Raw genomic sequence first — 69,843 nt, 5'->3', positions numbered from 1 at the left:
GCAATGGAGAGTGGAGTGTCAGAGCGATGGACGTCTGGTTTGTCATAATGATGGAGAGCGGAGCGTCAGCGCAATGGAGAGTGCAGTGTCAGAGTGATGGAGAGTTGAGTGTCAGACCTATGGATTGTGGAGCATCAGCGGAATGGCGAGTAGAGTGTCAGAGCAATGGAGAATGGAGTGTCAGAGCGATTGATAGTGGAGTACCAAAGAGAAGGAGGGTCAGGAGTCAGAGCGATGGAGAGTGGAATGCCAGAGCAATGGAGAGTGGAGTGTCAGAGCAATAGAGAGTGGAGTGTCAGAGCATTGGAGAGTGGAGTGTCAGAGCGATGGAGAGTGGAGTGTCAGTGCGATGGAGAGTGGAGTGTCAGAGCGATGGAGAGTGGAGTGTCAGAGCGATGGATAGTGGAGTGTCAGAGCAATGGAGAGTGGAGTGTCAGAGCGATGGAGAGTGGAGTGTCAGAGCGATGGATAGTGGAGTGTCAGAGCGATGGAGAGTGCAGTGTCAGAGCAAATTTGTGTGGCAATTCAGCCAATAAAGAGTTGAGTGTCAGAGCGATGGATGTCTGGAGTGTCACAACGATGGAGAATGGAGTGTTAGCGTGATGAAGAGGGCAGTGTCAGAGCAATGGACGTCTGGAATGTCGTAATGATGGAGAGTGGAGCGTCAGGGCAATGGAGAGTGCAGTGTCAGAGCGATGGAGGTTGAGTGTCAGACCTATGGATTGTGGAGCATCAGAGGAATGGCGAGTAGAGTGTCAGAGCAATGGAGAGTGGAGTGTCAGAGCGATTGATAGTGGAGTACCAAAGAGAAGGAGGGTCGGGAGTCAGAGCGATGGAGAGTGGAATGTCAGAGCACGGAGAGTGGAGTGTCAGAGCAATGGAGAATGGAATGTCAGAGCAATGGAGAGTGGAGTGTCAGAGCAATGGAGAGTGGAGAGTCAGAGCAATGGAGAGTGGAGTGTCAGAGCAATGGAGAGTGGAGTGTCAGAGCGATGGAGAGTGGAGTGTCAGAGCGATGGAGTATAGAGTTTCAGAGCGATGGAGAGTGGAGTGTCAGATCTTTGGCATGTGGAGTGTCAGAGCGATGGCGTGTGGAGTGTCAGAGCGATGGATAGTGGAGTACCAAAGAGAAGGAGGGTCGGGTGTCAGAGCAATGGAGAGAGGAATATCAGTGTGATGAATAATTGAGTGGCAGAATGATGGAGAGTGGAGTGTCAGAGCAAAATTTTATGGAGAGTGAAGTGACAGATTGACGGAGAGTGGAGTGTCAGAGCAATGGAGAGTGGGCTGTCGGAGCAATGGAGAGCGGACAGTCAGAGCAATGGAGAGTGGAGAGTTAGCATGATGGAGGATGGAGTGTCAGAGTGATGGGTAGTGCAGTGTCAGTGCGATGGACAGTGGATTTTCAGAGTGATGGAGAGTGGAGTGTCAGAGCAAATTTGCGTGGAGATTCAGCCGATGGAGAGTAGAGTGTCAGAGGGATGGAGAGTGCAGTGTCAGAGTGATGGAGAGTTGAGTGTCGTAGCAATTGAGAGGGAAGTGACGGAACGATGCGGACTGGAGTTTCAGAGAAATTGAGATTGGAGTTTTAGAATGATGGAGAATGGAATGTCTCAGCAATGGGGCGTGGAGTTTCAGCGCGATGGAGAGTGGAGTGTCAGGGCGATGGAGAGTAGATCGTCAGGGCGATGGAGAGTAGAGCGTCAGGAAGATGGGGAATGAGTTCTCGGAGCAATGGAGACTGGAGTGTCAGAGCCATGGATAGTCGGGTGTCAGAGTGATGGAGAGCAGAGTGTTAGGAGCGATGGAGAGTGGAGTGTCAGAGCAATGGAGAGTGGAGTGTCAGAGCAATGGAGAGTGGAGTGTCAGAGCGATTGATAGTGGAGTCCCAAAGAGAAGGAGGGTCGGGAGTCAGAGCAATGGAGAGTGGAATGTCAGAGCGATGGAGAGTGGTGTGTCAGAGCAAATTTGTGTGGCGATTCAGCCAATAGAGAGTTGAGTGTCAGAGCGACGGATGACTGGAGTGTCATAACAATGGAGAATGGAGTGTTAGCATGATGAAGAGTGCAGTGCCAGAACGATGGACGACTGGTGTGTCATAACGATGGAGAGTGGAGCGTCAGGGCAATGGAGAGTGCAGTGTCAGAGCGATGGAGAGTTGAGTGTCAGACCTATGGATTGTGGAGCATCAGAGGGATGGAGAGTGGAGTGTCAGAGCGATGGAGAGTGGAGTGTCAGAGCGATGGAGAGTGGAGTGTCAGAGCGATGGATAGTGGAGTGTCAGAGCGATGGAGAGTGCAGTGTCAGAGCAAATTTGTGTGGCAATTCAGCCAATAAAGAGTTGAGTGTCAGAGCGATGGATGTCTGGAGTGTCACAACGATGGAGAATGGAGTGTTAGCGTGATGAAGAGTGCAGTGTCAGAGCAATGGACGTCTGGAATGTCGTAATGATGGAGAGTGGAGCGTCAGGGCAATGGAGAGTGCAGTGTCAGAGCGATGGAGAGTTGAGTGTCAGACCTATGGATTGTGGAGCATCAGAGGAATGGCGAGTAGAGTGTCAGAGCAATGGAGAGTGGAGTGTCAGAGCGATTGATAGTGGAGTACCAAAGAGAAGGAGGGTCAGGAGTCAGAGCGATGGAGAGTGGAATGTCAGAGCAATGGAGATTGGAGTGTCAGAGCAATGGAGAGTGGAGTGTCAGAGCAATGGATTGTGGAGCATCAGAGGAATGGTGAGTAGAGTGTCAGAGCAATATGAGTGGAGTGTCAGAGCGATTGATAGTGGAGTACCAAAGAGAAGGAGGGTCGGGAGTCAGAGCGATGGAGAGTGAAATGTCAGAGCAATGGAGAGTGGAGTGTCACAGCAATGGAGAGTGGAGTTTCAGAGCAATGGAGAGTGGAGTTTCAGAGCAAGGGAGAGTGGAGTGTCAGAGCAATGGAGAGTGGAGTGTCAGAGCAATGGAGAGTGGAGTTTCAGAGCAATGGAGTGTGGACTGTCAGAGCGATGGAGAATGGAGTTTCAGAGCAATGGAGAGTGGAGCGTCAGAGCAATGGAGAGTGGAGTGTCAGAGTGAATGAGAGTGGCGTGTCAGAGCGTTGGAGGGCCTGTTGTCAGAGCGACGGAGAGTGGAGTGTCAGAGCGACGGAGAGTGGAATGTCAGAACAAAACAGAGTGGTAGGTCAGAGCGATATCGAGTGGAGTTTCACAACCAAATAGAGCACACTGTAAGAGTGATATAGAATGGATTGTCAGATCTAGAACTGAAACTGGAGGGTCAGAGTGATAGGCAGCCGAAAGTCAGAGTGATAGGCAGCGGAGAGTCAGAGAAATACAGGGCAGAGTGTCAGCAGTGGGACAGGGAGCAGTGTTTCAGACAGTTAGAGACTGGAGTCTCAGAGCGTCATAGAGTGGAGTCTCAGAGCATCATAGAGTGGAGTGTCAGAGTGATAGAGAGTGGAGTGCCAGAGCCATGCAGAGTGGAGAGTCAGAGCAACATAGAACCGACTGTCAGAGCGACACATAGTGGAGTGTCAGAGCGACACATAGTGGAGTGTCAGAGCGACACATAGTGGAGTGTCAGAGCGACACATAGTGGAGGTTCAGAGCGACACCGAGTGGAGTGTCAGATCGTCAAAGAGTGGAGTGTCAGATCGACAAAGAATGGAGTGTCAGATCGACAAAGCGTGGAGTGTCAGATCGACACCGAGTGGAGTGTCAGATCGACACCGAGTGGAGTGTCAGATCGACACCGAGTGGAGTGTCAGATCGACACCGAGTGCAGTGTCAGATCGACAGAGCGCGGAGTGTCAGATCGACACAGAGTGGAGTGTCAGATCAACACACGGTGGACTGCCTGAGTAACATAGAATTGACTGTCAGAGTGACATCAAGTGGAGTGCCAGAGTGATAGAGAGCAGAATGTCTGAGCTGGGACAGTGTGTGGAGGATCAGAGCGATGGAGAGTGGAGTGTCAGAGCGATGGAGAATGGAGTTTCAGAGCAATGGAGAACGGAGTGTCAGAGCGATGGAGAGTGGAGTGTCAGAGCAATGCAGAGTGGAGTGAAAGAGCGATGGAGACTGGAGTGTCAGTGCAATGGAGAGTGGAGTGTCAGAGCAATGGAGAGTGGAGTGTCAGAGCGAAGGAGAGTGGAGTGTCAGAGCGATGGATAGTGGAGTGTCAGAGCAATGGAGAGTGCAGTGTCAGAGCAAATTTGTGTGACGATTCAGCCAATAAAGAGTTGAGTGTCAGAGCGATGGATGTCTGGAGTGTCATAACGATGGAGAATGGAGTGTTAGCGTGATGAAAAGTGCAGTGTCAGAGCGATGGACGTCTGGTTTGTCATAATGATGGAGAGCGGAGCGTCAGGGCAATGGAGAGTGCAGTGTCAGAGTGATGGAGAGTTGAGTGTCAGACCTATGGATTGTGGAGCATCAGCGGAATGGCGAGTAGAGTGTCAGAGCAATGGAGAATGGAGTGTCAGAGCGATTGATAGTGGAGTACCAAAGAGAAGGAGGGTCAGGAGTCAGAGCGATGGAGAGTGGAATGCCAGAGCAATGGAGAGTGGAGTGTCAGAGCAATAGAGAGTGGAGTGTCAGAGCATTGGAGAGTGGAGTGTCAGAGCAATGGAGAGTGGAGTGTCAGGGCAATGGAGAGTGCAGTGTCAGAGCGATGGAGAGTTGAGTGTCAGACCTATGGATTTTGGATCATCAGAGGAATGGCGAGTAGAGTGTCAGAGCAATGGAGAGTGGAGTGTCAGAGCGATTGATAGTGGAGTACCAAAGAGAAGGAGGGTCGGGAGTCAGAGCGATGGAGAGTGGAATGTCAGAGCAATGGAGAGTGGAGAGTCAGAGCAATGGAGAATGGAGTGTCAGAGCAATGGAGAGTGGAGTGTCAGAGCAATGGAGATTGGAGTGTCAGAGCAATGGAGATTGGAGTGTCAGAGCAATGGAGAGTGGAGTGTCAGAGCAATGGAGAGTGGAGTGTCAGACCAATGGAGATTGGAGTGTCAGAGCAATGGAGAGTGGCGTGTCAGAGCGATGACGTGTGGAGTGTCAGAGCGATGGCGTGTGGAGTGTCAGAGCAATGGAGAGTGCAGTGTCAGAGCAAATTTGTGTGGCGATTCAGCTAATAGAGAGTTGAGTGTCAGAGTGAAGGATGACTGGAGTGTCATAACGATGGAGAATGGAGTGTTAGCGTGATGAAGAGTGCAGTGTCAGAACGATGGACGACTGGTGTGTCATAACGATGGAGAGTGGAGCGTCAGGGCAATGGAGAGTGCAGTGTCAGAGCGATGGAGAGCTGAGTGTCAGACCTATGGATTGTGGAGCATCAGAGGGATGGAGAGTAGAGTGTCAGAGCAATGGAGAGTGGAGTGTCAGAGCGATTGATAGTGGAGTACCAAAGAGAAGGAGGGTCGGGAGTCAGAGCGATGGAGAGTGAAATGTCAGAGCAATGGAGAGTGGAGTGTCACAGCAATGGAGAGTGGAGTTTCAGAGCAATGGAGAGTGGAGTTTCAGAGCAAGGGAGAGTGGAGTGTCAGAGCAATGGAGAGTGGAGTGTCAGAGCAATGGAGAGTGGAGTTTCAGAGCAATGGAGTGTGGACTGTCAGAGCGATGGAGAATGGAGTTTCAGAGCAATGGAGAGTGGAGCGTCAGAGCAATGCAGAGTGGAGTGTCAGAGTGAATGAGAGTGGCGTGTCAGAGCGTTGGAGGGCCTGTTGTCAGAGCGACGGAGAGTGGAGTGTCAGAGCGACGGAGAGTGGAGTGTCAGAGCGATGGAGAGTGGAATGTCAGAACAAAACAGAGTGGTAGGTCAGAGCGATATCGAGTGGAGTTTCACAACCAAATAGAGCACACTGTAAGAGTGATATAGAATGGATTGTCAGATCTAGAACTGAGACTGGAGGGTCAGAGTGATAGGCAGCCGAAAGTCAGAGTGATAGGCAGCGGAGAGTCAGAGAAATACAGGGCAGAGTGTCAGCAGTGGGACAGGGAGCAGTGTTTCAGACAGTTAGAGACTGGAGTCTCAGAGCGTCATAGAGTGGAGTCTCAGAGCATCATAGAGTGGAGTGTCAGAGTGATAGAGAGTGGAGTGCCAGAGCCATGCAGAGTGGAGAGTCAGAGCAACATAGAACCGACTGTCAGAGCGACACATAGTGGAGTGTCAGAGCGACACATAGTGGAGTGTCAGAGCGACACATAGTGGAGTGTCAGAGCGACACATAGTGGAGTGTCAGAGCGACACATAGTGGAGGGTCAGAGCGAAACCGAGTGGAGTGTCAGATCGACAAAGAGTGGAGTGTCAGATCGACAAAGAGTGGAGTGTCAGATCGACAAAGCGTGGAGTGTCAGATCGACACCGAGTGGAGTGTCAGATCGACACCGAGTGGAGTGTCAGATCGACACCGAGTGGAGTGTCAGATCGACACCGAGTGCAGTGTCAGATCGACACCGAGTGTAGTGTCAGATCGACACCGAGTGGAGTGTCAGATCGACACAGAGTGGAGTGTCAGATCAACACACGGTGGACTGTCTGAGTAACATAGAATTGACTGTCAGAGTGACATCAAGTGGAGTGCCAGAGTGATAGAGAGCAGAATGTCTGAGCTGGGACAGTGTGTGGAGGATCAGAGCGATGGAGAGTGGAGTGTCAGAGCAATGGAGAATGGAGTTTCAGAGCAATGGAGAACGGAGTGTCAGAGCGATTGAGAGTGGAGTGTCAGAGCAATGGAGAGTGGAGTGTCAGAGCGAAGGAGAGTGGAGTGTCAGAGCAATGGATAGTGGAGTGTCAGAGCAATGGAGAGTGCAGTGTCAGAGCAAATTTGTGTGACGATTCAGCCAATAAAGAGTTGAGTGTCAGAGCGATGGATGTCTGGAGTGTCATAACGATGGAGAATGGAGTGTTAGCGTGATGAAAAGTGCAGTGTCAGAGCGATGGACGTCTGGTTTGTCATAATGATGGAGAGCGGAGCGTCAGGGCAATGGAGAGTGCAGTGTCAGAGTGATGGAGAGTTGAGTGTCAGACCTATGGATTGTGGAGCACCAGCGGAATGGCGAGTAGAGTGTCAGAGCAATGGAGAATGGAGTGTCAGAGCGATTTATAGTGGAGTACCAAAGAGAAGGAGGGTCAGGAGTCAGAGCGATGGAGAGTGGAATGCCAGAGCAATGGAGAGTGGAGTGTCAGAGCAATGGAGAGTGGAGTGTCAGAGCATTGGAGAGTGGAGTGTCAGAGCAATGGAGAGTGGAGCGTCAGGGCAATGGAGAGTGCAGTGTCAGAGCGATGGAGAGTTGAGTGTCAGACCTATGGATTTGAGATCATCAGAGGAATGGCTAGTAGAGTGTCAGAGCAATGGAGAGTGGAGTGTCAGAGCGATTGATAGTGGAGTACCAAAGAGAAGGAGGGTCGGGAGTCAGAGCGATGGAGAGTGGAATGTCAGAGCAATGGAGAGTGGAGAGTCAGAGCAATGGGGAATGGAGTGTCAGAGCAATGGAGAGTGGAGTGTCAGAGCAATGGAGAGTGGAGTGTCAGAGCAATGGAGAGTGGAGTGTCAGAGCAATGGAGAGTGGAGTGTCAGAGCAATGGAGATTGGAGTGTCAGAGCAATGGAGAGTGGAGTGTCAGAGCGATGGAGTGTGGAGTTTCAGAGCGATGGAGAGTGGATTGTCAGAGCGAGTGAGAGTGGCGTGTCAGAGCGATGGCGTGTGGAGTGTCAGAGCGATGGCGTGTGGAGTGTCAGAGCGATGGAGAGTGCAGTGTCAGAGCAAATCTGTGTGGCGATTCAGCTAATAGAGAGTTGAGTGTCAGAGCGACGGATGACTGGAGTGTCATAACGATGGAGAATGGAGTGTTAGCGTGATGAAGAGTGCAGTGTCAGAACGATGGACGACTGGTGTGTCATAACGATGGAGAGTGGAGCGTAAGGGCAATGGAGACTGCAGTGTCAGAGCGATGGAGAGTTGAGTGTCAGACCTATGGATTGTGGAGCATCAGAATGATGGAGAGCAGAGTGTCAGAGCAATGGAGAGTGGAGTGTCAGAGCGATTGATAGTGGAGTACCAAAGAGAAGGAGGGTCGGGAGTCAGAGCGATGGAGAGTGAAATGTCAGAGCAATGGAGAGTGGAGTGTCACAGCAATGGAGAGTGGAGTTTCAGAGCAATGGAGAGTGGAGTTTCAGAGCAAGGGAGAGTGGAGTGTCAGAGCAATGGAGAGTGGAGTGTCAGATCAATGGAGAGTGGAGTTTCAGAGCAATGGAGAGTGGACTGTCAGAGCGATGGAGAGTGGAGTGTCAGAGCGATGGAGAGTAGAGTGTCAGAGCGATGGAGAGTGGAGTGTCAGAACAAAACAGAGTGGTGGGTCTGAGCGATATCGAATGGAGTTTCACAGCCAAATAGAGCAAACTGTAAGAGTGATATAGAATGGATTGTCAGATCTGGAACTGAGACTGGAGTGTCAGAGTGATAGGCAGCCGAAAGTCAGAGTGATAGGCAGCGGAGAGTCAGAGCAATACAGGGCAGAGTGTCAGCAGTGGGACAGGGAGCAGTGTTTCAGACAGTTAGAGAATGGAGTCTCAGAGCGTCATAGAGTGGAGTGTCAGAGTGATAGAGAGTGGAGTGCCAGAGCCATGCAGAGTGGAGAGTCAGAGCAACATAGAACCGACTGTCAGAGCGACACATAGTGGAGTGTCGGAGCGACACAAAGTGGAGTGTCAGAGCGACACAAAGTGGAGTGTCAGAGCGACACATAGTGGAGTGTCAGAGCGACACCGAGTGGAGTGTCAGATCGACAAAGAATGGAGTGTCAGATCGACAAAGAGTGGAGTGTCAGATCGACAAAGAGTGGAGTGTCAGATCGACACCGAGTGGAGTGTCAGATCGACACCGAGTGGAGTGTCAGGTCGACACCGAGTGGAGTGTCAGATCGACACCGAGTGCAGTGTCAGATCGACAAAGCGTGGAGTGTCAGATCGACAAAGCGTGGAGTGTCAGATCGACAAAGCGTGGAGTGTCAGATCAACACACGGTGGACTGTCTGAGTAACATAGAATTGACTGTCAGAGTGACATCAAGTGGAGTGCCAGAGTGACAGAGAGCAGAATGTCTGAGCTGGGACAGTGTGTGGAGGATCAGAGCGATGGAGAGTGGAGTGTCAGAGCGATGGATAGTGGAGTGTCAGAGCAATGGAGAGTGCAGTGTCAGAGCAAATTTGTGTGACGATTCAGCCAATAAAGAGTTGAGTGTCAGAGCGATGGATGTCTGGAGTGTCATAACGATGGAGAATGGAGTGTTACCGTGATGAAAAGTGCAGTGTCAGAGCGATGGACGTCTGGTTTGTCATAATGATGGAGAGCGGAGCGTCAGGGCAATGGAGAGTGCAGTGTCAGAGTGATGGAGAGTTGAGTGTCAGACCTATGGATTGTGGAGCAGCAGAGCAATGGAGAGTGGAGTGTCAGGGCAATGGAGAGTGGAGTGTCAGAGCAATGGAGAGTGGAGTGTCAGAGCAATGGAGAGTGGAGTGTAAGAGCGATGGAGAGTGGAGTGTCAGAGCGATGGAGAGTGGAGTGTCAGAGCGAAGGAGACTGGAGTGTCAGAGCGATGGAGAGTGCAGTGTCAGAGCAAATTGGGGTGGCGATTCAGCCAATAAAGAGTTGAGTGTCAGAGCGATGGATGTCTGGAGTGTCACATCGATGGAGAATGGAGTGTTAGCGTGGTGAGGAGTGCAGTTTCAGAGCGATTGACGTCTGGAATGTCGAAATGATGGAGAGTGGAGCGTCAGGGCAATGGAGAGTGCAGTGTCAGAGCGATGGAGAGTAGAGTGTCAGACCTATGGATTGTGGAGCATCAGAGGAATGGCGAGTAGAGTTTCAGAGCAATATGAGTGGAGTGTCAGAGCGGTTGATAGTGGAGTACCAAAGAGAAGGAGGGTCGGGAGTCAGAGCGATGGAGAGTACAATGTCAGAGCAATGGAGAGTGGAGTGTCAGAGCAATGGAAAATGGAGTGTCAGAGCAATGGAGAGTGGAGAGTCAGAGCAATGGAGAGTGGAGTGTCAGAGCAATGGAGAGTGGAATGTCAGAGCAATGGAGAGTGGAGTTTCAGAGCAATGGAGAGTGGAGTGTCAGAGCGATGGAGTGTGGAGTTTCAGAGCGATGGAGAGTGGCGTGTCAGAGCGATGGCGTGTGGAGTGTCAGAGCGATGGCGTGTGGATTGTCAGAGCAATGGAGAGTGGAGTGTCAGAGCAATGGAGAGTGGAGTGTCAGAGCAATGGAGAGTGGAGTATCAGAGCAATGGAGAGTGGATTATCAGAGCAATGGAGAGTGGATTATCAGAGCAATGGAGAGTGGATTATCAGAGCAATGGAGAGTGGATTGTCAGAGCGATGGAGAGTGGAGTGTCAGAGCAATGGAGAGTGGATTGTCAGAGCGATGGAGAGTGGAGTGTCAGAGCGATGGAGAGTGGAGTGTAAGACCGATGGAGAGTAGAGTGTCAGAGCGATGGAGAGTGGAGAGTCAGAACGAAACAGAGTGGTGGGTCAGAGCGATATTGAGTGGAGTTTCACAGCCAAATAGAGCGCACTGCAAGAGTGATACAGAATTGAGTGTCAGATCTGGAACTGAGACTGGAGTGTCAGAGTGATAGGCAGCTGAATGTCAGAGTGATAGGCAGCGGAGAGTCAGAGCAATACAGGGCATAGTGTCAGCACTGGGACAGGGAGCAGTGTTTCAGACAGTTAGAGAGTGGAGCCTCAGAGCGTCATAGAGTGGAGTGTCAGAGTGATAGAGAGTGGAGTGCCAGAGCCATGCAGAGTGGAGAGTCAGAGCAACATAGAATCGACTGTCAGAGCGACACATAGTGGAGTGTCAGAGCGACACAAAGTGGCGTGTCAGAGCGACACAAAGTGGCGTGTCAGAGCGACACCGAGTGGAGTGTCAGAACGACAAAGAGTGGAGTGTCAGATCAACACAGAGTGGAGTGTCAGATCAACACCCAGTGGATTGTCTGAGTGTCAGAGCGATGGAGAATGGAGTTTCAGAGCAATGGAGAGCGGAGTGTCAGAGCGATGGAGAGTGGAGTGTCGGAGCGATGGAGAATGCAGTTTCAGAGCAATGGAGAGCGGAGTGTCGGAGCAATGCAGAGTGGAGTGAAAGAGTGATGGAGACTGGAGTGTCAGTGCCATGGAGATTGGAGTGTCAGAGCAATGGAGAGTGGAGTGTCAGAGCGATGGAGAGTGGAGTGTCAGAGCGATGGAGAGTGGAGTGTCAGTGCGATGGAGAGTGGAGTGTCAGAGCGATGGAGAGTGGAGTGTCAGAGCGATGGATAGTGGAGTGTCAGAGCAATGGAGAGTGGAGTGTCAGAGCGATGGAGAGTGGAGTGTCAGAGCGATGGATAGTGGAGTGTCAGAGCGATGGAGAGTGCAGTGTCAGAGCAAATATGTGAGGCGATTCAGCCAATAAAGAGTTGAGTGATGAGCGATGGATGTCTGGAGTGTCACAACGATGGAGAATGGAGTGTTAGCGTGATGAAGAATGCAGTGTCAGAGCGATGGACGTCTGGAATGTCGTAATGATGGAGAGTGGAGCGTCAGGGCAATGGAGAGTGCAGTGTCAGAGCGATGGAGAGTTGAGTATCAGACCTATGGATTGTGGAGCATCAGAGGAATGGCGAGTAGAGAGTCAGAGCAATGGAGAGTGGAGTGTCAGAGCGATTGATAGTGGAGTACCAAAGAGAAGGAGGGTCGGGAGTCAGAGCGATGGAGAGTGGAATGTCAGAGCAATGGAGAGTGGAGTGTCAGAGCAATGGAGAGTGGAGTGTCAGAGCAATGGAGATTGGAGTTTCAGAGCAATGGAGAGTGGATTGTCAGAGCGATGGAGATTGGAGTGTCAGAGCGATGGAGAGTGGAGTGTAAGAGCGATGGAGAGTAGAGTGTCAGAGCAATGGAGAGTAGAGTGTCAGAGCAATGGAGAGTTGAGTTTCAGAGCAATGGAGAGTGGCGTGTCAGAGCAATGGAGAGTGGAGTGTCAGAGCAATGGAGAGCGGAGTGTCAGAGCAATGGAGAGCGGAGTGTCAGAGCGATGGAGAGTGGAGTGTCAGAGCGATGGAGAGTGGAGTGTAAGAGCAATGGAGAGTAGAGTGTCAGAGCTATGGAGAGTGGCGTGTCAGAACGAAACAGAGTGGTGGGTCAGAGCGATATCGAGTGGAGTTTCACAGCCAAATAGAGCGCACTGTAAGAGTGATATAGAATGGAGTGTCAGTTCTGGAACTGAGACTGGAGTGTCAGAGTAATAGGCAGCTGAATGTCAGAGTGATAGGCAGTGGAGAGTCAGAGCAATACAGGGCAGATTGTCAGCACTGGGACAGGGAGCAGTGTGTCAGACAGTTAGAGAGTGGAGTCTCAGAGCGTCATAGAGTGGAGTGTCAGAGTGATAGAGAGTGGAGTGCCAGAGCCATGCAGAGTGGAGAGTCAGAGCAGCATAGAATCGACTGTCAGAGCGACACATAGTGGAGTGTCAGAGCGACACATAGTGGAGTGTCAGAGCGACACCGAGTGGAGTGTCAGATCGACAAAGAGTGGAGTGTCAGATCGACACAGAGTGGAATGTCAGATCGACACACGGTGGACTGTCTGAGTAACATAGAATTGACTGTCAGAGTGACATCAATTGGAGTGCCAGAGTGATAGAGAGCAGAATGTCTGAGCTGGGACAGAGTGTGGAGGATCAGAGCGATGGAGAGTGGAGTGTTCAGAGCGATGGAGAATGGAGTTTCAGAGCAATGGAGAGCGGAGTGTCAGAGCGATGGAGAGTGGAGTGTCGGAGCAATGCAGAGTGGAGTGAAAGAGTGATGGAGATTGGAGTGTCAGTGCAATGGAGAGTGGAGTGTCAGAGTGATGGAGAGTGGAGTGTCAGAGCGATGGATAGTGGAGTGTCAGTGCAATGGAGAGTGGAGTGTCAGAGCGATGGAGAGTGGAGTGTCAGAGCGATGGAGAGTGGAGTGTCAGAGCGATGGAGAGTGGAGTGTCAGAGCGACGGAGAGTGGAGTGTAAGAGCGATGGAGAGTGGAGTGTCAGAGCAAAGGAGACTGGAGTGTCAGAGCGATGGAGAGTGCAGTGTCAGAGCAAATTGGGGTGGCGATTCAGCCAATAAAGAGTTGAGTGTCAGAGCGATGGATGTCTGGAGTGTCACATCGATGGAGAATGGAGTGTTAGCGTGATGAGGAGTGCAGTTTCAGAGCGATTGACGTCTGGAATGTCGAAATTATGGAGAGTGGAGCGTCAGGGCAATGGAGAGTGCAGTGTCAGAGCGATGGAGAGTTGAGTGTCAGACCTATGGATTGTGGAGCATCAGAGGAATGGCGAGTAGAGTTTCAGAGCAATATGAGTGGAGTGTCAGAGCGGTTGATAGTGGAGTACCAAAGAGAAGGAGGGTCGGGAGTCAGAGCGATGGAGAGTGCAATGTCAGAGCAATGGAGAGTGGAGTGTCAGAGCAATGGAAAATGGAGTGTCAGAGCAATCGAGAGTGGAGTGTCAGAGCAATGGAGAGTGGAGTGTCAGAGCAATGGAGAGTGGAGTGTCAGAGCGATGGAGTGGGGAGTTTCAGAGCGATGGAGAGTGGCGTGTCAGAGCGATGGCATGTGGAGTGTCAGAGCGATGGCGTGTGGATTGTCAGAGCAATGGAGAGTGGAGTGTCAGAGCAATGGAGAGTGGAGTGTCAGAGCAATGGAGAGTGGATTATCAGAGCAATGGAGAGTGGAGTATCAGAGCAATGGAGAGTGGATTATCAGAGCAATGGAGAGTGTATTGTCAGAGCGATGGAGAGTGGAGTGTCAGAGCGATGGAAAGTGGAGTGTCAGAGCAATGGAGCGTGGAGTGTCAGAGCAATGGAGAGTGGAGTCTCAGAGCAATGGAGAGTGGAGATTCAGAGCAATGGAGAGTGGAGTGTCAGAGTGAGGGAGTGTGGAGTTTCAGAGCAATGGAGAGTGGCGTGTCAGAGCGATGGCGTGTGGAGTGTCAGAGCAATGGAGAGTGGAGTGTCAGTGCAATGGAGAGTGGACTGTCAGAGCAATGGAGAGTGGAGTTTCAGAGCAATGGAGAGTGGAGTGTCAGAGCGATGGAGTGTGGAGTTTCAGAGCGATGGAGAGTGGCGTGTCAGAGCGATGGCGTGTGGAGTGTCAGAGCGATGGCGTGTGGATTGTCAGAGCAATGGAGAGTGGAGTGTCAGAGCAATGGAGAGTGGAGTGTCAGAGCAATGGAGAGTGGATTATCAGAGCAATGGAGAGTGGAGTATCAGAGCAATGGAGAGTGGATTATCAGAGCAATGGAGAGTGTATTGTCAGAGCGATGGAGAGTGGAGTGTCAGAGCGATGGAAAGTGGAGTGTCAGAGCAATGGAGCGTGGAGTGTCAGAGCAATGGAGAGTGGAGTCTCAGAGCAATGGAGAGTGGAGATTCAGAGCAATGGAGAGTGGAGTGTCAGAGCGAGGGAGTGTGGAGTTTCAGAGCAATGGAGAGTGGCGTGTCAGAGCGATGGCGTGTGGAGTGTCAGAGCAATGGAGAGTGGAGTGTCAGTGCAATGGAGAGTGGACTGTCAGAGCAATGGAGAGTGGAGTATCAGAGCAATGGAGAGTGGATTATCAGAGCAATGGAGAGTGGAGTGTCAGAGCAATGGAGAGTGGATTGTCAGAGCGATGGAGAGTGGAGTGTCAGAGCGATGCAGAGTGGAGTGTAAGACCGATGGAGAGTAGAGTGTCAGAGCGATGGAGAGTGGAGTGTCAGAACGAAACAGAGTGGTGGGTCAGAGCGATATTGAGTGGAGTTTCACAGCCAAATAGAGCGCACTGTAAGAGTGATATAGAATTGAGTGTCAGATCTGGAACTGAGACTGGAGTGTCAGAGTGATAGGCAGCTGAATGTCAGAGTGATAGGCAGCGGAGAGTCAGAGCAATACAGGGCATAGTGTCAGCACTGGGACAGGGAGCAGTGTGTCAGACAGTTAGAGAGTGGAGCCTCAGAGCGTCATAGAGTGGAGTGTCAGAGTGATAGAGAGTGGAGTGTCAGAGTGATAGAGAGTGGAGTGCCAGAGCCATGCAGAGTGGAGAGTCAGAGCAACATAGAATCGACTGTCAGAGAGACACATAGTGGAGTGTCAGAGCGACACAAAGTGGCGTGTCAGAGCGACACCGAGTGGCGTGTCAGAGCGACACCGAGTGGAGTGTCAGAACGACAAAGAGTGGAGTGTCAGATCAACACAGAGTGGAGTGTCAGATCAACACCCAGTGGATTGTCTGAGTGTCAGAGCGATGGAGAATGGAGTTTCAGAGCAATGGAGAGCGGAGTGTCAGAGCGATGGAGAGTGGAGTGTCGGAGCGATGGAGAATGCAGTTTCAGAGCAATGGAGAGCGGAGTGTCGGAGCAATGCAGAGTGGAGTGAAAGAGTGATGGAGACTGGAGTGTCAGTGCCATGGAGATTGGAGTGTCAGAGCAATGGAGAGTGGAGTGTCAGAGCGATGGAGAGTGGAGTGTCAGAGCGATGGAGAGTGGAGTGTCAGTGCGATGGAGAGTGGAGTGTCAGAGCGATGGAGAGTGGAGTGTCAGAGCGATGGATAGTGGAGTGTCAGAGCAATGGAGAGTGGAGTGTCAGAGCGATGGAGAGTGGAGTGTCAGAGCGATGGATAGTGGAGTGTCAGAGCGATGGAGAGTGCAGTGTCAGAGCAAATATGTGAGGCGATTCAGCCAATAAAGAGTTGAGTGATGAGCGATGGATGTCTGGAGTGTCACAACGATGGAGAATGGAGTGTTAGCGTGATGAAGAATGCAGTGTCAGAGCGATGGACGTCTGGAATGTCGTAATGATGGAGAGTGGAGCGTCAGGGCAATGGAGAGTGCAGTGTCAGAGCGATGGAGAGTTGAGTATCAGACCTATGGATTGTGGAGCATCAGAGGAATGGCGAGTAGAGAGTCAGAGCAATGGAGAGTGGAGTGTCAGAGCGATTGATAGTGGAGTACCAAAGAGAAGGAGGGTCGGGAGTCAGAGCGATGGAGAGTGGAATGTCAGAGCAATGGAGAGTGGAGTGTCAGAGCAATGGAGAGTGGAGTGTCAGAGCAATGGAGATTGGAGTTTCAGAGCAATGGAGAGTGGATTGTCAGAGCGATGGAGATTGGAGTGTCAGAGCGATGGAGAGTGGAGTGTAAGAGCGATGGAGAGTAGAGTGTCAGAGCAATGGAGAGTAGAGTGTCAGAGCAATGGAGAGTTGAGTTTCAGAGCAATGGAGAGTGGCGTGTCAGAGCAATGGAGAGTGGAGTGTCAGAGCAATGGAGAGCGGAGTGTCAGAGCAATGGAGAGCGGAGTGTCAGAGCGATGGAGAGTGGAGTGTCAGAGCGATGGAGAGTGGAGTGTAAGAGCAATGGAGAGTAGAGTGTCAGAGCTATGGAGAGTGGCGTGTCAGAACGAAACAGAGTGGTGGGTCAGAGCGATATCGAGTGGAGTTTCACAGCCAAATAGAGCGCACTGTAAGAGTGATATAGAATGGAGTGTCAGTTCTGGAACTGAGACTGGAGTGTCAGAGTAATAGGCAGCTGAATGTCAGAGTGATAGGCAGTGGAGAGTCAGAGCAATACAGGGCAGATTGTCAGCACTGGGACAGGGAGCAGTGTGTCAGACAGTTAGAGAGTGGAGTCTCAGAGCGTCATAGAGTGGAGTGTCAGAGTGATAGAGAGTGGAGTGCCAGAGCCATGCAGAGTGGAGAGTCAGAGCAGCATAGAATCGACTGTCAGAGCGACACATATTGGAGTGTCAGAGCGACACATAGTGGAGTGTCAGAGCGACACCGAGTGGAGTGTCAGATCGACAAAGAGTGGAGTGTCAGATCGACACAGAGTGGAATGTCAGATCGACACACGGTGGACTGTCTGAGTAACATAGAATTGACTGTCAGAGTGACATCAATTGGAGTGCCAGAGTGATAGAGAGCAGAATGTCTGAGCTGGGACAGAGTGTGGAGGATCAGAGCGATGGAGAGTGGAGTGTTCAGAGCGATGGAGAATGGAGTTTCAGAGCAATGGAGAGCGGAGTGTCAGAGCGATGGAGAGTGGAGTGTCGGAGCAATGCAGAGTGGAGTGAAAGAGTGATGGAGATTGGAGTGTCAGTGCAATGGAGAGTGGAGTGTCAGAGTGATGGAGAGTGGAGTGTCAGAGCGATGGATAGTGGAGTGTCAGTGCAATGGAGAGTGGAGTGTCAGAGCGATGGAGAGTGGAGTGTCAGAGCGATGGAGAGTGGAGTGTCAGAGCGATGGAGAGTGGAGTGTCAGAGCGACGGAGAGTGGAGTGTAAGAGCGATGGAGAGTGGAGTGTCAGAGCGATGGAGAGTGGAGTGTCAGAGCAAAGGAGACTGGAGTGTCAGAGCGATGGAGAGTGCAGTGTCAGAGCAAATTGGGGTGGCGATTCAGCCAATAAAGAGTTGAGTGTCAGAGCGATGGATGTCTGGAGTGTCACATCGATGGAGAATGGAGTGTTAGCGTGATGAGGAGTGCAGTTTCAGAGCGATTGACGTCTGGAATGTCGAAATTATGGAGAGTGGAGCGTCAGGGCAATGGAGAGTGCAGTGTCAGAGCGATGGAGAGTTGAGTGTCAGACCTATGGATTGTGGAGCATCAGAGGAATGGCGAGTAGAGTTTCAGAGCAATATGAGTGGAGTGTCAGAGCGGTTGATAGTGGAGTACCAAAGAGAAGGAGGGTCGGGAGTCAGAGCGATGGAGAGTGCAATGTCAGAGCAATGGAGAGTGGAGTGTCAGAGCAATGGAAAATGGAGTGTCAGAGCAATCGAGAGTGGAGTGTCAGAGCAATGGAGAGTGGAGTGTCAGAGCAATGGAGAGTGGAGTGTCAGAGCGATGGAGTGGGGAGTTTCAGAGCGATGGAGAGTGGCGTGTCAGAGCGATGGCATGTGGAGTGTCAGAGCGATGGCGTGTGGATTGTCAGAGCAATGGCGTGTGGATTGTCAGAGCAATGGAGAGTGGAGTGTCAGAGCAATGGAGAGTGGAGTGTCAGAGCAATGGAGAGTGGATTATCAGAGCAATGGAGAGTGGAGTATCAGAGCAATGGAGAGTGGATTATCAGAGCAATGGAGAGTGTATTGTCAGAGCGATGGAGAGTGGAGTGTCAGAGCGATGGAAAGTGGAGTGTCAGAGCAATGGAGCGTGGAGTGTCAGAGCAATGGAGAGTGGAGTCTCAGAGCAATGGAGAGTGGAGATTCAGAGCAATGGAGAGTGGAGTGTCAGAGTGAGGGAGTGTGGAGTTTCAGAGCAATGGAGAGTGGCGTGTCAGAGCGATGGCGTGTGGAGTGTCAGAGCAATGGAGAGTGGAGTGTCAGTGCAATGGAGAGTGGACTGTCAGAGCAATGGAGAGTGGAGTGTCAGAGCGATGGAGTGTGGAGTTTCAGAGCGATGGAGAGTGGCGTGTCAGAGCGATGGCGTGTGGAGTGTCAGAGCGATGGCGTGTGGATTGTCAGAGCAATGGAGAGTGGAGTGTCAGAGCAATGGAGAGTGGAGTGTCAGAGCAATGGAGAGTGGATTATCAGAGCAATGGAGAGTGGAGTATCAGAGCAATGGAGAGTGGATTATCAGAGCAATGGAGAGTGTATTGTCAGAGCGATGGAGAGTGGAGTGTCAGAGCGATGGAAAGTGGAGTGTCAGAGCAATGGAGCGTGGAGTGTCAGAGCAATGGAGAGTGGAGTCTCAGAGCAATGGAGAGTGGAGATTCAGAGCAATGGAGAGTGGAGTGTCAGAGCGAGGGAGTGTGGAGTTTCAGAGCAATGGAGAGTGGCGTGTCAGAGCGATGGCGTGTGGAGTGTCAGAGCAATGGAGAGTGGAGTGTCAGTGCAATGGAGAGTGGACTGTCAGAGCAATGGAGAGTGGAGTATCAGAGCAATGGAGAGTGGATTATCAGAGCAATGGAGAGTGGAGTGTCAGAGCAATGGAGAGTGGATTGTCAGAGCGATGGAGAGTGGAGTGTCAGAGCGATGGAGAGTGGAGTGTAAGACCGATGGAGAGTAGAGTGTCAGAGCGATGGAGAGTGGAGTGTCAGAACGAAACAGAGTGGTGGGTCAGAGCGATATTGAGTGGAGTTTCACAGCCAAATAGAGCGCACTGTAAGAGTGATATAGAATTGAGTGTCAGATCTGGAACTGAGACTGGAGTGTCAGAGTGATAGGCAGCTGAATGTCAGAGTGATAGGCAGCGGAGAGTCAGAGCAATACAGGGCATAGTGTCAGCACTGGGACAGGGAGCAGTGTGTCAGACAGTTAGAGAGTGGAGCCTCAGAGCGTCATAGAGTGGAGTGTCAGAGTGATAGAGAGTGGAGTGTCAGAGTGATAGAGAGTGGAGTGCCAGAGCCATGCAGAGTGGAGAGTCAGAGCAACATAGAATCGACTGTCAGAGAGACACATAGTGGAGTGTCAGAGCGACACAAAGTGGCGTGTCAGAGCGACACCGAGTGGAGTGTCAGAACGACAAAGAGTGGAGTGTCAGATCGACACAGAGTGGAGTGTCAGATCGACACCCGGTGGACTGTCTGAGTAACATAGAATGGAGAGCGGAGTGTCAGAGCGATGGAGAGTGGAGTGTCAGAGCGATGGAGAGTGGAGTGTCAGTGCGATGGAGAGTGGAGTGTCAGAGCGATGGAGAGTGGAGTGTCAGAGCGATGGATAGTGGAGTGTCAGAGCAATGGAGAGTGGAGTGTCAGAGCGATGGAGAGTGGAGTGTCAGAGCGATGGATAGTGGAGTGTCAGAGCGATGGAGAGTGCAGTGTCAGAGCAAATATGTGAGGCGATTCAGCCAATAAAGAGTTGAGTGATGAGCGATGGATGTCTGGAGTGTCACAACGATGGAGAATGGAGTGTTAGCGTGATGAAGAATGCAGTGTCGGAGCGATGGACGTCTGGAATGTCGTAATGATGGAGAGTGGAGCGTCAGGGCAATGGAGAGTGCAGTGTCAGAGCGATGGAGAGTTGAGTATCAGACCTATGGATTGTGGAGCATCAGAGGAATGGCGAGTAGAGAGTCAGAGCAATGGAGAGTGGAGTGTCAGAGCGATTGATAGTGGAGTACCAAAGAGAAGGAGGGTCGGGAGTCAGAGCGATGGAGAGTGGAATGTCAGAGCAATGGAGAGTGGAGTGTCAGAGCAATGGAGAATGGAGAGTCAGAGCAATGGAGAGTGGAGTGTCAGAGCAATGGAGAGTGGAGTGTCAGAGCGATGGAGTGTGGAGTTTCAGAGCGATGGAGAGTGGAGTGTCAGAGCGATGGCGTGTGGAGTGTCAGAGCGATGGCGTGTGGAGTGTCAGAGCGATGGATAGTGGAGTACCAAAGAGAAGGAGGGTCGGGTGTCAGTGCAATGGAGAGAGGAATACCATTGTGATGAAGAATGGAGTGGCAGAATGATGGAGAGTGGATTGTCAGAGCAAACTTTTATGGAGAGTGAAGTGACAGAGTGACGGAGAGTAGAGTGTCAGAGCAATGGAGAGTGGGCTTTCGGAGCAATGGAGAGCGGACAGTCAGAGCAATGGAGAGTGGAGAGTTAGCATGATGGAGGATGGAGTGTCAGAGTGATGGGTAGTGCAGTGTCAGTGCGATGGACAGTGGATTTTCAGAGTGATGGAGAGTGGAGTGTCAGAGCAAATTTGTGTGGAGATTCAGCCGATGGAGCGTAGAGTGTCAGAGGGATGGAGAGTGCAGTGTCAGAGTGATGGAGAGTTGAGTGTCGTAGCAATTGAGAGGGAAGTGACGGAACGATGCGGTTGGAGTTTCAGAGAAATTGAGATTGGAGTTTTAGAATGATGGAGAGTGGAGTGTCTCAGCAATGGAGCGTGGAGTTTCAGCGCGATGGAGAGTGGAGTGTCACGGCGATGGAGAGTAGAGCGTCAGGGCGATGGAGAATGAATTCTCGGAGCAATGGAGACTGGAGTGTCAGAGCCATGGATAGTCGGGTGTCAGAGTGATAGATAGCAGACTGTTAGGAGCGATGGAGAGTGGAGTGTCAGAGCAATGGAGAGTGGAGAGTCAGAGCGATTGATAGTGGAGTACCAAAGAGAAGGAGGGTCGGGAGTCAGAGCGATGGAGAGTGGAATTTCAGAGCAATGGAGAGTGGAATGTCAGAGCAATGGAGAGTGGAGTGTCACAGCAATGGAGAGTGGTGTGTCAGAGCAATGGAGAGTGGATTGTCAGAGCGATGGAGTGTGGAGTTTCAGAGCAATGGAGAGCGGTGTGTCAGAGCAATGGAGAGTGGAGTGTCAGAGCAATGGAGAGTGGAGTTTCAGAACGAAACAGAGTGGTGGGTCAGAGCGATATCGAGTGGAGTTTCACAGCCAAATAGAGCGCACTGTAAGAATGATGTAGAATGGAGTGTCAGATCTGGAACTGAGACTGGAGTGTCAGAGTGATAGGCAGCTGAATGTCAGAGTGATAGGCAGTGGAGCGTCAGAGCAATACAGGGCAGAGTGTCAGCACTGGGACAGGGAGCAGTGTGGCAGAGAGTTAGAGTGGAGTCTCAGACCATCATAGAGTGGAGTGTCAGAGTGATAGAGAGTGGAGTGCCAGAGCCATGCAGAGTGGAGAGTCAGAGCAACAATAGAATCGACTGTCAGAGCGACACATAGTGGAGTGTCAGATCGACAAAGAGTGGAGTGTCAGATCGACAAAGAGTAGAGTGTCAGATCGACACAGAGTGAAGTGTCAGACCGACACACGGTGGAATGTCTGAGTAACATAGAATTGACTGTCAGAGTGACATCAATTGGAGTGCCAGAGTGATAGAGATCAGAATGTATGAGCTGGGACAGAATGTGGAGGATCAGTGCAATGGAGAGTGGAGTGTCAGAGCAATGGAGAGTGGAGTGTCAGAGCGATGGAGAGTGGAGTGTCAGAGCGATGGAGAGTGGAGTGTCAGAGCGATGGAGAGTGGAGTGTCAGAGCGATGGAGAGTGGAGTGTCAGAGCGATGGAGAGTGCAGTGTCAGAGCAAATCTGTGTGGCGATTCAGCCAATAAAGAGTTGAGTGTCAGAGCGATGGATGTCTGGAGTGTCACATCGATGGAGAATGGAGTGTTAGCGTGATGAGGAGTGCAGTGTCAGAGCGATGGACGTCTGGAATGTCGAAATGATGGAGAGTGGAGCGTCAGGGCAATGGAGAGTGCATTGTCAGAGCGATGGAGAGTTGAGTGTCAGACCTATGGATTGTGGAGCATCAGAGGAATGGTGAGTAGAGTGTCAGAGCAATATGAGTGGAGTGTCAGAGCGATTGATAGTGGAGTACCAAAGAGAAGGATGGTCGGGTGTCAGAGCGATGGAGAGTGGAATGTCAGAGCAATGGAGAGTGGAGTGTCAGAGCAAAGGAGAATGGAGTGTCAGAGCAACGGAGAGTGGAGTGTCAGAGCAATGGAGAGTGGAGTGTCAGAGCAATGGAGAGTGGAGTGTCAGAGCAATGGAGAGTGGAGTGTCAGAGCAATGGAGAGTGGAGTGTCAGAGCGATGGAGAGTGGAGTGTCAGAGCGAATGAGAGTGGCGTGTCAGAGCGATGGCGTGTGGACTGTCAGAGCGATGGCGTGTGGAGTGTCAGAGCAATGCAGAGTGTAGTGTCAGAGCAATGGAGAGTGGATTGTCAGAGCAATGGAGAGTGGAGTATCAGACCAATGGAGAGTGGAGTGTCAGAGCAATGGAGAGTGGAATGTCAGAGCGATGGAGAGTGGAGTGTCAGAGCGATGGAGAGTGGAGTGTCAGAACGAAACAGAGTGGTGGGTCAGAGCGATATTGAGTGGAGTTTCACAGCCAAATAGAGCGCACTGTAAGAGTGATATAGAATGGAGTGTCAGATCTGGAACTGAGACTGGAGTGTCAGAGTGATAGGCAGCTGAATGTCAGAGTGATAGGCAGCGGAGAGTCAGAGCAATACAGGGCATAGTGTCAGCACTGGGACAGGGAGCAGTGTGTCAGACAGTTAGAGAGTGGAGCCTCAGAGCGTCATAGAGTGGAGTGTCAGAGTGATAGAGAGTGGAGCCAGAGCCATGCAGAGTGGAGAGTCAGAGCAACATAGAATCGACTGTCAGAGCGACACATAGTGGAGTGTCAGAGCAACACATAGTGGAGTGTCAGAGCGACACATAGTGGAGTGTCAGAGCGACACCGACTGGAGAGTCAGATCGACAAAGAGTGGAGTGTCAGATCGACAAAGAGTGGAGTGTCAGATCGACACACGGTGGACTGTCTGAGTAACATAGAATTGACTGTCAGAGTGACATCAATTGGAGTGCCAGAGTGATAGAGAGCAGAATGTCTGAGCTGGGACAGAGTGTGGAGGATCAGAGCGATGGAGAGTGGAGTGTCAGAGCGATGGAGAATGGAGTTTCAGAGCAATGGAGAGCGGAGTGTCAGAGCGATGGAGAATGGAGTTTCGGAGCGATGGAGAATGGAGTTTCAGAGCAATGGAGAGCGGAGTGTCAGAGCGATGGAGAGCGGAGTGTCAGAGCGATGGAGAGTGGAGTGTTGGAGCAATGCAGAGTGGAGTGAAAGAGTGATGGAGACTGGAGGGTCAGTGCAATGGAGAGTGCAGTGTCAGAGCAATGGAGAGTGGAGTGTCAGAGCGATGGAGAGTGGAGTGTCAGAGCGATGGAGAGTGGAGTGTCAGAGCGATGGAAAGTGGAGTGTCAGAGCCATGGAGAGTGGAGTGTCAGAGCCATGGAGAGTGGAGTGTCAGAGCGATGGATAGTGGAGTGTCAGAGCGATGGAGAGTGCAGTGTCAGAGCGATGGAGAGTGCAGTGTCAGAGCAAATTTGTGTGGCGATTCAGCCAATAAAGAGTTTAGTGTCAGAGCGATGGATGTCTGGAGTGTCACAACGATGGTGCATGGAGTGTCAGCGTGATGAAGAGGGCAGTGTCAGAGCGATGGACGTCTGGAATGTCGTAATCATGGAGAGTGAAGCGTCAGGGCAATGGAGAGTGCAGTGTCAGAGCGATGGAGAGTTGAGTGTCAGACCTATGGATTGTGGAGCATCAGAGGAATGGCTAGTAGAGTGTCAGAGCAATGGAGAGTGGAGTGTCAGAGCAATTGATAGTGTAGTACCAAAGAGAAGGAGGGTCTGGAGTCAGAGCGATGGAGAGTGGAATTTCGGAGCAATGGAGAGTGGAGTGTCACAGCAATGGAGAGTGGAGTGTCAGAGCAATGGAGAGTGGAGTGTCAGAGCAATGGAGAGTGGAGTGTCAGAGCGATGGAATGTGGAGTTTCAGAGCGATGGAAAGTCGAGTGTCAGAGCGATGGCATGTGGAGTGTTAGAGCGATGGCATGTGGAGTGTCAGAGCAATGGATAGTGGAGTACCAAAGAGAAGGAGGGTCGGGTGTCAGAGCAATGGAGAGAGGAATACCAGTGTGATGAAGAATGGAGTGGCAGAATGATGGAGAGTGGAGTGTCAGAGCAAATTTTTACGGAGAGTGAAGTGACAGAGTGACGGAAAGTTGAGTGTCAGAGCAACGGAGAGTGGGCTTTCGGAGCAATGGAGAGCGGACAGTCAGAGCGATGGAGAGTGGAGAGTTAGCATGATGGAGGATGGAGTGTCAGAGTGATGGGAAGTGCAGTGTCAGTGCGATGGACAGTGGATTTTCAGAGTGATGGAGAGTGGAGTGTCAGAGCAAATTTGTGTGCAGATTCAGCCGATGGAGAGTAGAGTGTCAGAGGGATGGATAGTGGAGTGTCAGAGCGATTGATAGTGGAGTACCAAAGAGAAGGAGGGTCGGGAGTCAGAGCGATGGAGAGTGGACTCTCAGAGCAATGGAGAGTGGAGTGTCACAGCAATGGAGAGTGGTGTGTCAGAGCAATGGAGAGTGGATTGTCAGGGCAATGGAGAGTGGATTGTCAGAGCGATGGAGTGTGGAGTTTCAGAGCAACGGAGAGCGGAGTGTCAGAGCAATGGAGAGTGGAGTGTCAGAGCAATGGAGAGTGGCGTTTCAGAGCGATGGAGGGCCTGGTGTCAGAGCGATGGAGAGTGGAGTGTCAGAGCGATGGAGAGTGGAGAGTCAGAGCGAGTGAGAGTGGAGTGTCAGAGCAATGGAGAGTGGAGATTCAGAGCAATGGAGAGTGGAGTGTCAGAGCGATGGAGTGTGGAGTTCCAGAGCGATGGAGAGTGGCGTGTCAGAGCGATGGCGTGTGGAGTGTCAGAGCGATGGCGTGTGGAGTGTCAGAGCGATGGCGTGTGGAGTGTCAGTGCAATGGAGAGTGGAGTGTCAGAGCAATGGAGAGTGGAGTGTCAGAGCAATGGAGAGTGGATTGTCAGAGCGTATGGAGAGTGGAGTTTCAGAGCGATGGAGAGTGGAGTGTAAGATCGATGGAGAGTAAAGTGTCAGAGCGATGGAGAGTGGAGTGTCAGAACGAAACAGAGTGGTGGGTCAGAGTGATATTGAGTGGAGTTTCACAACCAAATAGAGCGCACTGTAAGAGTGATATAGAATTGAGTGTCAGATCTGGAACTGAGACTGGAGTGTCAGAGTGATAGGCAGCTGAATGTCAGAGTGATAGGCAGCGGAAGTCAGAGCAATACAGGGCATAGTGTCATCACTGGGACAGGGAGCAGTGTGTCAGACAGTTAGAGAGTGGAGCCTCAGAGCGTCATAGAGTGGAGTGTCAGAGTGATAGAGAGTGGAGTGCCAGAGTCATGCAGAGTGGAGAGTCAGAGCAACAAAGAATCGACTGTCAGAGCGAAACATAGTGGAGTGTCAGAGCGACACATAGTGGAATGTCAGAGCGACAACGACTGGAGAGTCAGATCGACACCGAGTGGAGTCTCAGATCGACACTGAATGCAGTGTCAGATCGACAACGAGTGGAGTGTCAGATCGACAAAGAGTGGAGTGTCAGATCGACACACGGTGGACTGTCTGAGTAACATAGAATTGACTGTCAGAGTGACATCAATTGGAGTGCCAGAGTGATAGAGAGCAGAATGTCTGAGCTGGGACAGAGTGTAGAGGATCAGAGCGATGGAGAGTGGACTGTCAGAGCGATGGAGAATGGAGTTTCAGAGCAATGGAGAGCGGAGTGTCAGAGCGATGGAGAATGGAGTGTCAGAGCGATGGAGAGTGGAATGTCAGAGCGATGGAGAGTGGAGTGTCAGAGCGATGGAGAGTGCAGTGTCAGAGCAAATTTGTGTGGCGATTCAGCCAATAAAGAGTTGAGTGTCAGAGCGATGGATGTCTGGAGTGTCACATCGATGGAGAATGGAGTGTGAGCGTGATGAGGAGTGCAGTGTCAGATCGATGGACGTCTGGAATGTCAAAATGATGGAGAGTGGAGCGTCAGGGCAATGGAGAGTGCAGTGTCAGAGCGATGGAGAGTTCAGTGTCAGACCTATGGAAAGTGGAGCATCAGAGGAATGGTGAGTAGAGTGTCAGAGCAATATGAGTGGAGTGTCAGAGCGATTGATAGTGGAGTACCAAAGAGAAGGAGGGTCGGGTGTCAGAGCGATGGAGAGTGGAATTTCAGAGCAATGGAGAGTGGAGTGTCAGAGCAATGGAGAATGGAGTGTCAGAGCAATGGTGAGTGGAGTGTCAGAGCAATGGAGAGTGGAGTGTCAGAGCAATGGAGGGTGGAGTGTCAGAGCAATGGAGAGTGGAGTGTCAGAGCGATGGAGTGTGGAGTTTCAGAGCGATGGAGAGTGGAGTGTCAGAGCGAATGAGAGTGGCGTGTCAGAGCGATGGCGTGTGGACTGTCAGAGCGATGGCGTGTGGAGTGTCAGAGCAATGGAGAGTGGAGTGTCAGAGCAATGGAGAGTGGAGTATCAGACCAATGGATTGTGGAGTTTCAGAGCAATGGAGAGTGGAATGTCAGAGCGATGGAGAATGGAGTTTCAGAGCAATGGAGAGCGGAGTGTCAGAGCGATGGAGTGTGGAGTTTCAGAGCGATGGAGAGTGGCGTGTCAGAGCGATTTCGTGTGGAGTGTCAGAGCGATGGCGTGTGGATTGTCAGAGCAATGGAGAGTGGAGTGTCAGAGCAACGGAGAGTGGAGTGTCAGAGCAACGGAGAGTGGAGTGTCAGAGCAATGGAGAGTGGAGTATCAGAGCAATGGAGAGTGGATTATCAGAGCAATGGAGAGTGGAGTGTCAGAGCGATGGCGTGTGGAGTGTCAGAGCAATGGAGAGTGGAGTGTCAGTGCAATGGAGAGTGGAGTGTCAGAGCACTGGAGAGTGGAGTATCAGAGCAATGGAGAGTGGATTATCAGAGCAATGGAGAGTGGAGTGTCAGAGCAATGGAGAGTGGATTGTCAGAGCGACGGAGAGTGGAGTGTAAGACCGATGGAGAGTAGAGTGTCAGAGCGATGGAGAGTGCAGTGTCAGAGCAAATTTGTGTGGCGATTCAGCCAATAAAGAGTTGAGTGTCAGAGCGATGGATGTCTGGAGTGTCACATCGATGGAGAATGGAGTGTGAGCGTGATGAGGAGTGCAGTGTCAGATCGATGGACGTCTGGAATGTCAAAATGATGGAGAGTGGAGCGTCAGGGCAATGGAGAGTGCAGTGTCAGAGCGATGGAGAGTTCAGTGTCAGACCTATGGAAAGTGGAGCATCAGAGGAATGGTGAGTAGAGTGTCAGAGCAATATGAGTGGAGTGTCAGAGCGATTGATAGTGGAGTACCAAAGAGAAGGAGGGTCGGGTGTCAGAGCGATGGAGAGTGGAATTTCAGAGCAATGGAGAGTGGAGTGTCAGAGCAATGGAGAATGGAGTGTCAGAGCAATGGTGAGTGGAGTGTCAGAGCAATGGAGAGTGGAGTGTCAGAGCAATGGAGGGTGGAGTGTCAGAGCAATGGAGAGTGGAGTGTCAGAGCGATGGAGTGTGGAGTTTCAGAGCGATGGAGAGTGGAGTGTCAGAGCGAATGAGAGTGGCGTGTCAGAGCGATGGCGTGTGGACTGTCAGAGCGATGGCGTGTGGAGTGTCAGAGCAATGGAGAGTGGAGTGTCAGAGCAATGGAGAGTGGAGTATCAGACCAATGGATTGTGGAGTTTCAGAGCAATGGAGAGTGGAATGTCAGAGCGATGGAGAATGGAGTTTCAGAGCAATGGAGAGCGGAGTGTCAGAGCGATGGAGTGTGGAGTTTCAGAGCGATGGAGAGTGGCGTGTCAGAGCGATTTCGTGTGGAGTGTCAGAGCGATGGCGTGTGGATTGTCAGAGCAATGGAGAGTGGAGTGTCAGAGCAACGGAGAGTGGAGTGTCAGAGCAACGGAGAGTGGAGTGTCAGAGCAATGGAGAGTGGAGTATCAGAGCAATGGAGAGTGGATTATCAGAGCAATGGAGAGTGGAGTGTCAGAGCGATGGCGTGTGGAGTGTCAGAGCAATGGAGAGTGGAGTGTCAGTGCAATGGAGAGTGGAGTGTCAGAGCACTGGAGAGTGGAGTATCAGAGCAATGGAGAGTGGATTATCAGAGCAATGGAGAGTGGAGTGTCAGAGCAATGGAGAGTGGATTGTCAGAGCGACGGAGAGTGGAGTGTAAGACCGATGGAGAGTAGAGTGTCAGAGCGATGGAGAGTGGAGTGTCAGAACGAAACAGAGTGGTGGGTCAGAGCGATATTGAGTGGAGTTTCACAGCCAAATAGAGCGCACTGTAAGAGTGATATAGAATTAAGTGTCAGATCTGGAACTGAGACTGGAGTGTCAGAGTGATAGGCAGCTGAATGTCAGAGTGATAGGCAGCGGAGAGTCAGAGCAATACAGGGCATAGTGTCAGCACTGGGACAGGGAGCAGTGTGTCAGACAGTTAGAGAGTGGAGCCTCAGAGCGTCATAGAGTGGAGTGTCAGAGTGATAGAGAGTGCAGTGCCAGAGCCATGCAGAGTGGAGAGTCAGAGCAACAAAGAATCGACTGTCAGAGCGACACATAGTGGAGTGTCAGAGCGACACATAGTGGAGTGTCAGAGCGACACCGACTGGAGAGTCAGATCGACAAAGAGTGGAGTGTCAGATCGACAAAGAGTGGAGTGTCAGATCGACACACGGTGGACTGTCTGAGTAACATAGAATTGACTGTCAGAGTGACATCAATTGGAGTGCCAGAGTGATAGAGAGCAGAATGTCTGAGCTGGGACAGAGTGTGGAGGATCAGAGCGATGGAGAGTGGAGTGTCAGAGCGATGGAGAATGGAGTTTCAGAGCAATGGAGAGCGGAGTGTCAGAGCGATGGAGAATGGAGTGTCGGAGCGATGGAGAATGGAGTTTCAGAGCAATGGTGAGCGGAGTGTCAGAGCGATGGAGAGCGGAGTGTCAGAGCGATGGAGAGTTGAGTGTTGGAGCAATGCAGAATGGAGTGAAAGAGTGATGGAGACTGGAGTGTCAGTGCAATGGAGAGTGGAATGTCAGAGCAATGGAGAGTGGAGTGTCAGAGCGATGGAGAGTGGAGTGTCACATCGATGGAGAGTGGAGTGTCAGAGCGATGGAGAGTGGAGTGTCAGAGCCATGGAGAGTGGAGTGTCAGAGCCATGGAGAGTGGAGTGTCAGAGCCATGGAGAGTGGAGTGTCAGAGCGATGGAGAGTGGAGTGTCAGAACGAAACAGAGTGGTGGGTCAGAGCGATATTGAGTGGAGTTTCACAGCCAAATAGAGCGCACTGTAAGAGTGATATAGAATTGAGTGTCAGATCTGGAACTGAGACTGGAGTGTCAGAGTGATAGGCAGCTGAATGTCAGAGTGATAGGCAGCGGAGAGTCAGAGCAATACAGGGCATAGTGTCAGCACTGGGACAGGGAGCAGTGTGTCAGACAGTTAGAGAGTGGAGCCTCAGAGCGTCATAGAGTGGAGTGTCAGAGTGATAGAGAGTGCAGTGCCAGAGCCATGCAGAGTGGAGAGTCAGAGCAACAAAGAATCGACTGTCAGAGCGACACATAGTGGAGTGTCAGAGCGACACATAGTGGAGTGTCAGAGCGACACCGACTGGAGAGTCAGATCGACAAAGAGTGGAGTGTCAGATCGACAAAGAGTGGAGTGTCAGATCGACACACGGTGGACTGTCTGAGTAACATAGAATTGACTGTCAGAGTGACATCAATTGGAGTGCCAGAGTGATAGAGAGCTGAATGTCTGAGCTGGGACAGAGTGTGGAGGATCAGAGCGATGGAGAGTGGAGTGTCAGAGCGATGGAGAATGGAGTTTCAGAGCAATGGAGAGCGGAGTGTCAGAGCGATGGAGAATGGAGTGTCGGAGCGATGGAGAATGGAGTTTCAGAGCAATGGAGAGCGGAGTGTCAGAGCGATGGAGAGCGGAGTGTCAGAGCGAGGAAGTGTTGAGTGTTGGAGCAATGCAGAGTGGAGTGAAAGAGTGATGGAGACTGGAGTGTCAGTGCAATGGAGAGTGGAGTTTCAGAGCAATGGAGATTGGACTGTCAGAGCCATGGAGAGTGGAGTGTCAGAGCCATGGAGAGTGGAGTGTCAGAGCGATGGAGAGTGGAGTGTCAGAGCGATGGAGAGTGCAGTGTCAGAGCGATGGAGAGTGCAGTGTCAGAGCAAATTTGTGTGGTGATTCAGCCAATAAAGTGTTTAGTGTCAGAGCGATGGATGTCTGGAGTGTCACAACGATGGAGCATGGAGTGTCAGCGTGATGAATAGTGCAGTGTCAGAGCGATGGACGTCTGGAATGTCGTAATCATGGAGAGTGAAGCGTCAGGGCAATGGAGAGTGCAGTGTCAGAGCGATGGAGAGTTGAGTGTCAGACCTATGGATTGTGGAGCATCAGAGGAATGGCTAGTAGAGTGTCAGCGCAATGGAGAGTGGAGTGTCAGAGCAATTGATAGTGTAGTACCAAAGAGAAGGAGGTTCGGGAGTCAGAGCGATGGAGAGTGGAATTTCAGAGCAATGGAGAGTGGAGTTTCAGAGCAATGGAGAATGGAGTGTCAGAGCAATGGAGAATGGAGTGTCAGAGCAATGGAGAGTGGAGTGTCAGAGCAATGGAGAGTGGAGTGTCAGAGCGATGGAGTGTGGAGTTTCAGAGCGATGGAAAGTGGAGTGTCAGAGCGATGGCATGTGGAGTGTTAGAGCGATGGCATGTGGAGTGTCAGAGCAATGGATAGTGGAGTACCAAAGAGAAGGAGGGTCGGGTGTCAGAGCAATGGAGAGAGGAATACCAGTGTGATGAAGAATGGAGTGGCAGAATGATGGAGAGTGGAGTGTCAGAGCAAATTTTTACGGAGAGTGAAGTGACAGAGTGACAGAAAGTTGAGTGTCAGAGCAATGGAGAGTGGGCTGTTGGAGCAATGGAGAGCGGACAGTCAGAGCGATGGAGATTGAAGAGTTAGCATGATGGAGGATGGAGTGTCAGAGTGATGGGAAGTGCAGTGTCAGTGCGATGGACAGTGGATTTTCAGAGTGATGGAGAGTGGAGTGTCAGAGCAAATTTGTGTGGAGATTCAGCCGATGGAGAGTAGAGTGTCAGAGGGATGGAGAGTGGAGTGTCAGAGCGATTGATAGTGGAGTACCAAAGAGAAGGAGGGTCGGGAGTCAGACCGATGGAGAGTGGAATCTCAGAGCAATGGAGAGTGGAGTGTCACAGCAATGGAGAGTGGTGTGTCAGAGCAATGGAGAGTGGATTGTCAGAGCGATGGAGTGTGGAGTTTCAGAGCAACGGAGAGCGGAGTGTCAGAGCAATGGAGAGTGGAGTGTCAGAGCAATGGAGAGAGGCGTTTCAGAGCGATGGAGGGCCTGGTGTCAGAGCAATGGAGAGTGGAGTGTCAGAGCGATGGAGAGTGGAGTGTCAGAGCGAGTGAGAGTGGAGTGTCAGAACGAAACAGAGTGGTGGGTCAGAGCAATATCGAGTGGAGTTTCACAGCCAAATAGAGCGCACTGTAAGAGTGATATAGAATGGAGTGTCAGATCTGGAACTGAGACTGGAGTGTCAGAGTGATAGGCAGCTGAATGTCAGAGTGATATGCAGCGGAGAGTCAGAGCAATACAGGGCAGAGTGTCAGCACTGGGACAGGGAGCAGTGTGTCAGACAGTTAGAGAGTGGAGTCTCAGAGATTCATAGAGTGGAGTGTCAGAGTGATAGAGAGTGGAGTGCCAGAGCCATGCAGAGTGGAGAGTCAGAGCAACATAGAATCGACTGTCAGAGCGACAAGTAGTGGAGTGTCAGAGCGACACCGAGTGGAGTCTCAGAGCGACACATAGTGGAGTGTCAGAGCGACACCGAGTGGAGTGTCAGATCGACAAAGAGTGGAGTGTCAGATCGACACAGAGTGGAATGTCAGATCGACACACGGTGGACTGTCTGAGTAACATAGAATTGACTGTCAGAGTGACATCAATTGGAGTGCCAGAGTGATAGAGATCAGAATGTATGAGCTGGGACAGAATGTGGAGGATCAGAGCGATGGAGAGTGGAGTGTCAGAGCGATGCAGAGTGAAGTGTCGGAGCAATGCAGAGTGGAGTGAAAGAGTGATGGAGACTGGAGTGTCAGTGCAATGGAGACTGGAGTGTCAGAGCAGTGGAGAGTGGAATGTCAGAGCGATGGAGAATGGAGTTTCAGAGCAATGGAGAGCGGAGTGTCAGAGCGATGGAGTGTGGAGTTTCAGAGCGATGGAGAGTGGCGTGTCAGAGCGATGGCGTGTGGAGTGTCAGAGCGATGGCGTGTGGATTGTCAGAGCAATGGAGAGTGGAGTTTCAGAGCAACGGAGACTGGAGTGTCAGAGCAATGGAGAGTGGAGTATCAGAGCAATGGAGAGTGGATTATCAGAGCAATGGAGAGTGGAGTGTCAGAGCAATGGAGAGTTGATTGTCAGAGCGATGGAGAGTGGAGTGTCAGAGCGATGGAGAGTGGAGTGTCAGAGCAATGGAGAGTGGAGTGTCAGAGCAATGGAGAGTGGGTTGTCAGAGCGATGGAGAGTGGAGTGTCAGAGCGATGGAGAGTGGAGTGTCAGAGCGATGGAGAGTGGAATGTCAGAGCGATGGAGAGTGGAGTGTCAGAGCGATGGAGAGTGGAGTGTCAGAGCGATGGAGAGTGCAGTGTCAGAGCAAATTTGTGTGGCGATTCAGCCAATAAAGAGTTGAGTGTCAGAGCGATGGATGTCTGGAGTGTCACATCGATGGAGAATGGCGTGTTAGCGTGATGAGGAGTGCAGTGTCAGAGCGATGGACGTCTGGAATGTCGAAATGATGGAGAGTGGAGCGTCAGGGCAATGGAGAGTGCAGTGTCAGAGCGATGGAGAGTTGAGTGTCAGACCTATGGATTGTGGAGCAACAGAGGAATGGTGAGTAGAGTGTCAGAGCAATATGAGTGGAGTGTCAGAGCGATTGATAGTGGAGTACCAAAGAGAAGGAGGGTCGGGAGTCAGAGCGATGGAGAGTGGAATGTCAGAGCAATGGAGAGTGGAGTGTCAGAGCAATGGAGAGTGGAGTGTCAGAGCAATGGAGAGTGGAGTGTCAGAGCAATGGAGGGTGGAGTGTCAGAGCAATGGAGAGTGGAGTGTCAGAGCGATGGAGTGTGGAGTTTCAGAGCGATGGAGAGTGGAGTGTCAGAGCGAATGAGAGTGGCGTGTCAGAGCGATGGCATGTGGACTGTCAGAGCGATGGCGTGTGGAGTGTCAGAGCAATGGAGAGTGGATTGTCAGAGCAATGGAGAGTGGAGTATCAGACCAATGGAGAGTGGAGTGTCAGAGCAATGGAGAGTGGAGTGTCAGAGCAATGGAGAGCGGAGTGTCAGAGCGATGGAGTGTGGAGTTTCAGAGCGATGGAGAGTGGCGTGTCAGAGCGATGGCGTGTGGAGTGTCAGAGCGATGGCGTGTGGATTGTCAGAGCAATGGAGAGTGGAGTGTCAGAGCAACGGAGAGTGGAGTGTCAGAGCAATGGAGAGTGGAGTATCAGAGCAATGGAGAGTGGATTATCAGAGCAATGGAGAGTGGAGTGTCAGAGCAATGGAGAGTTGATTGTCAGAGCGATGGAGAGTGGAGTGTCAGAGCGATGGAGAGTGGAGTGTCAGAGCAATGGAGAGTGGAGTGTCAGAGCAATGGAGAGTGGTGTGTCAGAGCAATGGAGAGTGGAGTGTCAGAGCAATGGAGAGTGGAGATTCAGAGCAATGGAGAGTGGAGTGTCAGAGAGATGGAGTGTGGAGTTTCAGAGCGATGGAGAGTGGCGTGTCAGAGCGATGGCGTGTGGAGTGTCAGAGCGATGGCGTGTGGAGTGTCAGAGCAATGGAGAGTGGAGTGTCAGTGCAATGGAGAGTGGAGTGTCAGAGCAATGGAGAGTGGAGTGTCAGAGCAATGGAGAGTGGAGATACAGAGCAATGGAGAGTGGAGTGTCAGAGCGATGGATTGTGGAGTTTCAGAGCGATGGAGAGTGGCGTGTCAGAGCGATGGCGTGTGGAGTGTCAGAGCGATGGCGTGTGGAGTGTCAGAGCAATGGAGAGTGGAGTATCAGAGCAATGGAGAGTGGATTATCAGAGCAATGGAGAGTGGAGTGTCAGAGCAATGGAGAGCGGATTGTCAGAGCGATGGAGAGTGGAGTGTCAGAGCGATGGAGAGTGGAGTGTAAGACCGATGGAGAGTAGAGTGTCAGAGCGATGGAGAGTGGAGAGTCAGAACGAAACAGAGTGGTGGGTCAGAGCGATATTGAGTGGAGTTTCACAGCCAAATAGAGCGCACTGTAAGAGTGATATAGAATTGAGTGTCAGATCTGGAACTGAGACTGGAGTGTCAGAGTGATAGGCAGTGGAGAGTCAGAGCAATACAGGGCATAGTGTCAGCACTGGGACAGGGAGCAGTGTGTCAGACAGTTAGAGAGTGGAGCCTCAGAGCGTCATAGAGTGGAGTGTCAGAGTGATAGGGAGTGGAGTGCCAGAGCCATGCAGAGTGGAGAGTCAGAGCAACATAGAATCGACTGTCAGAGCGACACATAGTGGAGTGTCAGAGCGACACAAAGTGGCGTGTCAGAGCGACACCGAGTGGAGTGTCAGAACGACAAAGAGTGGAGTGTCAGATCGACACAGAGTGGAGTGTCAGATCGACACACAGTGGAGTGTCAGATCGACACCCGGTGGACTGTCTGAGTAACATAGAATTGACTGTCAGAGTCACATCAATTGGAGTGCCAGAGTGATAGAGAGCAGAATATCTGAGCTGGGACAGAGTGTGGAGGATCAGAGCGATGGAGAGTGGAGTGTCAGAGCGATGGAGAATGGAGTTTCAGAGCAATGGAGAGCGGAGTGTCAGAGCGATGGAGAGTGGAGTGTCAGAGCGATGGAGAGTGGAGTGTCGGAGCGATGGAGAATGCAGTTTCAGAGCAATGGAGAGCGGAGTGTCAGAGCGATGGAGAGTGGAGTGTCGGAGCAATGCAGAGTGGAGTGAAAGAGTGATGGAGAGTGCAGTGTCAGAGCAAATATGTGAGGCGATTCAGCCAATAAAGAGTTGAGTGATGAGCGATGGATGTCTGGAGTGTCACAACGATGGAGAATGGATTGTTTAGCGTGATGAAGAGTGCAGTGTCAGAGCGATGGACGTCTGGAATGTCGTAATGATGGAGAGTGGAGCGTCAGGGCAAAGGAGAGTGCAGTTTCAGAGCGATGGAGAGTTGAGTATCAGACCTATGGATTGTGGAGCATCAGAGGAATGGCGAGTAGAGTGTCAGAGCAATGGAGAGTGGAGTGTCAGAGCGATTGATAGTGGAGTATCAAAGAGAAGGAGGGTCGGGAGTCAGAGCGATGGAGAGTTGAGTGTCGTAGCAATTGAGAGGGAAGTGACGGAACGATGCGGTTGGAGTTTCAGAGAAATTGAGATTGGAGTTTTAGAATGATGGAGAGTGGAGTGTCTCAGCAATGGGGCGTGGAGTTTCAGCGCGATGGAGAGTGGAGTGTCACGGCGATGGAGAGTAGAGCGTCAGGGTGATGGATAATGAATTCTCAGAGCAATGGAGACTGGAGTGTCAGAGCCATGGATAGTCGGGTGTCAGAGTGATAGAGAGCAGACTGTTAGGAGCGATGGAGAGTGGAGTGTCAGAGCAATGGAGAATGGAGAGTCAGAGCAATGGAGAGTGGAGTGTCAGAGCAATGGAGAGTGTAGTGTCAGAGCAATGGAGAGTGGAGTGTCAGAGCAATGGAGAGTGGAGTGTCAGAGCAATGGAGAGTGGAGTGTCAGAGCGATGGAGTGTGGAGTTTCAGAGCGATGGAGAGTGGAGTGTCAGAGCGATGGCGTGTGGAGTGTCAGAGCGATGGCGTGTGGAGTGTCAGAGCGATGGATAGTGGAGTACCAAAGAGAAGGAGGGTCGGGTGTCAGTGCAATGGAGAGAGGAATACCATTGTGATGAAGAATGGAGTGGCAGAATGATGGAGAGTGGAGTGTCAGAGCAAACTTTTATGGAGAGTGAAGTGACAGAGTGACGGAGAGTAGTGTCAGAGCAATGGAGAGTGGGCTTTCGGAGCAATGGAGAGCGGACAGTCAGAGCAATGGAGAGTGGAGAGTTAGCATGATGGAGGATGGAGTGTCAGAGTGATGGGTAGTGCAGTGTCAGTGCGATGGACAGTGGATTTTCAGAGTGATGGAGAGTGGAGTGTCAGAGCAAATTTGTGTGGAGATTCAGCCGATGGAGCGTAGAGTGTCAGAGGGATGGAGAGTGCAGTGTCAGGGTGATGGAGAGTTGAGTGTCGTAGCAATTGAGAGGGAAGTGACGGAACGATGCGGTTGGAGTTTCAGAGAAATTGAGATTGGAGTTTTAGAATGATGGAGAGTGGAGTGTCTCAGCAATGGGGCATGGAGTTTCAGCGCGATGGAGAGTGGAGTGTCACGGCGATGGAGAGTAGAGCGTCAGGGTGATGGATAATGAATTCTCGGAGCAATGGAGACTGGAGTGTCAGAGCCATGGATAGTCGGGTGTCAGAGTGATAGAGAGCAGACTGTTAGGAGCGATGGAGAGTGGAGTGTCAGAGCAATGGAGAGTGGAGAGTCAGAGCGATTGATAGTGGAGTACCAAAGAGAAGGAGGGTCGGGAGTCAGAGCGATGGAGAGTGGAATGTCAGAGCAATGGAGAGTGGAGTGTCACAGCAATGGAGAGTGGTGTGTCAGAGCAATGGAGAGTGGAATGTCAGAGCAATGGAGAGTGGAATGTCAGAACGAAACAGAGTGGTGGGTCAGAGCGATATCGAGTGGAGTTTCACGCCAAATAGAGCGCATTGTAAGAATGATATAGAATGGAGTGTCAGATCTGGAACTGAGACTGGAGTGTCAGAGTGATAGGCAGCGGAGCGTCAGAGCAATACAGGGCAGAGTGTCAGCACTGGGACAGGGAGCATTGTGGCAGAGAGTTAGAGTGGAGTCTCAGAGCATCATAGAGTGGAGTGTCAGAGTGATAGAGAGTGGAGTGCCAGAGCCATGCAGAGTGGAGAGTCAGAGCAACATAGAATCGACTGTCAGAGCGACACATAGTGGAGTGTCAGAGCAACACATAGTGGAGTGTCAGAGCGACACATAGTGGAGCGTCAGATCGACAAAGAGTGGAGTGTCAGATCGACAAAGAGTGGAGTGTCAGATCGACACAGAGTGAAGTGTCAGACCGACACACGGTGGAATGTCTGAGTAACATAGAATTGACTGTCAGAGTGACATCAATTGGAGTGCCAGAGTGATAGAGATCAGAATGTATGAGCTGGGACAGAATGTGGAGGATCAGAGCGATGGAGAGTGGAGTGTCAGAGCAATGGAGAGTGGAGTGTCAGAGCAATGGAGAGTGGGTTGTCAGAGCGATGGAGAGTGGAGTGTCAGAGCGATGGAGAGTGGAGTGTCAGAGCGATGGAGAGTGGAGTGTCAGAGCGATGGAGAGTGGAATGTCAGAGCGATGGAGAGTGGAGTGTAAGAGCGATGGAGAGTGGAGTGTAAGAGCGATGGAGAGTGCAGTGTCAGAGCAAATTTGTGTGGCGATTCAGCCAATAAAGAGTTGAGTGTCAGAGCGATGGATGTCTGGAGTGTCATAACGATGGAGAATGGAGTGTTACCGTGATGAAAAGTGCAGTGTCAGAGCGATGGACGTCTGGAATGTCGAAATGATGGAGAGTGGAGCATCAGGGCAATGGAGAGTGCAGTGTCAGAGCGATGGAGAGTTGAGTGTCAGACCTATGGATTGTGGAGCATCAGAGGAATGGTGAGTAGAGTGTCAGAGCAATATGAGTGGAGTGTCAGAGCGATTGATAGTGGAGTACCAAAGAGAAGGAGGGTCGGGAGTCAGAGCGATGGAGAGTGGAATGTCAGAGCAATGGAGAGTGGAGTGTCAGAGCAATGGAGAGTGGAGTGTCAGAGCAATGGAGGGTGGAGTGTCAGAGCAATGGAGAGTGGAGTGTCAGAGCGATGGAGTGTGGAGTTTCAGAGCGATGGAGAGTGGAGTGTCAGAGCGAATGAGAGTGGCGTGTCAGAGCGATGGCGTGTGGACTGTCAGAGCGATGGCGTGTGGAGTGTCAGAGCAATGGAGAGTGGATTGTCAGAGCAATGGAGAGTGGAGTATCAGACCAATGGAGAGTGGAGTGTCAGAGCAATGGAGAGTGGAATGTCAGAGCGATGGAGAATGGAGTTTCAGAGCAATGGAGAGCGGAGTGTCAGAGCGATGGAGTGTGGAGTTTCAGAGCGATGGAGAGTGGCGTGTCAGAGCCATGGCGTGTGGAGTGTCAGAGCGATGGTGTGTGGATTGTCAGAGCAATGGAGAGTGGAGTGTCAGAGCAACGGAGAGTGGAGTGTCAGAGCAATGGAGAGTGGAGTATCAGAGCAATGGAGAGTGGATTATCAGAGCAATGGAGAGTGGAGTGTCAGAGCAATGGAGAGTTGATTGTCAGAGCGATGGAGAGTGGTGTGTCAGAGCGATGGAGAGTGGAGTGTCAGAGCAATGGAGAGTGGAGTGTCAGAGCAATGGAGAGTGGTTTGTCAGAGCAATGGAGAGTGGAGTGTCAGAGCAATGGAGAGTGGAGATTCAGAGCAATGGAGAGTGGAGTGTCAGAGCGATGGAGTTTGGAGTTTCAGAGCGATGGAGAGTGGCGTGTCAGAGCGATGGCGTGTGGAGTGTCAGAGCGATGGCGTGTGGAGTGTCAGAGCAATGGAGAGTGGAGTATCAGAGCAATGGAGAGTGGAGTGTCAGAGCAATGGAGAGTGGAGTGTCAGAGCAATGGAGAGTGGAGTGTCAGAGCGATGGAGAGTGGAGTGTAAGACCGATGGAGAGTGGAGAGTCAGAACGAAACAGAGTGGTGGGTCAGAGCGATATTGAGTGGAGTTTCACAGCCAAATAGAGCGCACTGTAAGAGTGATATAGAATTGAGTGTCAGATCTGGAACTGAGACTGGAGTGTCAGAGTGATAGGCAGCTGAATGTCAGAGTGATAGGCAGTGGAGAGTCAGAGCAATACAGGGCATAGTGTCAGCACTGGGACAGGGAGCAGTGTGTCAGACAGTTAGAGAGTGGAGCCTCAGAGCGTCATAGAGTGGAGTGTCAGAGTGATAGAGAGTGGAGTGCCAGAGCCATGCAGAGTGGAGAGTCAGAGCAACATAGAATCGACTGTCAGAGCGACACATAGTGGAGTGTCAGAGGGACACAAAGTGGCGTGTCAGAGCGACACCGAGTGGAGTGTCAGATCGACAAAGAGTGGAGTGTCAGATCGACACACAATGGAGTGTCAGATCGACACCCGGTGGACTGTCTGAGTAACATAGAATTGACTGTCAGAGTGACATCAATTGGAGTGCCAGAGTGATAGAGAGCAGAATGTCTGAGCTGGGACAGAGTGTGGAGGATCAGAGCGATGGAGAGTGGAGTGTCAGAGCGATGGAGAGTGGAGTGTCGGAGCGATGGAGAATGCAGTTTCAGAGCAATGGAGAGCGGAGTGTCAGAGCGATGGAGAGTGGAGTGTCGGAGCAATGCAGAGTGGAGTGAAAGAGTGATGAAGACTGGAGTGTCAGCGCCATGGAGAGTGGAGTGTCAGTGCAATGGAGAGTGGAGTGTCAGAGCAATGGAGAGTGGAGTGTCAGTGCGATGGAGAGTGGAGTGTCAGTGCGATGGAGAGTGGAGTGTCAGAGCAATGGATAGTGGAGTGTCAGAGCAATGGAGAGTGGAGTGTCAGAGCGATGGAGATTGGGGTGTCAGAGCGTGGATAGTGGAGTGTCAGAGCGATGGAGAGTGCAGTGTCAGAGCAAATATGTGAGGCGATTCAGCCAATAAAGAGTTGAGTGATGAGCGATGGATGTCTGGAGTGTCACAACGATGGAGAATGGAGTGTTAGCGTGATGAAGAGTGCAGTGTCAGAGCGATGGACGTCTGGAATGTCGTAATGATGGAGAGTGGAGCGTCAGGGCAATGGAGAGTGCAGTGTCAGAGCGATGGAGAGTTGAGTATCAGACCTATGGATTGTGGAGTATCAGAGGAATGGCGAGTAGAGTGTCAGAGCAATGGAGAGTGGAGTGTCAGAGCGATTGATAGTGGAGTACCAAAGAGAAGGAGGGTCGGGAGTCAGAGCGATGGAGAGTGGAATGTCAGAGCAATGGAGAGTGGAGTGTCAGAGCAATGGAGAATGGGGAGTCGGAGCAATGGAGAGTGGAGTGTCAGAGCAATGGAGAGTGTAGTGTCAGAGCAATGGAGAGTGGAGTGTCAGAGCAATGGAGAGTGGATTGTCAGAGCAATGGAGAGTGGAGTGTCAGAGCGATGGAGTGTGGAGTTTCAGAGCGATGGAGAGTGGAGTGTCAGAGCGATGGCGTGTGGAGTGTCAGAGCGATGGCGTGTGGAGTGTCAGAGCGATGGATAGTGGAGTACCAAAGAGAAGGAGGGTCGGGTGTCAGTGCAATGGAGAGAGGAATACCATTGTGATGAAGAATGGAGTGGCAGAATGATGGAGAGTGGAGTGTCAGAGCAAACTATTATGGAGAGTGAAGTGACAGAGTGACGGAGTGTAGAGTGTCAGAGCAATGGAGAATGGGCTTTCGGAGCAATGGAGAGCGGACAGTCAGAGCAATGGAGAGTGGAGAGTTAGCATGATGGAGGATGGAGCGTCAGAGTGATGGGTAGTGCAGTGTCAGTGCGATGTACAGTGGATTTTCAGAGTGATGGAGAGTGGAGTGTCAGAGCAAATTTGTGTGGAGATTCAGCCGATGGAGCGTAGAGTGTCAGAGGGATGGAGAGTGCAGTGTCAGAGTGATGGAGAGTTGAGTGTCGTAGCAATTGAGAGGGAAGTGACGACACGATGCGGTTGGAGTTTCAGAGAAATTGAGATTGGAGTTTTAGAATGATGGAGAGTGGAGTGTCTCAGCAATGGGGCGTGGAGTTTCAGCGCGATGGAGAGTGGAGTGTCACGGCGATGGAGAGTAGAGCGTCAGGGCGATGGAGAATGAATTCTCGGAGCAATGGAGACTGGAGTGTCAGAGCCATGGATAGTCGGGTGTCAGAGTGATAGAGAGCAGACTGTTAGGAGCGATGGAGAGTGGAGTGTCAGAGCAATGGAGAGTGGAGAGTCAGAGCGATTGATAGTGGAGTACCAAAGAGAAGGAGGGTCGGGAGTCAGAGCGATGGAGAGTGGAATGTCAGAGCAATGGAGAGTGGAGTGTCACAGCAATGGAGAGTGGTGTGTCAGAGCAATGGAGAGTGGATTGTCAGAGCGATGGAGTGTGGAGTTTCAGAGCAATGGAGAGCGGAGTGTCAGAGCAATGGAGAGTGGAGTGTCAGAGCAATGGAGAGTGGAATGTCAGAACGAAACAGAGTGGTGGGTCAGAGCGATATCGAGTGGAGTTTCACGCCAAATATAGTGCACTGTAAGAATGATATAGAATGGAGTGTCAGATCTGGAACTGAGACTGGAGTGTCAGAGTGATAGGCAGCTGAATGTCAGAGTGATAGGCAGCGGAGCGTCAGAGCAATACAGGGCAGAGTGTCAGCACTGGGAGAGGGAGCATTGTGGCAGAGAGTTCGAGTGGAGTCTCAGAGCATCATAGAGTGGAGTGTCAGAGTGATAGAGAGTGGAGTGCCAGAGCCATGCAGAGTGGAGAGTCAGAGCAACATAGAATCGACTGTCAGAGCGACACATAGTGGAGTGTCAGATCGACAAAGAGTGGAGTGTCAGATCGACAAAGAGTGGAGTGTCAGATCGACAAAGAGTGGAGTGTCAGATCGACAAAGAGTGGAGTGTCAGATCGACACAGAGTGAAGTGTCAGACCGACACACGGTGGAATGTCTGAGTAACATAGAATTGACTGTCAGAGTGACATCAATTGGAGTGCCAGAGTGATAGAGATCAGAATGTATGAGCTGGGACAGAATGTGGAGGATCAGAGCGATGGAGAGTGGAGTGTCAGAGCGATGCAGAGTGGAGTGTCGGAGCAATGCAGAGTGTAGTGAAAGGTGTGATGGAGACTGGAGTGTCAGTGCAATGGAGAGTGGAGTGTCAGAGCAATGGAGAGTGGAGTGTCAGAGCGATGGAGAGTGGAGTGTCAGAGCGATGGAGAGTGGAGTGTCAGAGCGATGGAGAGTGGAGTGTCAGAGCGATGGAGAGTGGAGTGTCAGAGCGATGGAGAGTGCAGTGTCAGAGCAAATTTGTGTGGCGATTCAGCCAATAAAGAGTTGAGTGTCAGAGCGATGGATGTCTGGAGTGTCACATCGATGGAGAATGGAGTGTTAGCGTGATGAGGAGTGCAGTGTCAGAGCGATGGACGTCTGGAATGTCGAAATGATGGAGAGTGGAGCTTCAGGGCAATGGAGAGTGCAGTGTCAGAGCGATGGAGAGTTGAGTGTCAGACCTATGGATTGTGGAGCATCAGAGGAATGGTGAGTAGAGTGTCAGAGCAATATGAGTGGAGTGTCAGAGCGATTGATAGTGGAGTACCAAAGAGAAGGATGGTCGGGTTTCAGAGCGATGGAGAGTGGAATGTCAGAGCAATGGAGAGTGGAGTGTCAGAGCAATGGAGAATGGAGTGTCAGAGCGATGGCGTGTGGAGTGTCAGAGCAATGCAGAGTGTAGTGTCAGAGCAATGGAGAGTGGATTGTAAGAGCAATGGAGAGTGGAGTATCAGACCAATGGAGAGTGGAGTGTCAGAGCAATGGAGTGTGGAATGTCAGAGCGATGGAGAATGGAGTTTCAGAGCAATGGAGAGCGGAGTGTCAGAGTGATAGAGAGTGGAGTGCCAGAGCCATGCAGAGTGGAGAGTCAGAGCAACATAGAATCGACTGTCAGAGCGACACATATTGGAGTGTCAGAGCAACACAAAGTGGAGTGTCAGAGCGACACATAGTGGAGTGTCAGAGCGACACCGACTGGAGAGACAGATCGACAAAGAGTGGAGTGTCAGATCGACACAGAGTGGAGTGTCAGATCGACACACGGTGGACTGTCTGAGTAACATAGAATTGACTGTCAGAGTGACATCAATTGGAGTGCCAGAGTGATAGATAGCAGAATGTCTGAGCTGGGACAGAGTGTGGAGGATCAGAGCGATGGAGAGTGGAGTGTCAGAGCGATGGAGAATGGAGTTTCAGAGCAATGGAGAGCGGAGTGTCAGAGCGATGGAGAGTGGAGTGTCGGAGCGATGGAGAATGGAGTTTCAGAGCAATGGAGAGCGGAGTGTCAGAGCGATGGAGAGCGGAGTGTCAGAGCGATGGAGAGTGGAGTGTTGGAGCAATGCAGAGTGGAGTGAAAGAGTGATGGAGACTGGAGTGTCAGTGCAATGGAGAGTGGAGTGTCAGAGCAATGGAGAGTGGAGTGTCAGAGCGATGGAGAGTGGAGTGTCAGAGCGATGGAGAGTGGAGTGTCAGAGCGTTGGAGAGTGGAGTGTCAGAGCAATGGAGTGTGGAGTTTCAGAGCGATGGAGAGTGGAGTGTCAGAGCGATGGCGTGTGGAGTGTCAGAGCGATGGCGTTTGGAGTGTCAGAGCGATGGATAGTGGAGTACCAAAGAGAAGTGCAGTGTCAGAGCAGATTTGTGTGGCGATTCAGCCAATAAAGAGTTTAGTGTCAGAGCGATGGATGTCTGGAGTGTCACAACGATGGAGCATGGAGTGTCAGCGTGATGAATAGTGCAGTGTCAGAGCGATGGACGTCTGGAATGTCGTAAAAATGGAGAGTGAAGCGTCAGGGCAATGGAGAGTGCAGTGTCAGAGCGATGGAGAGTTGAGTGTCAGACCTATGGATTGTGGAGCATCAGAGGAATGGCGAGTAGAGTGTCAGAGCAATGGAGAGTGGAGTGTCAGAGCAATTGATAGTGTAGTACCAAAGAGAAAGAGGGTCGGGAGTCAGAGCGATGGAGAGTGGAATGTCAGAGCAATGGAGAGTGGAGTGTCAGAGCAATGGAGAATGGAGTGTCAGAGCAATGGAGAGTGGAGTGTCAGAGCAATGGAGAGTGGAGTGCCACAGCAATGGAGAGTGGAGTTTCAGAGCAATGGAGAGTGGAGTGTCAGAGCAATGGAGAGTGGAGTGTCAGAGCAATGGAGAGTGGAGTGTCAGAGCGATGGAGTGTGGAGTTTCAGAGCGATGGAAAGTGGAGTGTCAGAGCGATGGCATGTGGAGTGTCAGAGCGATGGCGTGTGGAGTGTCAGAGCGATGGATAGTGGAGTACCAAAGAGAAGGAGGGTCGGGTGTCAGAGCAATGGAGAGAGGAATATCAGTGTGATGAAGAATGGAGTGGCAGAATGATGGAGATTGGGGTGTCAGAGCAAATTTTATGGAGAGTGAAGTGACAGAGTGACGGAGAGTAGAGTGTCAGAGCAATGGAGAGTGGGCTATCGGAGCAATGGTGAGCGGACAGTCAGAGCGATGGAGATTGAAGAGTTAGCATGATGGAGGATGGAGTGTCAGAGTGATGGGAAGTGCAGTGTCAGTGCGATGGACAGTGGATTTTCAGAGTGATGGAGAGTGGAGTGTCAGAGCAAGTTTGTGTGCAGATTCAGCCGATGGAGAGTAGAGTGTCAGAGGGATGGAGATTGGAGTGTCAGAGCGATTGATAGTGGAGTACCAAAGAGAAGGAGGGTCGGGAGTCAGAGCGATGGAGAGTGGAATCTCAGAGCAATGGAGAGTGGAGTGTCACAGCAATGGAGAGTGGTGTGTCAGAGCAATGGAGAGTGGATTGTCAGAGCGATGGAGTGTGGAGTTTCAGAGCAACGGAGAGTGGAGTGTCAGAGCAATGGAGAGTGGAGTGTCAGAGCAATGGAGAGTGGCGTTTCAGAGCGATGGAGGGCCTGGTGTCAGAGCGATGGAGAGTGGAGTGTCAGAGCGATGGAGAGTGGAGTGTCAGAGCGAGTGAGAGTGGAATGCCAGAACGAAACAGAGTGGTGGGTCAGAGCGATATCGAGTGGAGTTTCACAGCCAAATAGAGCGCACTGTAAGAGTGATATAGAATGGAGTGTCAGATCTGGAACAGAGACTGGAGTGTCAGAGTAATAGGCAGCTGAATATCAGAGTGATAGGCAGCTGAGAGTCAGAGCAATACAGGGTAGAGTGTCAGCACTGGGACAGGGAGCAGTGTGTCAGACAGTTAGAGAGTGGAGTCGCAGAGCGTCATAGAGTGGAGTGTCAGAGTGATAGAGAGTGGAGTGCCAGAGCCATGCAGAGTGGAGAGTCAGAGCAACATAGAATCGACTGTCAGAGCGACACATAGTGGAGTGTCAGAGCGACACCGAGTGGAGTCTCAGAGCGACACATAGTGGAGTGTCAGAGCGACACCGAGTGGAGTGTCAGATCGACAAAGAGTGGAGTGTCAGATCGACACACGGTGGACTGTCTGAGTAACATAGAATTGACTGTCAGAGTGACATCAAGTGGAGTGCAAGAGTGATAGAGAGCAGAATGTCTGAGCTGGGACAGAGTGTGGAGGATCAGAGCGATGGAGAGTGGAGTTTCAGAGCAATGGAGAGCGGAGTGTCAGAGCGATGGAGAGTGGAGTATCGGAGTAATGCAGAGTGGAGTGAAAGAGCGATGGAGACTGGAGTGTCAGTGCAATGGAGAGCGGAGTGTCAGAGCAATGGCGAGTGGAGTGTCAGAGCAATGGAGAGTGGAGTGTCAGAGCAATGGCGAGTAGAGTGTCAGAGCGATGGAGAGTGCAGTGTCAGAGCAAATTTGTTTGGTGATTCAGCCAATAAATAGTCGAGTGTCAGAGCGATGGATGTCTGGAGTGTCATAACGATGGAAAGTGCAGCGTCAGGGCAATGGAGAGTGCAGTGTCAGAGCGATGGAGAGTTGAGTGTCAGACCTATGGATTGTGGAGCATCAGAGGAAAGGCGAGTAGAGTGTCAGAGCAATGGAGAGTGGAGTGTCAGAGCGATTGATAGTGGAGTACCAAAGAGAAAAAGGGTCGGGAGTCAGAGCGATGGAGAGTAGAATGTCAGAGCAATGGAGAGTGGAGTGTAAGAGCAATGGAGAGTGGAGTTTCAGAGCAATGGAGAGTGGAGTGTCAGAGCAATGGAGAGTGGAGTGTCAGAGCAATGGAGAGTGGAGTGTCAGAGCAATGGAGAATGGAGTTTCAGAGCAATGGAGAGTGGAGTGTCAGAGCAATGGAGTGTGGAGTTTCACAGCAATGGAGAGTGGAGTGTCAGAGCAATGGAGAATGGAGTGTCAGAGCGAATGAGAGTGGCGTGTCAGAGCGATGGAGGGCCTGTTGTCAGAGCGATGGAGAGTGGAGTGTCAGAGCGACGGAGAGTGGAGTGTCAGAGCAATGGAGAGTGGAGTGTCAGAGCGATGGAGAGTGGAGTGTCAGAGCGATGGAGAGTGGAGTGTCAGAACGAAACAGAGTGATGGGTCAGAGCGATATCGAGTGGAGTTTCACAGCCAAATATAGCGCACTGTAAGAGTGATATAGAATGGAGTGTCAGATCTGGAACTGAGACTGGAGTGTCAGAGTAATAGGCAGCTGAATATCAGAGTGATAGGCAGCTGAGAGTCAGAGCAATACAGGGCAGAGTGTCAGCACTGGGACAGGGACTAGTGTGTCAGACAGTTAGAGAGTGGAGTCGCAGAGCGTCATAAAGTGGAGTGTCAGAGTGATAGAGAGTGGAGTGCCAGAGCCATGCAGAGTGGAGAGTCAGAGCAACATAGAATCGACTGTCAGAGCGACACATAGTGGAGTGTCAGAGCGACACGTAGTGGAGTGTCAGAGCATAACATAGTGGAGAGTCAGATCGACAAAGAGTGGAGTGTCAGATCGACGCAGAGTAGAGTGTCAGATCGACACACAGTGGAGTGTCAGATCGAACACGGTGGACTGTCTGAGTAACATAGAATAGACTGTCAGAGTGACATCAAGTGGAGTGCCAGAGTGATAGAGAGCAGAATGTCTGAGCTGGGACAGAGTGTGGAGGATGAGAGCGATGGAGAGTGGAGATTCAGCGCAATGGAGAGCGGAGTGTCAGAGCGATGGAGAGTGGAGTATCGGAGTAATGCAGAGTGGAGTGAAAGAGCGATTTAGACTGGAGTGTCAGTGCAATGGAGAGCAGAGTGTCAGATCAATGGAGAGTGGAGTGTCAGAGCAATGGCGAGTAGAGTGTCAGAGCGATGGAGAGTGGAGTATCGGAGTAATGCAGAGTGGAGTGAAAGAGCGATTTAGACTGGAGTGTCAGTGCAATGGAGAGCAGAGTGTCAGATCAATGGAGAGTGGAGTGTCAGAGCAATGGCGAGTAGAGTGTCAGAGCGATGGAGAGTGCAGTGTCAGAGCAAATTTGTTTGGTGATTCAGCCAATAAATAGTCGAGTGTCAGAGCGATGGATGTCTGGAGTGTCATAACGATGGAAAGTGCAGCGTCAGGGCAATGGAGAGTGCAGTGTCAGAGCGATGGAGAGTTGAGTGTCAGACCTATGGATTGTGGAGCATCAGAGGAAAGGCGAGTAGAGTGTCAGAGCAATGGAGAGTGGAGTGTCAGAGCGATTGATAGTGGAGTACCAAAGAGAAAAAGGGTCGGGAGTCAGAGCGATGGAGAGTAGAATGTCAGAGCAATGGAGAGTGGAGTGTAAGAGCAATGGAGAGTGGAGTTTCAGAGCAATGGAGAGTGGAGTGTCAGAGCAATGGAGAGTGGAGTGTCAGAGCAATGGAGAGTGGAGTGTCAGAGCAATGGAGAATGGAGTTTCAGAGCAATGGAGAGTGGAGTGTCAGAGCAATGGAGTGTGGAGTTTCACAGCAATGGAGAGTGGAGTGTCAGAGCAATGGAGAATGGAGTGTCAGAGCGAATGAGAGTGGCGTGTCAGAGCGATGGAGGGCCTGTTGTCAGAGCGATGGAGAGTGGAGTGTCAGAGCGACGGAGAGTGGAGTGTCAGAGCGATGGAGAGTGGAGTGTCAGAGCGATGGAGAGTGGAGTGTCAGAGCGATGGAGAGTGGAGTGTCAGAACGAAACAGAGTGATGGGTCAGAGCGATATCGAGTGGAGTTTCACAGCCAAATATAGCGCACTGTAAGAGTGATATAGAATGGAGTGTCAGATCTGGAACTGAGACTGGAGTGTCAGAGTAATAGGCAGCTGAATATCAGAGTGATAGGCAGCTGAGAGTCAGAGCAATACAGGGCAGAGTGTCAGCACTGGGACAGGGAGCAGTGTGTCAGACAGTTAGAGAGTGGAGTCGCAGAGCGTCATAAAGTGGAGTGTCAGAGTGATAGAGAGTGGAGTGCCAGAGCCATGCAGAGTGGAGAGTCAGAGCAACATAGAATCGACTGTCAGAGCGACACATAGTGGAGTGTCAGAGCGACACGTAGTGGAGTGTCAGAGCATAACATAGTGGAGAGTCAGATCGACAAAGAGTGGAGTGTCAGATCGACGCAGAGTGGAGTGTCAGATCGACACACAGTGGAGTGTCAGATCGAACACGGTGGACTGTCTGAGTAACATAGAATAGACTGTCAGAGTGACATCAAGTGGAGTGCCAGAGTGATAGAGAGCAGAATGTCTGAGCTGGGACAGAGTGTGGAGGATGAGAGCGATGGAGAGTGGAGATTCAGCGCAATGGAGAGCGGAGTGTCAGAGCGATGGAGAGTGGAGTATCGGAGTAATGCAGAGTGGAGTGAAAGAGCGATTTAGACTGGAGTGTCAGTGCAATGGAGAGCAGAGTGTCAGATCAATGGAGAGTGGAGTGTCAGAGCAATGGAGAGTGGAGTGTCAGAGCAATGGCGAGTAGAGTGTCAGAGCGATGGAGACTGCAGTGTCAGAGCAAACTTGTGTGGCGATTCAGCCAATAAAGAGTCGAGTGTCAGAGCGATGGATGTCTGGAGTGTCATAACGATGGAGAATGGAGTGTTAGCGTGATGAAGAGTGCACTGTCAGAGCGATGGACGTCTGGTTTGTCATAACGATGGAGAGTGCAGCGTCAGGGCAATGGAGAGTGCAGTGTCAGAGCGATGGAGAGTTGAGTGTCAGAGCGATTGATAGTGGAGTACCAAAGAGGAGGGTCGGGAGTCAGAGCGATGGAGAGTAGAATGTCAGAGCAATGGAGAGTGGAGTGTCAGAGCGATTGATAGTGGAGTACCAAAGAGAAGGAGGGTCAGGAGTCAGAGCGATGGAGAGTAGAATGTCAGAGCAATGGAGAGTGGAGTGTCACAGCAATGGAGAGTGGAGTGTCACAGCAATGGAGAGTGGAGTGTCAGAGCAATGGAGAGTGGAGTGTCAGATCTATGGAGAGTGGAGTGTCAGAGCAATGGAGAATGGAGTTTCAGAGCAACTGAGAGTGGAGTGTCAGAGCAATGGAGTGTGGAGTTTCACAGCAATGGAGAGTGGAGTGTCAGAGCAATGGAGAATGGAGTGTCAGAGCGAATGAGAGTGGCGTGTCAGAGCAATGGAGGGCCTGTTGTCAGAGCGATGGAGAGTGGAGTGTCAGAGCGATGGAGATGGAGTGTCAGAGCGACGGAGAGTGGAGTGTCAAAGCGATGGAGAGTGGAGTGTAAGAGCGATGGAGAGTAGAGTGTCAGAGCGATGGAGAGTGGAGTGTCAGAACGAAACAGAGTGGTGGGTCAGAGCAATATCGAGTGGAGTTTCACAGCCAAATAGAGCGCACTGTAAGAGTGATATAGAATGGAGTGTCAGATCTGGAACTGAGACTGGAGTGTCAGAGTAATAGGCAGCTGAATATCAGAGTGATAGGCAGCGGAGTGTCAGAGCAATACAGGGCAGAGTGTCAGCACTGGGACAGGGAGCAGTGTGTCAGACAGTTAGAGGGTGGAGTCTCAGAGCGTCATAGAGTGGAGTGTCAGAGTGATAGAGAGTGGAGTGCCAGAGCCATGCAGAGTGGAGAGTCAGAGCAACATAGAATCGACTGTCAGAGCGACACATAGTGGAGTGTCAGAGCGACACATAGTGGAGTGTCAGAGCGACACCGAGTGGAGTGTCAGATCGACAAAGAGTGGAGCGTCAGATCGACAAAGAGTGGAGTGTCAGATCGACACAGAGTGGAGTGTCAGACCGACACACGGTGGACTGTCTGAGTAACATAGAATTGACTTTCAGAGTGACATCAAGTGGAGTGCCAGAGTGATAGAGAGCAGAATGTCTGAGCTGGGACAGTGTGTGGAGGATCAGAGCGATGGAGAGTGGAGTGTCAGAGCGATGGAGAATGGAGTTTCAGAGCAATGGAGAGCGGAGTGTCAGACCTATGGATTGTGGAGCATCAGAGGAATGGTGAGTAGAGTGTCAGAGCAATGGAGAGTGGAGTGTCAGAGCGATTGATAGTGGAGTACCAAAGAGAAGGAGGGTCGGGAGTCAGAGCGATGGAGAGTGGAATGTCAGAGCAATGGAGAGTGGAGTGTCAGAGCAATGGAGAGTGGAGTGTCAGAGCAATGGAGAGTGGAGTGTCAGAGCAATGGAGAGTGGAGTGTCAGAGCAATGGAGAGTGGAGTGTCAAAGCGAATGAGAGTGGCATGTCAGAGCGATGGCGTGTGGTGTGTCAGAGCAATGGCGTGTGGTGTTTCAGAGCAATGGATAGTGGAGTACCAAAGAGAAGGAGGGTCGGGTGTCAGAGCGATGGAGAGAGGAATATCAGTGTGATGAAGAATGGAGTGGCAGAATGATGGAGAATGGAGTGTCAGAGCAAATTTTTATGCAGCGTGAAGTGACAGAGTGACGGAGAGTAGAGTGTCAGAGCACTGGAGAGTGGACAGTCAGAGCGATGGAGAGTGGAGAGTTAGCATGATGGAGGATGGTGTCTCAGAGTGATGGGTAGTCAGTGTCAGAGCGATGGACTTATGGCTTGTCATAACGATGGAGAGCGGAGCGTTAGGGCAATGGAGAGTGCAGTGTCAGAGCAATGGAGAGTTGAGTGTCAGACCTATGGATTGTGGAGCATCAGAGGAATGGTGAGTAGAGTGTCAGAGCAATGGAGAGTGGAGTGTCAGAGCGATTGATAGTGGTGTACCAAAGAGAAGGAGGGTCGGGAGTCAGAGCGATGGAGAGTGGAATGTCAGAGCAATGGAGAGTGGAGTGTCAGAGCAATGGAGAGTGGAGTGTCAGAGCAATGGAGAGTGTAGTGTCAGAGCAATGGAGAGTGGAGTGTCAGAGCAATGGAGAGTGGAGTCTCACAGCAATGGAGAGTGGAGTGTCAGAGCGAATGAGAGTGGCGTGACAGAGCGATGGCATGTGGAGTGTCAGAGCGATGGAGAGTGGAGTCTCAGAGCGATGGAGAGTGGAGTGTCAGAGGGATGGAGAGTGGAGTGTCAGAGCGATGGAGAGTGGAGTGTCAGAGCGATGGAGAGTGGAGTGTAAGAGCGATGGCGTGTCGAGTGTCAGACGATGGCATGTGGAGTGTCAGAGTGATGGATAGTGGAGTACCAAAGAGAAGGAGGGTCGGGTGTCAGAGCGATGGAGAGAGGACTATCAGTTTGATGAAGAATGGAGTGGCAGAATGATGGAGAGTGGAGTGTCAGAGCAAATTTGTATGGAGAGTGAAGTGACAGAGTGACGGAGAGTAGAGTGTCAGCGCAATGGAGAGTGGGCTGTCGGAGCAATGGAGAGCGGACAGTCAGAGTGATGGAGAGTGGAGAGTTAGCATGATGGAGGATGGAGTGTCAGAGTGATGGGTAGTGCAGTGTCAGTGCGATGGACAGTGGATTTTCAGAGTGATGGAGAGTGGAGTGTCAGAGCAAATTTGTGTGGAGATTCAGCCGATGGAGAGTAGAGTATCAGAGCGATTGAGAGTGCAGTGTCAGAGTCATAGAGAGTTGAGTGTCGTAAAAATTGAGAGGGAAGTGACGGAACGATGTGGACTGGAGTTTCAGAGAAATTGAGATTGGAGTTTTAGAATGATGGAGAGTGGAGTGTCTCAGCAATGGAGAGTGGAGTTTCAGCGCGATGGAGAGTAGATCGTCAGGGCGATGGAGAGTAGAGCGTCAGGATGATGGAGAACGAGTTCTCGGAGCACTGGAGACTGGAGTGTCAGAGCCATGGATAGTCAGGTGTCAGAGTGATGGAGAGCAGAGTGTTAGGAGCGATGGAGAGTGGAGTGTCAGAGCAATGGAGAGTGGAGTGTCAGAGCGATTGATAGTGGAGTACCAAAGAGAAGGAGGGTCGGGGGTCAGAGCGATGGAGAGTGGAATGTCAGAGCAATGGAGAGTGGAGTGTCAGAACGAAAGAGAGTGATGGGTCAGAGCAATGGAGAGTGGACTGTCAGAGCGAATGAGAGTGGCGTGTCAGAGCGATGGAGGGCCTGGTGTCAGTGCGATGGAGAGTGGAGTGTCAGAGCGATTTAGAGTGGAGTGTCAGAGCGATGGAGATTGGAGTGTCAGAGCAAGTGAGAGTGGAGTGTCAGAACGAAACAGAGTGGTGGGTCAGAGCGATATCGAGTGGAGTTTCACAGCCAAATAGAGCGCACTGTAAGAGTGATATAGAATGGAGTGTCAGATCTGGAACTGAGACTGGAGTGTCAGAGTGATAGGCAGCTGAATGTCAGAGTGATATGCAGCGGAGAGTCAGAGCAATACAGGGCAGAGTGTCAGCACTGGGACAGGGAGCAGTGTGTCAGACAGTTAGAGAGTGGAGTCTCAGAGATTCATAGAGTGGAGTGTCAGAGTGATAGAGAGTGGAGTGCCAGAGCCATGCAGAGTGGAGAGTCAGAGCAACATAGAATCGACTGTCAGAGCGACACGTAGTGGAGTGTCAGAGCGACACCGAGTGGAGTCTCAGAGCGACACATAGTGGAGTGTCAGAGCGACACCGAGTGGAGTGTCAGTTCGAAAAAGAGTGGAGTGTCAGATCGACGCAGAGTGGAGTGTCAGATCGACGCAGAGTGAAGTGTCAGATCAGCACACGGTGGAATGTCTGAGTAACATAGAATTGACTGTCAAAGCACCATCAAGTGGAGTGCCAGAGTGATAGAGAGCAGAATGTCTGAGCTGGGACAGACTGTGGAGGGTCAGAGCGATGGAGAGTGGCGTGTCAGAACGATGGAGAACGGAGTTTCAGAGCAATGGAGAGTGGATGTCAGAGCGATTGAGAGTGGAGTGTTGCAGCAATGCAGAGTTGAGTGACAGAGCGATGGAGACTGGAGTGTCAGAATGCTAGAGAGTGGAGTGTCAGACCGATGGAGAGTGGAGTGTCAGAACGATGGGGAATGAAGTGTCAGAACGATGGAGAATGAAGTGTCATAACGACAGAGAATGGAGTGTCAAAGCGATGGAGTGTGCAGTCAGAGCAATGGAGAACCAAGTGGTAGGAGCGATTGAGAGTAGAGTGTCGGAGCAATGGACAGTGGAGTGTCAGAGCGATGGAGAGTGGAGTGTCAGAGCGATGGAGAGTGGAGTGTCAGAGCGATGGAGAGTGCAGTGTCAGAGCAAATTTGTGTGGCGGTTCAACAAATAAAGAGTTGAGTGTCAGAGCGATGGATGTCTGGAGTGTCATAACGATGGAGAATGGAGTGTTAGCATGATGAAGAGTGCATTGTCAGAGCGATGGACGACTGGTTTGTCATAACGATGGAGAGTGGAGCGTCAGGGCGATGGAGAGTGCAGTGTCAGAGCGATGGGGAGTTGAATGCCAGACCTATGGATTGTGGAGCATCAGAGGAATGGAAAGTAGAGTGTCAGAGCAATGGAGAGTGGAGTGTCAGAGCGATTGATAGTGGAGTACGAAAGAGAAGGAGGTTCGGGATTCAGAGCGATGGAGAGTGGAATGTCAGAGCAATGGAGAGTGGAGTGTAAGAGCAATGGAGAGTGGAGTGTCAGAGCAATGGAGAGTGGAGTTTCAGAGCAATGGAGAGTGGAGTGTCAGAGCAATGGAGAGTGGAGTGTCAGAGCAATGGAGAGTGGAGTTTCAGAGCGATGGAGAGTGGAGTGTCAGAGCGATGGAGAGTGGAGTGTCAGAGCAATGGAGAGTGGAGTGTCAGAGCAATGGAGAGTGGAGTGTCAGAGCAATGGAGAGTAGAGTGTCAGAGCGATGGAGTGTGTAGTTTCAGAGCAATGGAGAGTGGAGTGTCAGAACAATGGCGTGTGGAGTGTCAGAGCGATGGAGAGTGGAGTGTCAGAGCAATGGAGAGTGGAGTGTCAGAGCAATGGAGAGTAGAGTGTCAGAGCGATGGAGTGTGTAGTTTCAGAGCAATGGAGAGTGGAGTGTCAGAACAATGGCGTGTGGAGTGTCAGAGCGATGGAGAGTGGAGTGTCAGAGCAATGGATAGTGTAGTACCAAAGAGAAGGAGTGTCGGGTGTCAGAGCGATGGAGAGTGGAATGTCAGAGCAATGGAGAGTGGAGTGTCACAGCAATGGAGAGTGGAGTGTCAGAGCAATGGAGAGTGGACTGTCAGAGCAATGGAGAGTGGAGTGTCAGAGCAATGGAGAGTGGAGTGTCAGAGCAATGGAGAGTAGAGTGTCAGAGCGATGGAGTGTGGAGTTTCAGAGCAATGGAGAGTGGAGTGTCAGAGCAATGGAGAGTGGAGTGTCAGAGCGAATGAGTGTGGCGTGTCAGAGCGATGGCGTGTGGAGTGTCAGAGCGATGGAGAGTGGAGTGAAAGACCGATGGAGAGTAGAGTGTGAGAGCGATGGAGAGTGGAGTGTCAGAACGAAGCAGAGTGGTGGGTCAGAGCGATATCGAGTGGAGTTTCACAGCCAAATAGAGCGCACTTTAAGAGTGATATAGAATGGAGTGTCAGATCTGGAACTGAGACTGGAGTGTCAGAGTGATAGGCAGCTGAATGTCAGAGTGATAGGCAGCGGAGAGTCAGAGCAATACAGGGCAGAGTTCCAGCACTGGGACAGGGAGCAGTGTGTCAGACAGTTAGAGAGTGGAGACTCAGAGCGTCATAGAGTGGAGAGTCAGAGTGGTAGAGAGTGGAGTGCCAGAGCCATGCAGAGTGGAGAGTCAGAGCAACATAGAATCGACTGTCAGAGCGACACATAGTGGAGTGTCAGAGTGACACATAGTGGAGTGTCAGAGCGACACCGAGTGGAGCGTCAGATCGACAAAGAGTGGAGTGTCAGATCGACAAAGAGTGGAGTGTCAGATCGACACAGAGTGGAGTGTCAGATCGACACACGGTGGACTGTCTGAGTAACATAGAATTGACTGTCAGAGTGACATCAAGTGGAGTGCCAGAGTGATAGAGAGGAGGAAGTCTGAGCTGGGACAGAGTGTGGAGGATCAGAGCGATGGAGAGTGGAGTTTCAGAGCGATGGAGAATGGAGTTTCAGAGCAATGGAGAGCGGAGTGTCAGAGCGATGGAGAGTGGAGTGTCGGAGCAATGCAGAGTGGAGTGAAATAGTGATGGAGACTGGAGTTTCAGTGCAATGGAGAGTGGAGTGTCAGAGCAATGGATAGTGGAGTGTCAGAGCGATGGAGAGTGGAGTGTCAGAGCGATGGATAGTGGAGTGTCAGAGCGATGGAGTGTGCAGTGTCAGAGCAAAGTTGTGTGGCGATTAAGACAATAAAGAGTTGAGTGTCAGAGCGATGGATGTCTGGAGTGTCATAACGACGGAGAATGGAGTGTTAGCATGATGAAGAGTGCATTGTCAGACCGATGGACGTCTGGTTTGTCATAACGATGGAGAGTGGAGCATCAGGGCAATGGAGAGTGCAGTGTCAGAGCGATGGAGAGTTGAGTGTCAGACCTATGAATTGTGGAGCATCAGAGGAATGGCGAGTTGAGAGTTAGAGCAATGGAGAGTGGAGTATCAGAGCGATTGATAGTGGAGTACCAAAGAGACGGAGGGTCGGGATTCAGAGTGATGGAGAGTGGAATGTCAGAGCAATGGAGAGTGGAGTATCAGAGCAATGGAGAGTGGAGTGTCAGAGCAATGGAGAGTGGAGTGTCAGAGCAATGGAGAGTGGAGTGTCAGAGAAATGGAGAGTGGAGTGTCAAAGCGAATGAGAGTGGCATGTCAGAGCGATGGCGTATGGTGTGTCAGAGCAATGGCGTGTGGAGTTTCAGAGTGATGGATAGTGGAGTACCAAAGAGAAGGAGGGTCGGGTGTCAGAGCGATGGAGAGAGGAATATCAGTGTGATGAAGAATGGAGTGGCAGAATGATGGAAAGTGGAGTGTCAGAGCAAATTTTTATGCAGCGTGAAGTGACAGAGTGATGGAGAGTAGAGTGTCAGAGCAATGGAGAGTGGACAGTCAGAGCGATGGAGAGTGGAGTGTCAGACCGGTGGAGAGCGGAGTATCAGAGCGATGGAGAGCGGAGTGTCAGAGCAATGGAGAGTGGAGTGTCAGAGCAATGGAGAGTGGAGTGTCAGATCAATGGAGAGTGGAGTGTCAGATCAATGGAGAGTGGAGTGTCAGATCAATTAAAAGTTGTGTGTCAGAGCAATGGAGAGTGGTGTGTCAGAGCAATGGATAGTGCAGTACCAAAGAGAAGGAGGGTCGGGTGTCAGGGTAAGGGAGAGTGGCCTGTAGAGCGATGGAGAGCGGTGTGTGAGAGCAATAGAAACTGGAGTGTCAGAGCGATGGAGAGCGGAGTGTCAGAGCGATGGAGAGCGGAGTGTCAGAGCGATGGAGAGCGGAGTGTCTGAGCCATGGAGAGCGGAGTATCAGGGAGAAGGAGGGGCAGATGTCAGAGCGATGGAGAGTGGAGTGTCAGATCAATGGAGAGTGGAGTGTCAGATCAATGGAGAGTGGTGTGTCAGAGCAAAGGAGAGTGGAGTGTCAGAGCAATGGAGAGTGGAGTGTCAGAGCGATGGATAGTGGAGTACCAAAGAGAAGGAGGGTCGGGTGTCAGGGTGAGGGAGAGTGGAATGCGAAGCAATGCAGAGTGGCGTGATGGAGCGATGGAGACTGGAGTGTCAGAATGCTAGAGAGTGGCGTGTCAGAGCGATGGAGAGCAGAGTGTCAGAGCAATGGAGAGTGGGCTGTCGGAGCAATGGAGAGCGGACAGTCAGAGTGATGGAGAGTGAAGAGTTAACATGATGGAGCGTGGAGTGTCAGAGCTATAGAGATTCGGGTGCCAGAGTGAGGGAGAGCCGAGTGTCAGAACGATGGAGAATGGAGGGTCAGAGCAATGCAGAGTGGAGTGACAGAGCAATGGAGACTGGAGTGTCAGTACGCTAGAGAGAGGTGTGTCAGAACGATGGAGAATGGAGTGTCAGAGCAATGGAGAATGGTGTGTCAAAGCAATTGCGAGTGCAGTCAAAGCGATGGAGAACCAAATGGCAGGAGCGATGGAGTGTAGAATGTCGGAGCACTGGAGAGTCAAGTTTCACTGCGATGGAGAGTAGAGTGTCGGAGCAATGGAGAGTCGACTTTCACAGCGATGGAGAGTGGAGTGTCAGAGCAATGGAGAGTGGAGTGTCAGAGCAATGGAGAGTGGAGTGTCAGAGCAATGGAGAGTGGAGTGTCAGAGCAATGGAGAGTGGAGTGTCAGAGCCTTGGAGAGTGGAGCGTCAGTGCAATGGAGAGTGGAGAGTCAGAGCAATGGAGAGTGGAGTGTCAGAGCAATGGAGAGTGGAGTGTCAGAGCAATGGAGAGTGAAGTGTCAGAGCAATGGAGAGTGGAGTGTCAGATCAATGGAGAGTGGAGTGTCAGGGCAATGGAGAGGGGAGTTTCAGTGCAATGGAGAGTGGTGTGTCAGTGCAATGGAGAGTGGAGTGTCAGAGCAATGGAGAGTGGAGTGCCAGAACAATGGAGAGTGGAGTGTCAGAGCAATGGAGAGTGGAGTGTCAGAACAATGGAGAGTGGAGTGTCAGAGCGATGGATAGTGGAGTACCAAAGAGAAGGAGGGTCGGGTTTCAGGGTGAGGGAGAGTGGAATGCGAAGCAATGCAGAGTGTCGTGATGGAGCGATCGAGACTGGAGTGTCAGAACGCTAGAGAGTGGCGTGTCAGAACGATGGAGAGCGGAGTGTCAGACCGATGGAGAGTGGAGTATCAGAGCGATGGAGAGCGGAGTGTCTGAGCCATGGAGAGCGGAGTATCAGGGAGAAGGACGGGCAGGTGTCAGAGCGATGGAGAGTGGAATGTCAGAGCAATGGAGACTGAAGTGTCAGAGAATGGAGAGTGGAATGACAGAGCAATGGAGAGTGGAGTGTCAGAGCAATGGAGAGTGGAGTGTCAGAGCAATGGAGAGTGGAGTTTCAGAGCGTTGGAGAGTGGAGTGTCAGAGCGATGTAGAGTGGAGTGTCAGAGCAATGGAGAGTGGAGTGTCAGAGCAATGGAGAGTGGAGTGTCAGAGCAATGGAGAGTAGAGTGTCAGAGCGATGGAGTGTGTAGTTTCAGAGCAATGGAGAGTGGAGTGTCAGAACAATGGCGTGTGGAGTGTCAGAGCGATGGAGAGTGGAGTGTCAGAGCAATGGAGAGTGGAGTGTCAGAGCAATGGAGACTAGAGTGTCAGAGCGATGGAGTGTTTAGTTTCAGAGCAATGGAGAGTGGAGTGTCAGAACAATGGCGTGTGGAGTGTCAGAGCGATGGAGAGTGGAGTGTCAGAGCGATGGATAGTGTAGTACCAAAGAGAAGGAGTGTCGGGTGTCAGAGCGATGGAGAGTGGAATGTCAGAGCAATGGAGAGTGGAGTGTCACAGCAATGGAGAGTGGAGTGTCAGAGCAATGGAGAGTGGACTGTCAGAGCAATGGAGAGTGGAGTGTCAGAGCAATGGAGAGTGGAGTGTCAGAGCAATGGAGAGTAGAGTGTCAGAGCGATGGAGTGTGGAGTTTCAGAGCAATGGAGAGTGGAGTGTCAGAGCAATGGAGAGTGGAGTGTCAGAGCGAATGAGTGTGGCGTGTCAGAGCGATGGCGTGTGGAGTGTCAGAGCTTTGGAGAGTGGAGTGAAAGACCGATGGAGAGTAGAGTGTGAGAGCGATGGAGAGTGGAGTGTCAGAACGAAGCAGAGTGGTGGGTCAGAGCGATATCGAGTGGAGTTTCACAGCCAAATAGAGCGCACTGTAAGAGTGATATAGAATGGAGTGTCAGATCTGGAACTGAGACTGGAGTGTCAGAGTGATAGGCAGCTGAATGTCAGAGTGATAGGCAGCGGAGAGTCAGAGCAATACAGGGCAGAGTTCCAGCACTGGGACAGGGAGCAGTGTGTCAGACAGTTAGAGAGTGGAGACTCAGAGCGTCATAGAGTGGAGAGTCAGAGTGGTAGAGAGTGGAGTGCCAGAGCCATGCAGAGTGGAGAGTCAGAGCAACATAGAATCGACTGTCAGAGCGACACATAGTGGAGTGTCAGAGTGACACATAGTGGAGTGTCAGAGCGACACCGAGTGGAGCGTCAGATCGACAAAGAGTGGAGTGTCAGATCGACAAAGAGTGGAGTGTCAGATCGACACAGAGTGGAGTGTCAGATCGACACACGGTGGACTGTCTGAGTAACATAGAATTGACTGTCAGAGTGACATCAAGTGGAGTGCCAGAGTGATAGAGAGGAGGAAGTCTGAGCTGGGACAGAGTGTGGAGGATCAGAGCAATGGAGAGTGGAGTTTCAGAGCGATGGAGAATGGAGTTTCAGAGCAATGGAGAGCGGAGTGTCAGAGCGATGGAGAGTGGAGTGTCGGAGCAATGCAGAGTGGAGTGAAATAGTGATGGAGACTGGAGTTTCAGTGCAATGGAGAGTGGAGTGTCAGAGCAATGGATAGTGGAGTGTCAGAGCGATGGAGAGTGGAGTGTCAGAGCGATGGATAGTGGAGTGTCAGAGCGATGGAGTGTGCAGTGTCAGAGCAAAGTTGTGTGGCGATTAAGACAATAAAGAGTTGAGTGTCAGAGCGATGGATGTCTGGAGTGTCATAACGACGGAGAATGGAGTGTTAGCGTGATGAAGAGTGCATTGTCAGACCGATGGACGTCTGGTTTGTCATAACGATGGAGAGTGGAGCATCAGGGCAATGGAGAGTGCAGTGTCAGAGCGATGGAGAGTTGAGTGTCAGACCTATGAATTGTGGAGCATCAGAGGAATGGCGAGTTGAGAGTTAGAGCAATGGAGAGTGGAGTATCAGAGCGATTGATAGTGGAGTACCAAAGAGACGGAGGGTCGGGATTCAGAGTGATGGAGAGTGGAATGTCAGAGCAATGGAGAGTGGAGTATCAGAGCAATGGAGAGTGGAGTGTCAGAGCAATGGAGAGTGGAGTGTCAGAGCAATGGAGAGTGGAGTGTCAGAGCAATGGAGAGTGGAGTGTCAAAGCGAATGAGAGTGGCATGTCAGAGCGATGGCGTATGGTGTGTCAGAGCAATGGCGTGTGGAGTTTCAGAGTGATGGATAGTGGAGTACCAAAGAGAAGGAGGGTCGGGTGTCAGAGCGATGGAGAGAGGAATATCAGTGTGATGAAGAATGGAGTGGCAGAATGATGGAAAGTGGAGTGTCAGAGCAAATTTTTATGCAGCGTGAAGTGACAGAGTGATGGAGAGTAGAGTGTCAGAGCAATGGAGAGTGGACAGTCAGAGCGATGGAGAGTGGAGTGTCAGAGCAATGGAGAGTGGAGTGTCAGAGCAATGGAGAGTGGAGTGTCGGAGCAATGGAGAGTGGACTGTCAGAGCGATGGAGAGTGGAGTGTCAGAGCAATGGAGAGTGGAGTGTCGGAGCAATGGAGAATGGAGTGTCAGAGCGATGGAGAGTGGAGTGTCAGAGCGATGGAGAGTGGAGTGTCAGAGCGATGGAGAATGGAGTGTCAGAGCGATGGAGAGTGGAGTGTCAGAGCGATGGAGAGTGCAGTGTCAGAGCAAATTTGTGTGGCGGTTCAACCAATAAAGAGTTGAGTGTCAGAGCGATGGATGTCTGGAGTGTCATAACGCTGGAGAATGGAGTGTTAGCATGATGAAGAGTGCATTGTCAGAGCGATGGACGACTGGTTTGTCATAACGATGGAGAGTGGAGCGTCAGGGCGATGGAAAGTGCAGTGTCAGAGCGATGGAGAGTTGAATGTCAGACCTATGGATTGTGGAGCATCAGAGGAATGGAAAGTAGAGTGTCAGAGCAATGGAGAGTGGAGTGTCAGAGCGATTGATAGTGGAGTACGAAAGAGAAGGAGGTTCGGGATTCAGAGCGATGGAGAGTGGAATGTCAAAGCAATGGAGATTGGAGTGTCAGAGCAATGGAGAGTGGATTGTCAGAGCAATGGAGAGTGGAGTGTCAGAGCAATGGAGAGTGGAGTGTCAGAGCGATGGAGTGTGGAGTTTCAGAGCAATGGAGAGTGGAGTGTCAGAACAATGGAGATTGGAGTGTCAGAGCGAATGAGAGTGGCCTGTCAGAGTGATGGAGAGTGGAGTGTCAGAGCGATGGCGTGTGGAGTGTCAGAGCGATGGCGTGTGGAGTGTCAGAGCGATGGAGAGTGGAGTGTCAGAGCGATGGCGTGTGTAGTGTCCGAGCGATGGCATGTGGAGTGTCAGAGCGATGGATAGTGGAGTACCAAAGAGAAGGAGGGTCGGGTGTCAGAGCGATGGAGAGAGGAATGTCAGTGTGATGAAGAATGGAGTGGCAGAATGATGGAGAGTGGAGTGTCAGAGCAAATTTTTATGGAGAATGAAGTACAGAGTGATGGAGAGTAGAGTGTCAGCGCAATGGAGAGTGGGCTGTCGGAGCAATGGAGAGTGTACAGTCAGAGCGATGGAGAGTGGAGAGTTAGCATGTTGGAGGATGGAGTTTCAGAGTGATGGGTAGTGCAGTGTCAGTGCGATGGACAGTGGATTTTCAGAGTGATGGAGATTGGAGTGTCAGAGCAAATTTGTGTGGAGATTCAGCCGATGGAGAGTAGAGTTTCAGAGCGATGGAGAGTGGAGTGTCAGAACGATGGAGGATGAAGTGTCAGACGAATGGAGAATGGAGTGTCAGAAGGATGGAGAATGGAGTGTCGGAGCGACGGAGATTGCAGTCAGAGCGATGGAGAACCAAATGGTAGGAGCGATGGAGAGTAGATTGTCAGAGCAATGGAGAGTTGAGTTTCACAGCGATGCAGAGTGGAGTGTCGGACCAATGGAGAGTCGAGTTTCACAGCGACGGAGAGTGGAGTGGCAGAGCAATGGAGAGTGGAGTGTCAGAGTGATGGAGAGTGGAGTGTTAGCATGATGCATGGTGGAGTGTCAGAGCGATGGAGAGTCTGGTGCCAGAGTTAGGGAGAGCCGAGTGTCAGATTGCTAGAGACTGATGTGTCAGAGCGATGGAGAGTGGAGTGTCAGAACGATGGAGAATGAAGTGTCAGAAGGATGGAGAATGGAGTGTCAGAAGCATGGAGAATGGAGTGTCTGAGCGACGGAGTGTGCAGTCAGAGTGATGGAGAACCAAATGGTAGGAGCGATGCAGAGTAGATTATCAGAGCAATGGAGAGTTGAGTTTCACAGCGATGGAGAGTGGAGTGTCGGAGCAATGGAGAGTCGAGTTTCACAGCGACGGAGAGTGGAGTGGCAGAGCGATGGAGAGTGGAGTGTCAGAGCAATGGAGAGTGGAGTGTCAGAGCAATGGAGAGTGGAGTGTCAGAGCAATGGAGAGTGGAGTGTCACAGCAATGGAGAGTGGAGCGTCAGAGCAATGGAGAGTGGAGTGTCAGAGCAATGGAGAGTGGAGTGTCAGAGCAATGGAGAGTGCCCTGTAAGAGCAATGGAGAGTGTAGTGTCAGAGCAATGGAGTGTATAGTGTCAGAGCAATGGAGAGTGGAGTGTCGAGCAATGGAGAGCGGACTGTCGAGCAATGGAGAGTGGAGTGTCAGAGCAATGGAGAGTGGAGTGTCAGAGCAATGGAGAGTGGAGTGTCAGAGCAATGGAGAGTGCCCTGTAAGAGCAATGGAGAGTGGAGTGTCAGAGCAATGGAGTGTGGAGTGTCAGAACAATGGAGAGTGGAGTGTGAGAGCAATGGACAGTGGAGTGTCAGAGTGATGGGGAGTGGAGTGTCAGAACAATGGAGTATTGGAGTTTCAGAGCGGTGGAGTGTGGAGTGTCCGAGCAATGGAGAGTGGAATGTCAGAGCGATGGAGAGTGGCATGTCAGAGCGATGGAGAGTTGAGTGTCAGAGCAATGGAGAGTGGGCTGTCGGAGCAATGGAGAGTGGACAGTCAGAGTGATGGAGAGTGAAGATTTAGCATGATGGAAGGTGGATTGTCAGAGCTATAGAGATTCGGGTGCCAGAGTGGGGGAGAGCCAAGTGTCAGAACGTCGGAGAATGGAGTGTCGGAGCAATGGAGAGTGGAGTGACAGAGCGACGGAGATGGAGTGTCACAGCGATGGCGAGTGCAGTCAAGGCAATGGAGAAAAAAGTGGTAGGAGCGATGGAGTGTAGAATGTCAGAGCAATGGAGAGACGAGTTTCAAAGCGATGGAGAGTAGAGTGTCGGAGCAATGGAGAGTCGACTTTCACAGCGATGGAGAGTGGAGTGTCAGAGCAATGGAGAGTGGAGTGTCAGAGCAATGGAGAGTGGAGTGTCAGAGCGATGGAGAATGTAGTGTCAGAGCAATGGAGAGTGGAGTGTCTGAGCAATGGAGAGTGGAGTCTCAGAGCGATGGAGAGTGTAGTGACAGAGTGATGGAGAGTGGAGTGTCAGAACAATGGAGACTGGAGTGTCAGAGCGATGAAGCGTGGAGTGACAGAGCAATGGAGAGAGGAGTGTCAGAGCGATGGAGTGTGGAGTGTCAGAGCGATGGATAGTGGAGTATCAAAGAGAATAGGGGTCGGGTGTCAGAGTGATGGAGAGAGGAATATCAGTGTGATATAGAATAGAGAGGCAGGACGATGGAGAGTGGAGTGTCAGAGTGACGGAGAGTGTAGTGTCAGAGCGATGGATGACTGGAGTGTCATAACGATGGAGAATGGAGTGTTAGTCCGATGAAGAGTGCAGTGTCACAGCGATGGGTGACTGGAGTGTCATAACGATGGAGAATGGTGTGTCAGAGCAATGGGCCGTGCAGTGTCAGAGCAATGGAGATTGGAGTGTCAGAGCAATTGAGAGTGGAGTGTCAGAGCAATGGAGAGTGGAGTGTCAGAGCAATGGAGAATGGAGTGTCAGAGCAATGGAGAGTGGAGTCTCAGAGCAATGGAGGGTGGAGTCTCAGAGCGATGGAGAGTGTAGTGACAGAGCGATGGAGAGTGGAGTGTCAGAACAATAGAGCTAGGAGTTTCAGAGCGATGAAGCGTGGAGTGACAGAGCAATGGAGAGAGGAGTGTCAGAGCAATGGAGTGTGGAGTGTCAGAGCGATGGATAGTGGAGTACCAAAGAGAATAGGGGTCGGGTGTCAGAGTGATGGAGAGAGGAATATCAGTGTGATATAGAATAGAGTGGCAGGACGAGGGAGAGTGGAGTGTCAGAGTGATGGAGAGTGGAGTGTCAGAGCGATGGATGACTAGAGTGTCATAACGATGGAGAATGGAGTGTTAGTGCGATGAAGAGTGCAGTGTCACAGCGATGGGCGACTGGAGTGTCATAACGATGGAGAATGGTTTGTCAGAGGAATGGGGCGTGCAGTGTCAGAGCAATGGAGATTGGAGTGTCAGAGCAATGGAGAGTGGAATGTCATAATGATGGAGAGTGGAGCGTCAGGGCGATGGAGAGTGCAGTGTCAGAGCGATGGAGAGTTGAGTGTCAGACCAATGGATTGTGGAGCATCAGAGGGATGGAGAGTAGAGTGTCAGAGCAATGGATAGTGGGGTGTCAGAGCAATTAATAGTGGAGTACCAAAGAGAAGGAGGGTCGGGAGTCAGAGCGATGGATAGTGGTATGTCAGAGCAATGGAGAGTGGAGTGTCACAGCATTGGAGAGTGGAGTGTCACAGCAATGGAGTGTGGAGTTTCACAGCAATGGGGAGTGGAGTTTCAGAGCAATGGAGAGTGGAGTGTCAGAGCGATGAGAGTGGCGTGTCAGAGCAATGGAGGGCCTAGTGTCAGAGCGATGGAGAGTGGAGTGTCAGAGCGATGGAGAGTGGAGTTCCAAAGAGAAGGAGGGTCGGGTGTCAGAGCGATGGAGAGAGGAATATCAGTGTGGTGGAGAATGGCATGGCAGAATGATGGAGAGTGGAGTGTCAGAGTGATGGAGAGTGGTGTGTCAGAGCAATGGATTGTGGAGCATCAGAGGGATGGAGAGTAGAGTGTCAGAGCAATGGATAGTGGGGCGTCAGAGTGATTAATAGTGGAGTACCAAAGAGAAGGAGGGTCGGGAGTCAGAGCGATGGATAGTGGTATGTCAGAGCAATGGAGAGTGGAGTGTCACAGCAATGGAGAGTGGAGTGTCAGAGCGAATGAGAGTGGCGTGTCAGAGCGATGGAGGGCCTAGTGTCAGAGCGATGGAGAGTGGAGTGTCAGAGCGATGGAGAGTGGAGTTCCAAAGAGAAGGAGGGTCGGGTGTCAGAGCGATGGAGAGAGGAATATCAGTGTGGTGGAGAATGGCATGGCAGAATGATGGAGAGTGGAGTGTCAGAGTGATGGAGAGTGGTGTGTCAGAGCAATGGAGAGTGGAGTGTCAGAGCAAATTTGTATGGAGATTCAGCAGATGGAGAGTGGAGTGTCAGAGCGATGGATGACTGGAGTGTAATCACGATGGAGAATGTATTGTTAGCGCAATGAAGAGTGCAGTGTCAGAGCGATGGATGACTGGAGTGTCATAACAATGGAGAATGGAGTGTCAGGGCGATGGAGAGTACAGTGTCAGAGCGATGGAGAGTGGAGTGACAGAGTGATGGAGAGTAGAGTGTCAGAGCAATGGAGAGTGAGATGTCGGAGCAATGGAGTGTGGACAGTCAGAGCGATGGAGACTGGAGAGTTAGCATGATGGAGGGTGGAGTGTCAGAGCGATGGGTAGTAGACTGTCAGTGCGATGGAGACTGGATTGTCAGAGTGATGGAGAGTGGAGTGTTAGCATGATGCAGGGTGGAGTGTCAGAGCGATGGAGAGTTGGGTGCCAGAGTTAGGGAGAGCCGAGTGTCAGAATGCTAGAGACTGGTGTGTCAGAGTGATGGAGAGTGGAGTATCAGAACGATGGAGGATGAAGTGTCAAAAGATTGGAGAATGGAGTGTCAGAAGGATGGAGAATGGAGTGTCAGAGCGACGGAGAGTGCAGTCAGAGCAATGGAGAACCAAATGGTAGGAGCGATGGAGAGTAGATTGTCAGAGCAATGGAGAGTCGAGTTTCACAGCGATGGAGAGTGGAGTGTCGGAGCAATGGAGAGTCGAGTTTCACAGCGACGGAGAGTGGAGTGGCAGAGCAATGGAGAGTGGAGTGGCAGAGCAATGGAGAGTGGAGTGTCAGAGCAATGGAGAGTGGAGTGTCAGAGCAATGGAGAGTGCCCTGTAAGAGCATTGGAGAGTGGAGTGTCAGAGCAATGGAGAGTGGAGTGTCAGAGCGATATATGACTAGAGTGTCATAACGATGGAGAATGGAGTGTTAGTGCGATGAAGAGTGCAGTATCACAGCGATGGGCGACTGGAGTGTCATAACGATGGAGAATGGTGTGTCAGAGGAATGGGGCGTGCAGGGTCAGAGCAATGGAGATTGGAGTGTCAGAGCAATGGAGAGTGGAGTGTCAGAGCAATGGAGAGTGGAATGTGATAATGATGGAGAGTGGAGCGTCAGGGCGATGGAGAGTGCAGTGTCAGAGCGATGGAGAGTTGAGTGTCAGACCAATGGATTGTGGAGCTTCAGAGGGATGGAGAGTAGAGTGTCAGAGCAATGGATAGTGGGGCGTCAGAGCGATTAATAGTGGAGTACCAAAGAGAAGGAGGGTCGGGAGTCAGAGCGATGGATAGTGGTATGTCAGAGCAATGGAGAGTGGAGTGTCACAGCAATGGAGAGTGGAGTGTCACAGCAATGGAGAATGGAGTGTCACAGCAATGGGGAGTGGAGTTTCAGAGCAACGGAGAGTGGAGTGTCAGAGCGAATGAGAGTGGCGTGTCAGAGTGATGGAGGGCCTAGTGTCAGAGCAATGGAGAGTGGAGTGTCAGAGCGATGGAGAGTGGAGTTCCAAAGAGAAGGAGGGTCGGGTGTCAGAGCGATGGAGAGAGGAATATCAGTGTGGTGGAGAATGGCATGGCAGAATGATGGAGAGTGGAGTGTCAGAGTGATGGAGAGTGGTGTGTCAGAGCAATGGAGAGTGGAGTGTCAGAGCAAATTTGTATGGAGATTCAGCAGATGGATAGTGGAGTGTCAGAGCGATGGATGACTGGAGTGTAATCACGATGGAGAATGTATTGTTAGCGCAATGAAGAGTGCAGTGTCAGAGCGATGGATGACTGGAGTGTCATAACAATGGAGAATGGAGTGTCAGGGCGATGGAGAGTACAGTGTCAGAGCGATGGAGAGTGGAGTGACAGAGTGATGGAGAGTAGAGTGTCAGAGCAATGGAGAGTGAGATGTCGGAGCAATGGAGTGTGGACAGTCAGAGCGATGGAGACTGGAGAGTTAGCATGATGGAGGGTGGAGTGTCAGAGCGATGGGTAGTAGACTGTCAGTGCGATGGAGACTGGATTGTCAGAGTGATGGAGAGTGGAGTGTTAGCATGATGCAGGGTGGAGTGTCAGAGCGATGGAGAGTCGGGTGCCAGAGTTAGGGAGAGCCGAGTGTCAGAATGCAAGAGACTGGTGTGTCAGAGTGATGGAGAGTGGAGTATCAGAACGATGGAGGATGAAGTGTCAAAAGATTGGAGAATGGAGTGTCAGAAGGATGGAGAATGGAGTGTCAGAGCGACGGAGAGTGCAGTCAGAGCGATGGAGAACCAAATGGTAGGAGCGATGGAGAGTAGATTGTCAGAGCAATGGAGAGTCGAGTTTCACAGCGATGGAGAGTGGAGTGTCGGAGCAATGGAGAGTGGGCTGTCGGAGCAATGGAGAGCGGACAGTCAGAGTGATGGAGAGTGAAGAGAAAACATGATGGAGCGTGGAGTGTCAGAGCTATAGAGATTCGGGTGCCAGAGTGAGGGAGAGCCGAGTGTCAGAACGATGGAGAATGGAGTGTCAGAGCAATGCAGAGTGGAGTGACAGAGCGATGGAGACTGGAGTGTCAGAACGCTAGAGAGAGGTGTGTCAGAACGATGGAGAATGGACTGTCAGAGCAATGGAGAATGGTCTGTCAAAGCGATGGCGAGTGCAGTCAAAGCGATGGAGAACCAAGTGGTAGGAGCGATGGAGTGCAGAATGTCGGAGCAATTGACAGTCGAGTTTCACAGCGATGGAGAGTAGAGTGTCGGAGCAATGGAGAGTCGACTTTCACAGCAATGGAGAGTGGCGTGTCAGAGCAATGGAGAGTGGAGTGTCAGAGCAATGGAGAGTGGAGTCTCAGAGCAATGGAGAATGGAGTGTCAGAGCAATGGAGAGTGGAGTGTCGGAGCAATGGAGAGTGGAGTGTCAGAGCAATGGAGAGTGGAGTCTCAGAGCGATGGAGAGTGGAGTGTCAGAGCAATGGAGAGTGGAGTGTCGGAGCAATGGAGAGTGGATTCTCAGAGCAATGGAGAATGGAGTGTCAGAGCAATGGAGAGTGGAGTGTCGGAGCAATGGAGAGTGGAGTGTCAGAGCGATGAAGCGTGGAGTGACAGAGCAATGGTGAGTGGAGTGTCAGAGCGATGGATAGTGGAGTACCAAAGAGAATAGGGGTCGGGTGTCAGAGTGATGGAGAGAGGAATGTCAGTGTGATGGAGAATAGAGTGGCAGAACGATGGAGAGTGGAGTGTCAGAGCGATTGGCGACTGGCGTGTCATAACGATGGAGAATGGTGTGTCAGAGCAATGGGGCGTGCAGTGTCAGAGCAATGGAGAGTGGAGTGTCAGAGCAATGGAGAGTGGAGTGTCAGAGCAATGGAGAGTGGAGTGTCAGAGCAATGGAGAGTGGAGTGTCAGAGCAATGGAGAGTGGAGTGTCAGAGCAATGGAGAGTGGAGTGTCAGAGCAATGGAGAGTGGAGTGTTAGAGTAATGGAGAGTGGAGTGTCAGATCAATGGAGTGTGGAGTGTCAGATCAATGGAAAGTGGTGTGTCAGAGCAATGGAGAGTGGAGTGTCAGAGCAATGGAGAGTGGAGTGTCAGAACAATGGAGAGTGGAGTGTCAGAGCAATGGAGAGTGGAGTGTCAGAGCAATGGAGACTGGAGTGTCAGAGCAATGGTCAGTGGAGTGTCGGAGCGACGGGGAGTGGAGCGTCAGAACAATGGAGCGTGGAGTTTCAGAGCGATGGAGAGTGGCATGTCAGATCGATGGAGAGTGGCGTGTCAGAGTGATGGAGAGTGGAGTGTCAGAGCGATGGAGAGCGTAGTGTCAAAGCTATGGAGACTGGAGTTTCAGAGCGATGGAGAGCGGAGTGTCAGAGCGATGGAGTGTGGAGTGTCAGAGCGATGGATAGTGGAGTACCAAAGAGAATAGGGGTCGGGTGTCAGTGTGATGGAGAGAGGAATATCAGTGTGATGGAGAATAGAGTGGCAGTAAAATGGAGAGTGGAGTATCAGAGTGATGGAGAGTGGATTGTCAGAGCGATGGATGACAGGAGTGTCATAACGATGGCGAATGGAGTGTTAGCGCGATGAAGAGTGCAGTGTCAGAACGATGGGCGACTGGAGTGTCATAACGATGGAGACTGGAGTGTCAGAGCGATGGACGACTGGAGTGTCATAACAATGG

This window comes from Carcharodon carcharias, chromosome 2 (genome assembly GCF_017639515.1).
Source record: "Carcharodon carcharias isolate sCarCar2 chromosome 2, sCarCar2.pri, whole genome shotgun sequence".
Classification (NCBI taxonomy): domain Eukaryota; kingdom Metazoa; phylum Chordata; class Chondrichthyes; order Lamniformes; family Lamnidae; genus Carcharodon; species Carcharodon carcharias.
This window is presented reverse-complemented; position numbering follows the sequence as displayed.